Consider the following 71034-nt stretch of genomic DNA (forward strand, 5'->3'; position numbering starts at 1 on the left):
TCAACAGCCTGGAACACAGCATCTTTCCCATCCTCTGCAAATGGGTCTCATGGAGAAACAGGTAAGTTACGAAGCCCTTCCTTCGGCTTCTGCCTTAACATGCCAAAAGAAGCTGAATGGTCCACCAGTTCAAAAACAAAAGCTCAGAGATTCTGTGAGGGGACACAATTCTCCTCTCAGTGGCCAGCTGGATCTAGGCCACAAAGGGATACTGCTTGATGCTCATGAGATCACTGCCTGAGATATATGGAATGAGGATCAAAGTTGCATCCACTGGGCAAAATGTGCCCAAGAACAGAAACCATTCTCCATTTGTTCTTTGAGGCACTAAGAATAAATAAATCTCAAACAATATTACGGTAAACTTAACCGAAGAAACTCGAGAGAACGAGAGCCCCAAGCGCTCCATCAGGTTTCTGTGACTACACACACCTCACCCAGTTCTTTGAGAATTTTACAAAGTTACAAAGAGAACAGTTCAACTTGAGACACATTCAAAAGTACCATCATTTACCCCATCCTTAAGATCACCTCAGATTTCAGGAAGGGGCTTCAGTCAGACTCTAAGGCTACCTGGAAGGCTAAGGCCACGCCGAGTTCTGTAGAGCCCTGCTACCTATGCCTGGAGTCCCCAGTGAGGGCCTAAACAAGAGTCCACTTCATTAGTACAATAACTTTTTTTATTCAACATCCACAAGATTTTGATATCCTGTAGCTTTTAACCAGATTTATACAATCTCAATTTTTCAATAGTGCAACCTGTGCAAGCAAAAAAAAGGGTAGAAAAAATGGGGAGAGGGGAAGCTGGGAGGAAAAACAAAGACCAATTGTCCCCTCACTGGTTTTTTATAAACATCTATTATAGGCGAAACAAAACTTACCCATGTTATAGATAAGTGTCTATTCACATTTGTACATTACCATTTTTAACAGCTGGAGATAATCTCTACAATGTCTTACAGCACATTAAACAATATTCAAGTTACTGGGTAACAACAACAACATACAGCAGAAGCCAAGTGTTTGCTCACTGTCTAGTTTACAACTCAAGTACGGTTTCCGGTTTGAATGACCAAGCAGATTTAGATAATGAAGTAAAAAAGATTGTGTGCAAGATGGAAGCCAATCATACTTCTTCCTAAAACTATGTTTAAGTTAAGGAAAACGTAACTTATGAAAAGGCTTATAGCCATTTTTGCAGCACAAATTAGGAATACTATTAACACATAAAAATAAACTTTTAAAGAGTTTTATCACAGAAAAAGGTATGTACTTACTACTTTGACAAGAAACCTGGGACAGGGAGGAGCGGGCAGGGCTGAGGGTTAGAAGCAACACCCAGGTATCAACACTAGAAATGCAATATCCAATGCTGTACATCTCCAATGCTGCTCTCCAAACGTGACTTCTGTGGTAATCTTGATTACACATGCTTTCAAAGACATGCACTGTCAACAAAAGCTACAAAAGAACCTGAATGCATGGCACGCAACCCTTCACTTCATGCTGTAGGAAACATTGTTTAAGTTGGAAAAGAAACAAATCCTTATATTCTGTTTTGAGAGACTTGGAACACATGCATCCGGGGAACCCCCACAGCAATGACAAGGATGAACTGTATTAACCCTGAGCACTGTAGAAAGGAAAAGTAAAGCCAGTTTGGGAAGGTCCAAGCATTTTCAACCAACTGGGGTCTTGTAGCGTTGTACAAACTCACAGACAGACACATCCGCTCGCGCACACACATCCGCTCTGCTCACCCGAAGTAAAAGCACACAGGCAGCCCCAAGGAAGCCAGAGGAAAGACACGCGACCCTCCCGCTGCTTGCTGTCAGCGTTGCTGCCTATTCCAGGTTTGTCCGTAACCCCCCAAATTCACTAGAGAGCACAACTGAAAAAAAAAATAGAATTCTTTGGAAACTGTCCCTGATTTTTATGCAAGTGGTATGCTCTCACAGCATTCAACGCCGTGTGGAAGCCGCTGCTCTTTACGAGTTGCTCACGTTGGTGATGCTCTGCGGGTGATGCTGCTGCCACAGCTGTTTCTGTTGGACTGCGAGCTGCTGAGACTGGTCTGAAGTTGACAGGAGATTTACAAGAGGAGACACGCAATTTGCCGGAATGATCAAACCTGTAATTAGCAACGAGAGTCTATGAGGTAGAGTCCAGCAGGAAGTGCTGCACAGTGCACGTGCACAGAGGACTGCAACCAGCCTGCCCAGAAACCAGACGGGGGCCAGCACTGGACTCAACTGTTCCCAGGAGGCTCCTAGATGTGTGTGCAAATGTGCACAATCATGTACCCAGTGTAACACCATCTCCTGATGCAGAAACTGAAGTGTACAGGACAGCACTTCCCATCTAACACTGCATAGCCTCATAAACCTTGCAGACACCATGCCTTCTACCACTCAAGAAGGCACAAAACGGCTCTAAGACAGAGGGTGGAAATGCTCATCTTAGTCATCAGGAAAGACAGAGATGGACACAGAAGAGTACAAGGGCAAGTGGAGGCACAGAGCCTAGGCTAAGGGAATTCCAGTTCTACCCTATGGGGAATCTGAACTCAATGTAGTAGCTAAGTGTGCTTTTTCTTTAAAACAAACAAACAAAAAACCAACAGCTAGAAACTCATTTATATGCTATTTTTACAACTGAAACTACCTGAGCAGAAGTTTACTGACTGGCAAGCAGTCTTCCCACTGGACAGAGAGGTTGTCAGAAAGGAACAGTGTAGCACCTAGCCCACTTGTAGGACATCTATAGCTGACCACAGGGCTCAGACCTAGCCTGCTGTCCTAGCCTCTGCAGAACTCAAAGCTCTCCCCAGTGCCATGGCCTGAAGCTGCACAGCCTCGGCCTGGCTGAATGTAGCCCCTTGGAGAGGAAAGCAGAGAGCAATAGAGGGTAACGGGAGAGAGAAAGGGAGAGCAGTGCCAGAGACAACTCCTGCCAGATCACAATGTCCACTACAAGGCAGGTACAACCAGCTATGGTGGTGGCTGTGACCCCAGCACTTGCGGGAGCAGCAGCAGGTAATTCAATACATGAGTCTGAAGCCGAAAACCACATCATCATCATCATCTTCTTCTTCTTCTTCTTCTTCTTCTTCTTCTTCTTCTTCTTCTTCTTCTTCTTCTTTTTTTTTTTTTTTTTGTTTTGTTTTTTTGAGACAGGGTTTTTCTGTGTAGTTTTGGTGCCTGTCCTGGATCTCGCTTTGTAGACCAGGCTGGCCTTGAACTCACAGAGATCCTCCTGGCTCTGCCTCCCGAGTGCTGAAATTAAAGGCATGCGCCACCACCGCCTGGCCAAAAACCAGGTTTAACTGCTCTCAAATCATAGAATGGACAGCATGTTCTGATATTCTTTGCATACTACTAGAACTGATAAATTTGTGATAAACTGATATTTGTGATAAATCTGCAGCAAATCTAAGATGTTCGATGTGAATAATAATAATAATAATAATAATAATAATAATAATAATACAATAAAAGGGTAGGGTTTGATTTTTCTCCCCACAACCAAAGCAAAAAAGCAGCTCACCTACAATCCGTTGTCCGTCTTCTGTTCTTAGCCGCACTATCTGCATTTTCACATTCGTGCCACTGACGGAGGCCAGAACACCCTCCACTTTTGTCCAGACGCTCAGAACTGAGCCACATAATACATAGTATGTGCGGCAGCGGAGACCTATCTCACATACCAATCCTAAACTTGCTTTTTTGCAGTTGCCACGCCTAGGAAACATGAAGGAGAAACGGGTATAGAAAACGTGCGCGCGCGCACACACACACACAGACACACACACACACACACACACACACACACACACACACACACACGAGCAATCTGCAAAGCCTAGTCATATTTGAAGTAGAAATTATGACTTTCTCCTAGGACACTCCTTGGGCTTACTAGGTCATCCTTGGCAAACCTAAGGTGTTACAATTACTTGTGAAAGTTCAGCCTTCCTGCACACTTGGTTACTACCTATGGACACACTTCTCACACTGCCACACCCCGTGTCACCGGGGCAGTGACTGCTGACAGTAAAGCCTTAGTGCCCCTTCACGTGTGACTAGTGGGAAAGGCCCAACAACTGGGGCACAGCACCAGATAGACCTGAGGACTGAGAAAATGAGGGCACAGCACAGTCAAACGTTCCCAGTTCACTGACAGGTCTATCTCAACTACCAAAGTGAAGTAACTTCAGAACAAGGAAATACAATGGGTGAGGAAAGCGGCTCCCCCAAAACAGGCACTGATAGCCGGACTCTCAATGAAGACGGACAGAGAGCCTACTCAACAGCGCTGTCCTCTGACCGCCGTGTGTGCCGCACACCAGTCATACAAGTATGTGCACACATCATTATGGACTTCATGTTTTGAGAGTTGATTTTCACTTTTATGCGTACTGGTGTTTGTCTGAGGAGGTCAGAGGGCAGCACGTGATCCATTACAGCTAGTCTAAGTTATAGGCAGTTGATCCCTTGATATTGGTGCTAGGAACTCAACTTGGGTTTCCTACAAGAGCAGAAGGCACTCTTAAGCCACTGAACCATCTCTCCAGCCCCCACCTCCAGTTTGTTTGTTTGAGACAGGATTTCTCTGTGTGGCCCTAGCTGTCTTGGCACTCCCGCTGTAGCCCAGGCTGGACTACACATCTACTATCACAGAGATCTGCCTGCCTCTGCTCCCCAGTGCTGGAATTAAAGGCATTTGCCACCATGCCCAGCTCTCCAGTCCCCGTTTTGATTTGTTTGTTTTGTTTTGAAGCAGGGCCTTGCACGGTCTGGCCTCAAGTCTGAATTCTCCTGAGAGATGGGGTTGTAGACATGAACAACCAGGCCTATGCAGTGAGGTTTTAAAGCCAGAAGGAAAGCAGCAGGGCCACAGTAGCAAGCACCTACAATCCCAAGACTCGGGAGACTAAGGAAGCAGTATGTGAAAGTTGAGGCCTGAGAGTAAGTTTTCAGGTCAACCTGGACTAGGGTAGAGACCCTGCCTCAAAAAAATTATAAAGCAAGACCAATAGTGGTGGCATATGCCCAAAATCCCAGCATTGGGGAGGCAGATCTCTGTAAGTTCAGGACCAGTCTAGTCTACAGAGTGAGTTCCAAGGAAGCCAGGACTACATAAAGAAACCCTGTCTCAAAAAACCCATAAATAAATAAAATATTAGAGGGAATGAGGGGAGAAAAAGATTGAGAAACAATTTCTACCAGAGGGGTGGTAATTAAGGCTATACTGCTGGACACTAGCTCCGTGGTAATATCAAAGCCTGAAGGACATGCAGAGATGTCACCAAAACAGCACCTGGTTCACAAATGCTAAGTACACATTATCTGTTGTTATTAAGTCAGGGTCTCAATGTAGCCCAGAGGCTGGTCTCAACTCCCCATGTAAATGAGGATTTCAAACTGCCCAAATGTGGGATTACAGGCGTTGAATGCCATGCCAAGTCTCTAAATATAATTCTGATGAGGTGAACTGTGCCTATCAATAGGCAACTTGTTTCTTTGCTCACAATCACATACTCATAAAAAATAAAAATGAGGCATTGCAGCTCATGTCTACAGTTCCTAAACTTGGGAGGCCGGGTAAGAGAATCAATCACAAGTGAGACTCAGCACTGCTCCACACAAAAAAATAGGAAAAAGCTGTCTTTAGAGCTTGACTGCACTTAGAAAATTAAGTGAAGGAACAAGGAAGCACTCACCAATATGCATGAGTGCAGGTGTCTGCAGAGGAATTGTACTGATCCAGCCAGTGTACCAGGGCGTCGTCAGAGACTACCTGCAAAGACACAGCAAACCCCATCACAACAACTCAACCCCGGACCTGGTCACGAACTCCAGAGGCAGTCAAAAACAACAAAACCGTCTTCATCAGAAACCCTAGCTCCCTCTAGCAGCAGATGTAAATAAATACCACTGATAAATGAGGCCCTCCTGGGATGAGCTTTGCAGAGAACTAGTTGAACATAGAGTTACTTTCAGAAAGTTATGGCAATACCTATAGAAAGTAAATAAGTAATGTTGGAAAAAACAGATATTGACTATTTTCTGGAAATCAAAAGATGGAATGAAGAACCTCGACGTACTAAACCACTGCACTGTGCCTTGTGCACGGAGAGTCACATGCTCATCTTGTCTCAATGGGCAGTAACATCAAAACTGCAACAGCCGTGCATAAGAAACTTGCTACTTTGGTAAAATCACCATCCTTGAACCCAGGAATTATAGCCGACACAGTTCCCAATCATGAACCAAGGAGTCACACAGTACCATGTGTTAAGTGAGAAAGTACCTTCTTATATTTCTTTTTCAGATCAGCATATATTTCTAATTTGAGCTGTTTCCCAGTGTTTGGTCGGTAAATTAAAAACAGTTTCTTCTTAGGGTTTACTTCTTTAACTAATATTGCAGTTTTTTTGTTGTTTCTTATCTATTAAAAGAAGAATTAAAAAATACATAAGAATTTGATCCTACACAATTAAAAATATTTTACCTTAACATCACGGCAACAAATTTAGTAATTCAAAAGACAATACCATTAAGGGCGATCAGGGCTTAAGCCTTTAATCCTAGCACTTGGGAGGCAGAGGAAGGGGGATCTCCGTGAGTTTGAGGCCAGCCTGGGCTACAGAGTGAGCTCCAGGGCAGCCAGGACTGTTAAACACGGAAACCCTGTCTAAACAAAACAAAACATACAAACAAAAGACAACACCAGCTAAATGTGTAAGTATGTAACCACAAGCCCACATTTGAGGTTTAACATGGGAGGAGCCTACTTATCTAACTCTGGCTAAAGACTTATAAATTGAGGGCCATAACAAGTCTTCATGTTTTTAAAAACATTGTGTGTGTGTGTATATGTGTGTATATATACATATATATACACACATATACACACACATTTAATGATTTATTTAACCTTATTTTATGTGCCTTCGTGTGAAGGTATCAGATTCCCTGGAACTGGAGTTAGAGAGAGTCGTAAGCTGCCATATAGATGCTGGGAATTGAACCCAGGTCTACTGGAAGAACAGCCAGCGCTCTTAACCACTGAGCCATCTCTCTAGTCTGTCCCCCAACCCCCAAGATGAATTTCTAGTTTCTAGTTTTCTAAAAGATTTGTTCATTTATTTATTGCACAGTGTTCTGCCTGCAGGCCAAAAGAAGGCACCAGATCTCATTACAGATGGTTGTGAGTCACCATGTGGTTGCTGGAAATTGAACTTGGGACCTTTAGAAGAGCAGCCAGTGCTCTTAACCTCTGAGTCAGCTCCTTTTTTTTTTTGGAGCACAGACTCAAATGCAGCCGAGCTCCCAGAGGCCTTTCTACAATGAGCACCAGGTAGACCAAGCAAATATGAGGCAGGCAGCAAGCCCCACTGGTGCGTGATCAGAAGCGACCCCAGGGTAAGACGAGAGGCTCCAAGAGTAGACTCTGGAACCGCCCACTGCTCCCACAATCCAGAAACACCACTGCTTAAAATTAGGATGTGCGGGGCTGCAAAGATGGCTCACTGGTGAAGAGCCCTGGAGAGGACCCGGGTTTGGTTCCCAGCACCAAATGGTGGCTCTCAACTGTCTGTAACTCCAGTTCCAGGGAGGTCTGATGCCCTTCCTGGCCTCTGTGGGCACCAGACACAAACTCCATCCACAGATGCTCACGTAAGCAAAATATTCTATACATATAAAATAAAATTAAGGCTGACATGGCATCCGCATCCATACACAATATTAAATAAATAAATAAAAAGGTTAATGGCTAAGGTGAGCCAGGCATGATTGTGTACTCCAGAGGCAGACACAAGGTGATCTCTGAATTCAAGGCTACTCTAACTGACAAGAGTTTTCTAGAACAAGCCAGGTCAACACAGTGAGATCTGTCTCAAAAAGAAAAGTAAAACTGAAGCCACAAAAATAAGTAAGAAACCCAGAAGAAGCATGATACTTCCTGGTAAGACTTTGAAGAAAATTCAATTCTTACTTGCAATGATAAGTAAAAGCCATCATCTGGTCCTGTCAGCTCTGCCCAAATCTTGGTTGCTTCTTCCCAGGACATTCCCCTCTCCACGCTAATCTGAGGAAGATACATAGAGATTTAAAAACAGCTCATGTATGGACACCAGTGAGCAACATGCACTTTCTAGACTTACTGTGTATAGCTCTACATGGCCAGAGGTTGAGTAGCCTGGAGTCAGAAACTTCTTCACATCACTCTTCCTCACCTTCTCATCTCCAGAACCCAGATCTTCAGAAAGAAATAGGACATATAAATGGGGAGATACTCTGGACCAGGAGCACAGAGAGGACAGAAGTGTCCCCACTCACCTAGGATTCCCATGTCATATCTTCCATTCTTCTTGGCATTTTGAACAACTGCAGTAAGTGTGTCTGCGAAATACTGAAACAACGCATTCTGCTGATGCACCTCCATGCCCAGAATTCTGTTTAGGAATTTTCCTATATTGTTATAGTCTACAATGACAAGATTATATGAAAGATTCCATGAATCCCCATGATAAATTAAAAACGTATCCTTTAGCTAGGCAAAGTCAAAGTCTCACTTCCCGGTCTAGCCTTCCCACCAGCTTTTGAAGTGCACTTGCACGTTTCCACCTTTGGCCACCAGCAATTGCAACACAAGCTGACACGACAGTCAAACTAACTTTTTGTACCTTCTACTGTTCCATGAATATACTTTAGCATGTAAGGATATTGGTTCACCAACATCAAATCTTTTTTTTTTGTTTGTTTGTTTTTTTGAGACAGGGTTTCTCTGTGTAGCTTTGCGCCTTTCCTGGAACTCACTTGGTAGTCCAGGCTGGCCTCGAACTCACAGAGATCGGCCTGGCTATGCCTCCCGAGTGCTGGGATTAAAGGCGTGTGCCACCACCGCCTGGCCTTTTTTTTTTTTTTTTTTTTTTAAGATTTATTTATTTATTATGTATACGGAAGGGGGTGCCAGATCTCATTATAGATGGTTGTGAGCCACCATGTGGTTGCTGGGAATTGAACTCAGGACCTCTGGAAGAGCAGTCAGTGCTCTTAACCTCTGAGGCATCTCTCCAGCCCCCAAATCTTTTACTAGATTTAGTTATTTACTTTTTTTTCTTCCCCAAGAAAGGGTTTCTCTGAATAACAGTTCTGGAACTCACTCTGTAGACAAGGTAGGCTTTGAACTCACTGAGATCCACCTGCCTCTGCCTCTCCAATCCTGGAATTAAAGGCGTGCGCCGCCGCTGCCACCACCACCCAGCTTAGATTTATTTTAATGTATATTTATTTTCCAAGTAGGGGTGTGTTTTGACTGCTTGGCGTCTGTACACCACTTGCCTGCGCCTGTAGCCTGAGAAAGCCAGGAGAGGGCATAGGACCCCCTGGACTAGAGCTGTGAGTTTCCCTGTGGATGCTGGAAACAAACCTGGAAGTGCCCGTACACACTAAGCCATCACTCTAGCCCCAATTTGTTTGTTTGCTTGCTTATTTATTTATGTGGTAATATATTGTATATCAAATAAAGCTTGCCTGAGGATCAGAGGACAGAGCCTGCCACTAGATTAAACCTAGAAGCCAGGCAGTGATGGCACACACCTTTAATCCTAGCACCCATCTGGATCTCTGTGAGTTCAAAGCCACCCTGGAATACACGAGATTAATTCAGTCTAGGAAAGAAACAGAGCCAGGCAGTGGTGGCACACACCTTTAATCCCAGCACTTGAGATCTCATGCCTTTGCTATCAGTATTTGGGAAGCACACATGCCCTTAATCCCAACACTAGGAAGGAAGTGAAATGGCTGGGTGGAAAAAGGTATATAAGGCGTGAGGAGACAGGAACTAGAGCCTTTCGGCTAAGGACTCAGAAGCATTCAATCAGAGTCGGCGAGGTGAGAAGTGGCTATGGTTCATTTCTTTGTCTCTCTGATCATTCAGCATTTACCTCAATATCTGGCTCCAGGTTTTTACTAAGACCATATAGATTTCGAGCAACATATTTATTTAGGTTTTTCAGGAAAGGGTTTCTCTGTGTTGCTTTGGCTGTCCTGGAATTAGCTCTGTAGATCAGGCTGGCCTCCTGCCTCTGCCTCCAGAGTGCTGGGGTTAAAGGTGTGCGCCACCATCACCTCCATCTTTGTTTTTAATTATATGGAATGTGTGAGGGTATATGTACATGAGTGCAGGAAACTGACCTCAGATATTCTGCAAGCTCTTAACTGCTGAGTATCTCTGGTTCCAAATCTTTTTTGAGACGCAGTCTCCAACTTGTTTCAACTTCCCCAATGCTGGGTTTGACTACAGGCTTACACCACAAAACTCAGCTTCACAACATTAGATTTTAACTCAAGTTTAACTGCTAAATTGTGACTCTCAACCCTGGCTACACAACTGGAATGCCCCAGAGTTTTGGAAAACTACTCATGTCTGAACTCTGCTCCTGGATTCAGTTACTTTTTAAAAAATTTACTTTATTTTTATTTATGTGTATTTGTCTGTGTTGGGATATGTGTGTCAAAGCCCAGGTATCCTCAAAGGCCAAAATATATATATAAATATATATAATATATAAATAAATATATATATATATATATATATAAATATAGTAGATCTCTTGAAGATGGGGTTACAGGTGACTGTGAGCTAACCAATTTAAGTAATAGTTCTGGGAACCCAACTCCGGTCCTTTGCCTGAACAACAAGTTCCCTTAACTGCTGTGCAATCTGTCTAGCCCATGGATCAGTATTTCTTTAAATCTTTTTTTTTTTTTTTTTGGGGGGGGGGGGGGGGGTTTTCAAGACAGAGTTTTTCTGTGTAGCTTTGTGCCTTTCTTGGAACTATGTAGACCAGGCTGGCCTTGAACTCACAAAGATCCACGTGCCTCTGCCTCCTGAGTGCTGGGATTAAAGGCGTGCGCCACCATCACCCATTATTTCTTTAAATCTTAGCCAGACAGGGTAACTTAAATTACATCTGAGCATTTGGAAGGCTAAGGCCGGAGGACTGATGCAAGTTCAAGGCCAACTTTGGTTACATGGTGAGTTCTAGCTTAGGCTATAGAGTGACACCCTGTCATAAAAAAACAAAACAAAACCTGAAAAGACAAGAAACTCCTGACCAAGTTGATTATATCTGTAGCCAGCGCTAGTTATAATATGGGTTAAGAGGATCTATTAAAGGCCTGGCCCAAGGGCACACTGCTTATCCCAGTTACTCAGGAGGCTAAGGTAAGAAGTTCGAAGCCTAGATTCCGTACAGAGTAAGTTAAAGGTGAACCTGGCCCATGCAGTGACACTACCTCAAAAAATAAAGAGGAACACTCAAGGGCAGAGGCAGGTAACCTCTGAGTTCTAAGACCAACCAACCTGGTCTACATAGCAAGTTCTAGAACAGCCAGGGAGACATAGAAAGACCCCCACCTCACCAAATAAAGAAAGAGAAACACCCCCACCTCAATAAACAAACAAACAAACAAGCCAACCAAAGATAAGTAAGCAACTAAATAAATAAAATGAATGAGATTTAAAAAAAGAGAGAGAGGTGGTTTCGGCATCAGTAGGTTTAGGGCAATTCAAGCTGTGGCCAGAATAACTTAGTTCACTGCCAATAACCACCTGGGGAACAAAGTCCATGTGAACAAGTGCAAAACCAACGACACCATTAGGGACCCAAGGAAACTGTTTACAGCCCAAACAGTATCCTGCTGGAATAGTATTTTTTTTTTTTTAAAGAAGTGGCATATAAATTCTGAGCACATGTCTCTGGGAGATCATGAAATCCAGGACAGGATGAACCTGGAGTTTTTTTCTTTCCTCTGGGCCCTGCCATCCTGTCCTACCTTTACCTGTCCCATTCATATGGATGCTTACTTTTAGTAATGTAAATCCCTATGAACAGAAACAGAAACAGTACAAAGAGAGCTTCAGGTAACTAACTCGGTGGACTAATTAGTACAGGCTCTGGGTTCCAGTCTAGAACCAGTTGTAACCCCAGCACTAGGGTGGCTAAGACAAAGCACTGCCATGAGTCCAGGCTGGAGTGGGACACAGAAATACAAAGTGACAGGGCTGGTCCTAGTGCTTGCCATCCAAGACTGGTCAGCTGGATCACCAGAACTAACAAGTAAAAACTGCCCGATGCAGTGCCTATCCGCAATGCAAGTAACTTTACAGTGGGAGTAAGGCAGACACAGAAGAAAGACATACCCAGAAACTTATGGGCCAGCTGGCACAGAGTAGTCAGGACAAAAGCGGAAACAGACTGCCCAAAGTCATCCTCTGGCTTTCACAAGCATGAACACACACGCACTTGAGTTGAGGATTCTTTGACAAGTAAGCCGTGGAACTCAAACTTTCACAAGCATGCTCCTACCCACAGCGTTGAACTGAGGCTTCTGTAGAAGGCTCCATCAATAAACACACGTTCCATACACAAAGTGACATTACCTTTATCCAGAGTAAGAATTCCTGACCGATCCTCCACATTAATCAGGCCCACTCCTATCAATCCTTGCCGAACATCTGTAAGAAAAAAAAATATCAACGTTCTTCACAATCCAAATGATTCAGTGAACTGTTAACCAAACAGATTAGGTTCTAGGATTAAGATTTAACCTACGTCAATTGAACTGCTAATCACCCTGAATCACCGAATCTCACATTGTGTCTAGTTTGTTTGGTTCTAGTGTTTTTGGTAGTGCTGGAGATTGAACCCTAGGCTCAAAAGTTTCCCTAGCCCTTCATTAAAACACCGTTACCACCAGATAGGCATGCTGGTGCACACCTTTAATCCCAGCACTGGGAGGCAGAGGTAGGCCTATCTCTTCTGAGTGCCAGGCCAGCCTGGTCTACAGAGCTAGTTCCAGAACATCCAGGGCTAATCAAATAAATAAATGAATGAACAAACACATAATAAACAAAAATTTAGCCAGGTGGTGGTGCACGGCTAAAATCCCTAGTACTAGCAAGGCAGAGGCAAGAGGAGGATCTCTGTGAGTTCCAGGGTATCCTGGTCTATAGAGTGAGTTCCAGGAATGCCAGGGTTACACAGAAATACCCTGTCTTGAAAAAAAAAAAAAAAAAAAAAAAATCAACCAAACCAAAATACACCTTTATCTTTGGTGACTTCACACAGGACTCAAGAGGTTGAGGCAGGAGAACAGCTTCAAGTTAAACTCCAGCATGAGTGAATTCCAGGCCAACTTGGGTTACAGTGTATCTCAAAAAACCAAACCAGAGCTATAGAGATGGCTTAGGAGGTAAGGATGCTTGCTGCTGCTATGCCTGATGACCAATTCCTGGGACCCACAATGGTAACGGAGAATGAACTCCCACAAGTTGTCCTTTGATCTGCACACATGCGGAACATTCACTACACCACTCCCTCAAAGTAACTAAAACACACACATATACACGACAAATTTTATCTTTTCACAAGAGCATCCTGTATATTATAGAGATCCTTTATCTAGGTACCCACAAAAATCACAACAACTTTGTACAAGTAGGATACCAGCTGATTAACGATTACATAAGGACATCCTAAGTCACCTTTAAAGAATTCTCCAGGGTAGTCTGGAGGTGGTGAGACCATAGGAGAATCCAAATTTACAATGGATTTCATAACAATTTCCAAAGCATTTCTTCCATACTGTAATAAAGAAAAAAAATGTGTTAGTCAGCTTTAACATTTGGGTATTTTTTTTACCCACTTAAATGCCATGAAAACTCTAATTGTAACAAAAATTCAGAACACATACTTTTTGATTGCCTATTCTGTGCCCTTACAGATAGCAGATAGTCAATACATTAATGACTTCTTTTATTTCTAATAACTCATTCTTGATGCCTTCACAAATACTCTAGTAGTGTTTTCCAACAGGAATAAAGGTATGTACAGATTAAATGATGTGTGAACTCTCATCTCACATGAAGGTATACAAGGCAAAGCTAACAACCAGCAGAGCATTTATTTCTTCTTCAACAGCAATCAAGTTCCCTTTCTGACACCGCACAAACGGCAAACATCTGCAGCGTTAGATGGAGGAACGTACCTTGTTGTCAAAGTTGAACCTGCTCAGATCTCTAGACTCTGTTGCTCTTCTGTCACCATGTGTAAGTGCTCCCTGGAAAACACACAACTCCTGGTCAAGTCACCATCAACCCCTCCCAGAAGTCAGCTAACACAAACCACCTGTCACAGACATCCAACGCAACTCAAAAACTTACCAAACTCTCAAGTCTCTTAGCAACAATAGATGCAAATCTCTGCTCTCCAGCCAGTTCCGAAATCAAAAAGACATACTCTGGAGCAGTCACTTGGTTTGACCTATGTGTTCTTCCTGTAACAACAATGTATACAGTTCAATGATTATGTTCATTAGGTAGAGCAGGCTATTCTGAGATCTAATTCCTAGCATTTAACACTGAACAGGTATAGAGACAAGGTCTCACATAGTCCAGAATGACCTCAAACTCACTATGTAGCTAGTCAGGCCTTAAACACCTAGTACTTCTGCCTCTACTAATCAAGTGCTGGGATTACAAGCCTATACATCAAGCCTGGCTAAGTTGGCACTCATCTAACTAAAATACCCTTGAAAACAAAAATTAAAGATAATATAACAACCCTTCTCAATGCTCCCTGAACAGCAACTTAATTTTAGCATCAATGTCATCACTACTCAAGGTTTAGACTCTATTGTAAACGGCAAAGCGCTGCCACCATTTGGTTAACCAGTGTTACTACATAGCTGTTCTGGATGTTATGTGTGGTGTGGATCACCAGGCCACAGGAAAACGCACAGGGATGCACCTTACATGCAGCTGCTAAGGGTAGAAATGAACATGGAAATAGTTGACTACTCTGACAGACCCACAAACTGTGCAAATCTACAATGAAGATACTTTCAAGGAACCCTGTTCTTGGAGGCCAGGGCCCCTGTGCAATCCTACCACTGATCTCAATACTGTCCAAAATCAGTCAAAAAGGAATCCCTAATCCACTACACATCATAGTATATAGAGAACACATTTCCCATGTGGAATCTGAGCGTTCCAAGGCTTATGGCGTGTCGTACAGACATGCATTCATGTCTCCAGAAACACCTTTCCTCCCAGAGGGATCCAGTGGAGACACTTACCAAATTGCTGAATCGCCCTATCAGCACTCCAGGGCAACTCCAAAGTCATGTGAACGCGTCGCCTTTGATTTACAGCTCTCCGATCTGCTTGTAATGAAATACCTGAGCTGGCAGCTTCTGAGATAATAGCAATATTCTATATCAAATTGAAAAAGTAAACAAAAATCACCTCTGAGCAAAGACAGGGACGATTAGTGCCTAGAGAACTTCCTTTGGTGGACAGTGATGGACACCAGTACGTATTCTACTCCCTTTTCAAAGCAGTCAGATGCCCTGCTGTCAGTCAGCGTGGCATGTGGTTGCCCAGAGTCGAGATTAGCTCTCCTAGTCTCCCTCAATACTAAGTAACACAGGCAAGCTGCAGCCAGGAAGACACAGGTGGCAGATACAATGTCCAAGAAACGTTATTTGGAGTAGAAGACAGGGCAGAGTGTCCTGAGTTTTCATGTGCCTGATGCACACAGGAAGGCCTACTGTCACCACCTATTGTAACGTAAGGGGGAAAAATGCTAATGATGGAGCTCACAGGTGGAGAACACACCCAACAAGCACGAGACCCTCAGTTTAAGTCCCAGAACAGGGAGGGTGTAGGCATGATGATGTACACCTGTAATCCTAGTACGGAGGAGGCTGAGTGAGGCAGGAGGGAAAAATGAATCCAAAGCCATCCTGGGCTGCATAGCAAAGCCACACTCAAAAAAAATAAGGATAGTAGTGGTCTCGTCTCCTCCAGAGGCTGAAGCAGAGGACCACTTGAAACTATAAACTGGAGAAAATGGAGAGCAGTCTAGGTAGAACAGCAAAGTCCTGTCTCAGGGGAGGGAGTAGAGGGAGAGGGAGGAAAGAGAGGAGTGGTAGAGAAAGTCAGAGCAATGTATTCATTTCTTCTCCTTTAAAAACTGCTTTTGAGACCAAGTTTCCTATGTAGGCAAAGCTAGCCTAAGACCCAGGATCCACCTGCCTCAGCCTCAAAAGTTCTAAAATTACAAGCATATTCTACCACACTCTTAGTCAACACACAAACATGTGTACATTGTCATAGGGTTTCTGTTGCTGTGAAGAGACACCATGACCACGGCAACTCTTAAAAGGAAAACATTTAATTGGGGTGGCTCACTTACCGTTTCAGAGGTTCAATCCATTATCATCATGGTGGGAAGCATGGCGGTGTGAAGGCAGACATGGTGCTGGAGAAGTAGTTGAGAGCCCTACATCTTACAGGCAACAGGAAGTCAACAGAGACATTGGACAGTTCCTGAGCATAGGAAACCTCAAAGCCTGCCCCCACAGTGACACACTTCCTCTAACACGGCCATATCCACTCCAACAAAGCCACACCTCCTAATAGTGCCATTCTCTACAAGCTTATGGGGATCAATTACACTCAAACTACCACATTCCACTCCCTGGCCTCCATAAACTTTTAACAATATCATAACACAAAATGCCTTTAGTCCAACTTCAAAAGTCCCCATAGTCTATCACAGTCTCAACAATGTCTAAAAGTCAAAAGTTCAAAGACTCTTCTGAGATTCACACAATCTCTTATAAAATCAAAATCAAAAACAGATTACATACTTCCAATATATGGCACAGGGTTAACGTTCCAAAATGTAGAAGGGAGCATACTGGACTATTATGATATTGTTACAAGCTTATGTGAGCCAGGGAGTGGAACGTGGTAGTTTGAATGTAATTGGCCCCTATAAGCTCATAGGGAGTGGCACTATTGGGGGGTCTGTTGGAAGAAGTGTCTTGCTGTGGGATGGTCTTTGTGTATGCTGTGAATATGTGTTGCTACTACTGGTTAATAAAGAAGCTGTTTTGGCCCATGGCAAAGGAGATATAGAGAAGAAGCTGCGAGCTGCCAGGGTAGCAAGATGTAATACAACACAGGTAAAGCCACTAGACAAGTAGTGATATGTAAATTAATAAAAACGGGTTAATTTAAGTAAGATGTAATAGCTAGCTACTAGCAATAAGCCTGGGCCATAGAACAAACAGCTTATAATTAATATTAAGCCTCAGTGATAATTTTATAAAAACGGCTGCTGTCCAGGTGGGACCTGGTGTGTCACTGTGGGGGCAGGCTTTGAAGTCTCTTTTGTTTAAGCTTCACTCAGCATCATAGCCACTTCCTGCTGCCTACAAGATGTAGGAATCTCAGCTACCTTGCTGTGGAATAATCCCTTTATCCACTGTGAAGATTGGTCACTGTGACTGGTTTAATAAACAAGCTGACTGGCCAATAGCTGAACAGAGTCATGTTAGACAGGAGTGCTAAACTAAGAATGCCAGGAAGGAGAGGGGCAGAGTCAGGAGTCCCTAGCAGATGCACGGAGAAGCAAGATGGGCATGCCATAATGGGAAAAGGTACCAAGCCACGTGGCAAAGCATAGATAAGAAATGAGTTAATTCAAACAGAATTTATCATTAATACAAGGCTCAGTGTGTTTGTGTGGGAGCTGCTGGCAGGACAGAAACTTCTGCCAACACTCCCTCTCCAGCATCTTGTCTGCTGTGCTCCCCCCATGATAACAGACGAAACCTCTCAACTGTAAGCTACCACCTCAATTAAATGTTTCCGTTATAAGAGTTGCTATGGGGCTGGAGAGATGGCTCAGAGGTTAAGAGCACTCACTGCTCTTCCAGAGGTCCTGAGTTCAATTCCCAGCAACCACATGGTGGCTCACAACCATCTACAATGAGATCTGGTGCCCTCTTCTGGCCTGCAGCCATATATGCAGGCAGAACATTGTATACATAATAAATAAATAAATCTTTAAAAAAAAAAAAAAAAAAAAAAAAAAAAAAAAAAAAAAAGAGTTGCTGTGGTCATGGTTTCCCTGTGAAGAAACCCTACCAAGACATACATGAAAGAAATAATATCGGCTAGAATGATGGCTCAGAGGTTAAGAGCACTGGCTCTTCTTCCAGAGGTCCTGAGTTCAATTCCCAGCAACCACATGGTGGCTCACAACCATCTAGAATGAGATCTAGTGCCCTCTTCAGGTATGCAGGCATACACGCACTTATATGTAATAAACCTTAAAAAAAAAAAAAGAAAAGAAAAGAAAAGAAAAAGAAATAATATCTTGGTTAAGCTGTAAGTATGTAAGAGCAACTTGTTCAGAGTCTTATAACCTGAATTCAATCCCCAGGGCTCAAATGATTCCCCTCAGTTATCCTCTGACTTCCATACCAATGACATAGCATGCCTGCCCACAAACATACATCCACACAATAATAAATGTAATAACTTTTTACAAATATGATTTAACAACTGAGATTTGAATAGGAATGGCCCCCATAAACTGCTATGTTTCAGTGTCTGGTCACAGGGAGTGGTACTATTAGGAATTGTGGTCTTGTTGGAATAGGTGTGGCCTTGTTGGAATAAGCCATGCATTGGACACAGGCTTTGAAGCATCAGAAGCTCAAGCCAGGCCTAGTGGTCATCTCTTCCTGCTGCTTGCTGATCTGGATGTACAACTCTCAGCTCCTCCGGCACCATGTCTGCCTGCACACTGCCATGCTTCTTACTATGATGATAATGGGCAAAACCTCTGAAACTGTAAGCTAGGTCCAACGAAACGTTTTCCTTTATAAGAGTTGTCATGGTCATGGTGTCTCTTCACAGCAACAGAAACCCTAACAAAGACAACTGGTTGATTTTGACAAATTCCTTCCATACATGGGCCTATATTCAAGAGATAAATCATGTAAACTCTCACTCCAATCCCAGGGAACCTGACATCGTCTTATGGCCTCCACACGTACCCAGAACACGCTTTGGTGCCTGTATACACACACAGGCGAAACACTCACGGGTGTGGTGGCATAAATGTTTAGTCCTAGTACAAAAGAGGAAGGGGGGGGGACATACAGACAGAGAGAAAGAAAGAGAGAGCAAGCAAGCCGAGATTTGTGGCATAAGCCTTTAATTCCAGCAGAGGCAGGGGAACCTTGGATTTCTAGGCTAGCCTGGTTTACAGAGCTGAGTTCCAGGACAGCCTGGAAAAGAAACACAGATAAAAGAAAAAGAAAAACGAAAAAAGAAAACTAAAAACAACTCATACACAAAAAATAAAACTAAAAACAACAAAACTTTTCAAAAGCCACTTCTTTCCTGGGGCTGGAGAGATGACTTAGTGGTTAGAGCCCTTATTCTTGCAGGGGACTCAAGCTCAATTCCTAATACCCACTCAATGGCTCACACAATCTATAACTTCAGCTCCAGGGGATCCAATGCCCTCTTCTGGCCTCTGTGGGCACATGCAGACACACACAGAGTTAAACATTAAATAAGTAAATCTTTTGTTTGTTTTTAATTATTGTTTCGTTTTTTAGTTTTGTTTTTTTGGGGGGGCTGGGGGTCTTGGAACAGGGTTTCTCTTCTCTGTGTAGCCTTGGCTATCCTGGAACTCACTCTGTAGCCCAGGCTGGCCTCAGACTCACAGAGATCCCCCCACCTCTGCCATCTGAGTGCTGGGATTAAAGGCGTGTGGTGCTGCAGCTGCTGCCGCCACCCCACCCCCACCTCCCCCAACCCCCGCCAGCAGCATTTGTAAATACTGCTTTAGACTCAAGATTAAATGCCACTCTATGTCCTAACATTAACAGCTAACTGTCATCCTTGTGTTCTCTTTTGTTTCCTTCACTGTCGTCACATGAACAGAGTTGTTCCTTGTGTCCTTCCTTCACAACAGGCTACAAGTATGAAATCATAAGCCCAGATGAACTTTCAGTCCTAAGCTACTGTTGGGTATCTAACGGCAGCTATGCAAAAGTAACTACTACAAGAAGGAAGAAAAGAAAGAAGGGAGGGGAAGGAGAGCAAAGAAATCACTACAATGACTCGCTACTTTTATATTCAGATTAAGTTACCCCTGTATCTCTCTAATTTTTCAGACAAGGCTTCATGTAGGCCAGGCTAGTTTAAAACCCCTGCTCTACTGTAGCCACCAAGACAGAGCTCCCAATCCTCCTGCCTCGACTTCCAAGGTGCATCATCTCACCTGGCTTGTATGTCCAAGAGTTCAAAAGTTCTCCTAAATACCGAGAACAATGCTCTTTTGCTCCATACAGAATCTACACTATATTTCTCTTATAACCACTACAGCATGTAAAATAGTAAGTACAGCTGTGCGGTGGTGGCATACACCTTTAATCCCAGCACTCAGGAAGCAGAGGCAGGCGGATCTCTCTGAGTTCAAGGCCAGCCTGGTACACAGAGGAGTTCCAGGATAGGCTCCAAAGCTACACAGAGAAACCCTGTGTTGAAAAACCAAACAAACAAGAATATCAGTACAATTACTAATAAAAATAGACTACTCAACAAGCATATAAGAGAATCTGTGGGTATGGAGGGAGGGAGGGAGGGAGGGCAAACCCTTCTAAAGCCTTCTGTTGAAAAGCACCCCAGGAAAACAGACCTTCTCTCCATCCATAAACCTTTGCTTCTCCGTGAGGTTTAGAATTTCCACAGGAACATCAACTTCCGACCTTGACTCGTAAGATATGCGTCCATCATCATTGCTCACCACCCGGCCCTTGCGGCCAGTCATCTGAGGAGTAAACGTCAACACAGAGCTTTAAGGAAATTGGCTGGGAGCATGAAACATGGATGATACAAGCTTCACTGGGATAAAAGAACATCGCAACATGAAAAACTGGTCCATGGCGACCATCACAAAAGCTTCCCAACAGTCCAGGAACCAGGCTCAGGCAAACCTCAGCCTTCTGTAGTCATATGCTGAGAACTAAAGCAGAACAAGGTTCTAAGCTGTGTCCAGAGAACAGGACACTCATGTCACAGGACTTAAAGCGAGAAGAAAATTGTAACAGGAAAGAGCCCAGCACTAACCACATCCATTTACCTCAGCCACATTTTCAGGACCACCAAGTGCATCAATAAGTTCATCCAGGGTGTTAGGAGGGAGGTCTTCAGCTAATTTTTCTAGTTTATCAAGCAGGTCTTTCTTCATCTGCTGTGCCCTTTCTACAGCATCCTGACTCGTTATAAGGCTACTGTTACTGTTGGTGTTACTGTTAGCTGATAAAGAACATTTGTTAATCAGTCAACCGTCAATACCCGGTTCGATAACAGCACATTTCCAAAGTAGGACTTTCTGCACAGTACCTGGTGCACTGTTGGGAGCAGGTGAGATGACCGGCGTCGAGGAGAAACTAGGCCGCTTTGAACCAAGACCTGATGCTAACAAGGCACTTTGAATGGAATCTGGATCTATACTTTTCTTCTTTTTTTTATCTTTGCTTTTCTTGTGGTCTTTCCTAATTAACCAAGGATCTAAAACAAAGGCAAATATGTATCAAATAATTGGTTAGACCAATATAGACTTTTTTTTGAGACAGGGTTCTAGTTGTCCCGGAACTCGCTCTGTAGACCAGGCTGGCCTCAAACTTAGAGAGATCCACCTGCCTTTCCTTCCTGAGTGCTGGGATTAAAGGTGTGTGCCACCACAGCCCGGCTGATTTGTTTTATTTTTAACTATGTGTATGTGTGTGGATCTGTATGAGGGTTTATGTACACAGTCCAGGCAGGTGTCTGTGGAAGTCAAATGTTCGTGGAGCTGGAGTTTGGGAAGTTATGAGCTCACCAAACTCAGGTGCTCTTAACCACAGAGCCATCTCTCCAGCACCTCTATTTTTTGTCTGTTTTTCAGACAGGGTCTCACTACGTAACTCTGGCTGGCCTGAAAACAAGAGATCGATCCTCCTGCCTCTGCATCCCTAACGCTGCGATTAAAGGTGTACACACACCCCTTCTGCTCTCACGCAACAGTTCAGTGAACTCACCATCCTCGTTGTCTTCACTGGACTCATCTCTGAAGGGATTGAAATCGTCATCATCTCCAGAGCTCATGTTTTTAGAGCTCTCACAGTCGCTCTCTTCACTGTCAGAGACACCAGACTCACTTCCGCTGTCATCAGAACTGCTACCAGCAAGGCCACCAACTTTTCGTGCTTTTTTGGCTTCTCGGGTTATTTCTTCACCTACCCTCAAGCCCCAAACAAGAGTCAGCTGGAAATTCAATGTTTCTAAAGACCCATGGTGTCAGATTTTAGATTATTAGTTGAGTCTAGTGAGAACCACAGGCACCAAGAGTGTACATGTGAACAACAAAGCAAGCTTACAAGAACCAAGAGCCCTGGTCATGGTCAGCTACGCAACAAGAAACTAGATACATAAATACAAACTCAAAACTGATGGAAAGAAAATGAGGGGCTGGATCAAACCACATTACATGCATGCATGATTGAAATCCTCAAACCACACAAAATAAATACAAACTCAAGACTGAGTGCAAACAGGCATGAAATAACTAGAAAAATTAATCTATAAGCCAGTATGGTAGTCTCTAATCCCAGCACTTGGGACGTAGACAGACAGGTCTCTGGTGAGTCCAAAGCCTGCCTAGTCTACAGAGTGAGTTCTAGGTGCATTAGGACTACATAATGAGACCCTGTCTTGAAACAAATGAAGGAGGAGAAGGACAGATAGACATATTGATTTATAAAAATCTTATTTTTAAAGGTAAATAAGTGGTTGGTTTGAGTTACCTAATATTTAGAAAACAGACTGTGAATGTTATAAAACTAAAACCAAACACTCAGAGGTTCTCTTATTAATGGACCAGAGAAAACCTAATTTTGAGACACAGGGAGAAGTCAGCTACTCTACCCCACTACTCAATCAAAAAGCACAGGGTGTGTTAAGGAGTAGCAGTCCACTCACTTCAAGTGCATTACAAATGTGAGGACCACTGAAATGGTTCAGTAGATAGAGTGCTTGTCACAAACCCTGAGGACCTGAGTTGGACCCCAAAACCTACATGGTAAAAAGTGATCAACCCCTGCAAATTGTCCTCACATTCACAATGGCCCATGTACATCCAGACACTAATGTTATAAAAAACATTTTACTATGAAGAGTATGTATTCTGTCCTATCTACATTGATTACAGTGTCAGTCACTACTGAGAGCACACAGCACTGCAGGTATTTCTGTCTGAGCATGCTCAGGCAGGAGCCCAGGGCCCAGAAAGCATCCTGGCTTTTATATCAGAATCTTCCCCTCACTTCTAAAAGTCAAACAGCACAGACAGCACCCAAACACAGATTCTAGTTTTCACCATCACAAGCTAGTTATCATACAGGGGTGAATGCACTCCTAAAGATTAATAGCTGCACTAATCGTTAGCCTCAGCCAGCAAGGCCAACTTAATGCCTGCAACCCAGCTGCTCCAGAAACTGAAGCAGGAGGAAGACAAGCACCACCCAATACTTCCAGAAGAGGGGGTGACCAGCCAGTTCCACATTTATTAACCAGCAGCACTGACAACACAGAGACGAAGTGACCCTACCAAAGCCTAACCTTCCCACAGAGCTGAAAAGGTTCTCATTTCTAAGTGCTGGACAGAGTATCCAGCTAATCCAAGGAAGTGGGAGCACTTGTGTATTCACTGAGGACTCAGCAAAGGGAAAGCAGCAGTCCCTTCCCACTCACGGAAGGCAGGAGCTCAGTCACAAACAGCTACTCCAAACTCACCATCAGCACTGCTAGCATCAACTACTTAAAAAAGCACTCACCTTTCCGCTTCTTCATCTTGTTTTCTTTACAGGGACTATCTCTCGGTGAACTGTTGTTACTTGGAGCTGTCAAATCGATTCCTAGCAAACTATAAAGTTTCTTCCTGTCTGGAGCAGGGAAGTGTTTTTCAATGAGTGACTGCAATACCCCTCTGTAGGAAAAAAGCAGTGAACCTTACTACTTTATGTGACACTTGAAAAAAAAATTTTTTTCAATCTTAAGAAATACTTCTAGCTGGGCAGTGGTGCCACACACCTTTAATCCCAGTACTCAGAAGGCAGAGGCAGGAGGATCTCTATGAATTTGAGGCCAGCCTGGTCTACTACCAAGTGGTTCAAGGACAGCCAGGGCTACACAGAGAAATCCTGTTTCAACCCCCTGCCCCCCAAAATTAACACAGGTTAAGCAGATTTTAAGAGAAGCCTGTCCAGCAGCAGTAAGCAAGACAAGACACCCATCTGTTATACTTTCTAGCGCTTACCTTAAAGAACAGGACAGGCTCACTGGGTAAGGGCTTGCTCTGGAATGAGCATGAAAACCTGAGTTCAAATCCCCAGCAAACACAATTAAAAGCTTAGCAAGGCTATATAGGCCTGTTACCCAAGCATTGGAGGGAGGAGACAAGCAGCCAGAGAGCTCACTAGCCAGTCAGTCTAGCTGAAGTGGTAGGACTTCAGTTCAGAGATTCTCTCTCTCTCTCTGAGAGAGACAAAGCAATAGAAGACACAACCCTCTGCTGCCTACAAGTCTGTACACAGGAGCATGCACTCCACACTTATTTGTATGCACCACACCCAAGTGCACACACATACACATATCACCCAAATACAAAACACTATTAAAACTAAAGGGTTTAAAAAGGAGGGCATAAGTGGGGGTGGTTGCACACGCCTTTAACCCCAGCACATGGGAGGCAAATGAAGGTGAATCTCTAGGAGTTTGAGGCCTGCCTTGTCTACAAAGCAAGTTCCAAGACAGCCAGAGCTGTTACACAGAGAAACCCTGTCTCTAGGGGAAATAAATAGTGGGGGGGGGGGGCGGGGGGGGGCGGGGGAGAATAACAGTACTTGATTATAATCACAACTGCTGAGGGAGGTTTAGGCAGGAGATGGCTTAAGTTCACAAGTTCAAGATTGGCCTGGGAAATACAACAAACTGAACAAAGAGGCTACTGAGACTAATTACAGTAATACACTCAGTTACCTCAACATGATGCTTCAACGTATAATCAGTAAGATTTCTTATATTTTTATAAAGTGTCTTTGAAACTTGGTGTGTTTTACATTAACAACATAAATGTACCTATACAGACACTTCAATTGCTCAGTAGAGTCACATGTGACAAGTGGCACTTTCTTAATGATTCAAACCAAAAAAGTAATTCAAATTTTGCTCTCATAAGCAGTTTTCAGTAACAGGAGTCTTTCAAAGCACTGGACTGTGTGCCTGCAACACACACAAGCACAGAAGCACAGTCTCAAAGCTGTTGTGTGGATTTATTATCAGTTAGTATTTTCCAAGATTTAAAGAAAAAAATTCTTTTAATTTATTTTATGTGTATGGTTGTTTGCCTCTATGTATGTCTATGAACCATATGTGTGCCCAGTGCCTTCAGAGGGCAGAAGAGGGCCTCAGACCCCCTGGACTGGAACTACAGGTGGTTGTGAGCAGCCATGTGGGTGGTAGGTCCACTGCAAGAGCAGCCAGTCTCGCCAGCCTCCTCAATAACTTTGAACATCTTTCAAACTTTCTGAAATTCCAATTCCAATTTCCACTTTTTGTTTTTATAAAGTTGATTTTAAAATTATGTGTGTATGTGTCCATACATGGATATGATGTACACGTAGTGCAGGTGCCCTCAGAGCTGTGAGCATGAGATCCCTTGGAGCGGAAGGTAAACAGGTTTGGAAACACAGGTCCTCTAAGAGAGCAATATGGGTTAAGCACTGAGCCATCTTCCCAGTTCCCAGTGTGAAATGTTTAGAGCAGATTCTAGTCTACGGCGGCAAACTAAGTGCCACTCACAAAAGCAATGGTCAGTCACGTTAAACGCAGAACATGGAATCTGAAATTAAGCCAACTTAAAGATGTAAAGAACAAAATCCAGATGTGTTAGTCCACATACTCTAAAGTTGCCAAATGCTCAGCATTTCAGGATTATGAGCTATCTACCTTCTATTTTTCATAAGATTTACTATAAAGAAAGAAAGCACAAAACTCTAAAAACTCAGATAAGGACAACTTTTAAAGATGATACAGGTTAAAAAAAAAAGGAAATGCTAATGTTTCAACTAATTTTATATTCAAGAAAAAAAAAAATTACTTGGCTGTTGAAACAAAATCATTTAGTTCTCCTCCACCCTCTTCCAAGGCCTCCAAAGTTCTAGCTTCTCCTGTAGACTGCAGACCAATTACCACACACTGGAAAACACAAAATATACAATTATAAATAACTTAAGGCATATGCCAAATATCTAGTAACAATTCTTAAAAGATTTCAAAAAATAACCACTATATTAAAGCAATTTGGGCTTCATTTTCTCTATATGAGGTATGCTATGTTAAAAAGTGAGAGAAAGTCAGGTATGGTGCTGCTTGCCTTTAATCCGGGCACTCATAAGGCAGAGGCAGGCAAATCTCTGTACATGTGAGGTCAGACTGTTCTAGAGAGTTCCAGGGTTGTGCAGAGACCCCGTCTCCCTCCCAGATCCAGAAAAAAAGTGAGAGGAAATAAATTATATAGAACACTACAAATGTCCCTGACCTGAAGAAATTTATAACCCTTATGTTTTTTGCTCTCTTTCTCTCGTTCTGCAGCACTGGCTGTCATTGAACTCACAGAGACTCCCTCTGCCTCCCAAATGCTGGGATTAAAGGCATGATCTACCATCCCTGCAACTCTTTGTTTAAAGCAGATACATAATTAACCAAAGCAAGCAAGCTTAGGCCAATACTTAGTTATTAACGGAAAGAGCACAGCTGAACAAATTACACAGCACATACTCTGCTGAAATTTCTCAGCAGGCATTATTGTGTATTTATATATACAAAGATATACAAATACTCATTGTTTGGATGTGCAGAGGTAGTCTGTCTTGATACAAAGTCTCAAGTAGATAAATTCAAACTATGATCTAGCCACAGCTGGCTTTGAGCTTCAGATCCTCTAGTTTCTATCTCTCATGTGGTGCGATGACACATACACACTACCTGGCATTTTTAGAACTTTTCTTTTCTTTTTGTTGATTTTTTTTTTTTTGGAGGCAGGGTTTCTCTGTGTAGCCCTGGCAGTCCTGGCACTCGCTCTGTAGATCAGGCTGGCCTCAGGCTCAAAGAGATCCACCTGCCTCTGCCTCCTGAATGCTGGGATTAAAGCCGTGCACCATCACCGCCTGGCTTACAATTTATTTTGAAGGATCTGTTTATAGTGGCACATACCTGCAATCTCAGAACTTGGGATGCTGAGACAGGAAGATTAGATGACCTATCAAATATCAAACTTCTCTAGGCTACAGAATAAACACACTGTCTCAAATGAAACAAACAATAAAATAAATTATGAAAATAAAATCTTACTGCCATAGTATTTTTAGCAATATCCATTTAAAAGACTACTCCACTGTGAGCATAGTGATGAGGTGGAGGCAGAAAGATCTCTGTGAGTTCGAAGCCAGCCTGGTTTACAGAGGGAGTTCTAGGACAGGCAGAAGCTACAAAAGCTACTGTGTGGAAACAGACAGACAGAGAGACAGACAGACTACTCCGAGTAGAAGACCTCATTAGAGGAAGACTAGCTGGCCGAGCAGACTGAACTAGACCTTCTCCCACGTACCTTCCCATTCTTGATCTCCTCCCGGGCCAGCTGCACCACCCTTTTCACTTTGGATGCTATGCACAGGTACTTAAAAAACCTCTGGTGAGCAGACCAGAATTGACCCCACATAGATTTCTTCATCCTCTGCTCAGCATCAATCAAATCTGCAGCTTGCTGAAATCTCTCTCTAGCGATGACCCACTGGAAATACACAGACAACATGTTACATATACATTGGAATACCATTACTTCAATGTAACCCCTTTAGCCAGGCATGCCTTTCATTCTAGCACCCAGTAAGCTGAAGGATCTCTGTGAGTTCAAGAATAGCCTAGTCTAGACATAGCATAGGGAGTTCCAAGCCAGCTACAATGACACAGTGAGACCTTGTCACCACAAAAATGATGACTCCTTCAATCAAAATAATCTGCAGTCGCTTGGGAATCTCCCGATAATTTTTAGGATGCTCATACAAAAATGTCTCAAAATGTATTCTAAGGCCGTCATTTTAGGACATGGTTTACATTGCAGTTGTGAACTTGATTTAACTGAAAAAAATGGCTGTCTTTTATGAATTACCATAAAAAAAAATAAAAATATGGAAAATAAGGATATTGGTCAATTAAGCAACTGTGATCATTATCTGCTGTTTTACAGCCCAATCACATTCCTCTAGGTTGAAAATGTTTCAACCGATAAACCTCATTAAAAAAATTATCAGGCACATTAAAAACATTAACAAAACATTTCTCACCAGCTTGACTGCTTTGTTATACATTTTAACATAGCTCTGAGAAAGAAGAACTTCCTCAATTTTGAAGGTCACTCCAGTAAAGCTCAGCTGTCGTGCAATGTACATTCCTCTAAGCTTCATATCCATAGCAACTATTTCCATGGCACCAACACCTCTGAACAAAATTAAAACACACAGTAACTATCAATAAACAAAACAGCACTTTCCACACAGCAATGTTCTGGCAGAACAGTGCCACAAGCCTTATTACCTGCGTTCCACTGCTTGGATGAAATCACTGAATTCTCTGAATGGAGTTCCCTCACCCCATATTCCAAGACGGTTCATATAGGCCATGTTACGTGGTTCAGAAGCACCTGGAAAAGCCCAAAATATACTATAGCCGCAAAAGTCAATGTGTGCAGATGGTTCTGATCAAGTGTATACTCACCAGTGGCACTGGCATAAACTACTCTGGCTTTTGGCAATTTGTTCTGAAGCTCTAAAACGGCCAAGCCTGTCTTGGTTGGCTTTGAAGAACCAACAGGACACAGGTTTTTTGCTTTGTGACATTCATCAAACACTATCTGTAAGGAGGAGCTAAGGAACATATCAAAAGCAGGAACTGTCTATCAAGAATGTGGTCTACAACCCTGGAGCCTACAGGTATTTTCTGTAAGATTCCACACATAACCCAAGAACCCTCTGCCCCTCATCTCTACTCCTTTACCTTGTCCTGCAAGCTTCTGAGCTATCTGCTCAATGTGGTATTTACTTCAGCTGGGAACTTCTTTCTTCTAAGAATGCAGGAAAGGATTCACTGAGGCAACAACTATCCACTACAGTTAGAATTTCAGTAAACTGTAGAACAAATGGCAACTAACTTAAAATAGTATTTCAGAACATGCGGTTCTCCTCATCAGGACAGCAGAAGCTATGTGTGAGCATGTAAGTGAGCACTGCTTCCTCCATCTCTCAAGCACTGCATGGGAACAGGCATGGAGAACAGGATACAGCACTCTCCACATACAAAAGAACTGACGTTCCAGGCTCTGGCGACTCTAATCATTACAGTGAACACTCCAAAATATTCACTTAGTCAAATTTTTTTCCAAAAGTCTATCTCCAGATAATTTTTTTTTTAAATTTTATTTTATGTGCATTGGTGTTTTGCCATGGGTGCCAGGTCCCATGTTGTGAGCTGCCATGTGGGTGCTGGGAACTGAACCTGGGTCCTTTGGAAGAGCAGTCAGTGTTCTTAAGCACCGAACCATCTCTCCAGCCCTAAACATAATTTTATTTATTTTTTTATTTTCTTGTTTTTTTGAGACAGGGTTTCTCTGTGTGCTTTCGGTGCCTGTTCTGGAACTCACTCTGTAGTCCAGGCTGGCCTAGAACTCAGAGATCCGCCTGCCTCTGCCTCCTGAGTGCTGGGATTAAAGGTGTGCGCCACCACTGCCGGGCATAGCAGGGGTTTTTTTTGTGTGTGTTTGTTTGTTTGGTTTGGTTTGGTTTTCGAGACAGGAATTCTTTGTGTAACACTGGCTGTCCTGGATCTCACTCTGTAGACCAGGCTGGTCTCCAACTCACAGATCTGCCTGCCTTTGCCTCCCGAGTGCTGGGATTAAAGGCGCGCACTACCGGCCGGCTGTTTTTCGTTTCTTTAAATTTTTCAAGACAGGGTTTCTTTGTGTAGCTCTGGCTGTCCTTGAACTCAGAGATCTGCCTGTCTCAGGTGTGGGCTATCACTGCCCAGCCTGCATATATTTTTTATGGCATTAAAAATCAACACAATCGCCGGGCGGTGGTGGCGCACGCCTTTAATCCCAGCACTCGGGAGGCAGAGCCAGGCGGATCTCTGTGAGTTCGAGGCCAGCCTGGGCTACCAAGTGAGTTCCAGGAAAAGGCGCAAAGCTACACAGAGAAACCCTGTCTCGAAAAACCAAAAAAAAAAAAAAAATCAACACAGTCTCTAGTAAAGGATACCACTCCGTCGAAGTCGTCACCGCACCAATGCAGAAGCTGCTTTAACCTGGTCTTGTATTTACCACCAGACTGGCTTTCACCAATAAGAGAAGAATAGGTAGCAAAAATAATACCCTTTTTCACACTCCCATTGTGTTTGGAAGAAATTTTTCCGTATTTAAACTAAAAAAAAAAAAAGAGAGAGAGAGAATTAGTACATCTTCCTCTCAGAAGTACCCACCACAAACTATGAGAGTCAACTTAGTAGATTTATGACAGACTCCAAACAATCTAGACGCAGAAAACTTACAAAACATAAATGTGAACATGTCCAATCAGCTTCCCTACAGAAATGACAAAGGCTCCACACATACCTGCTGTGCACTCATATATTACTCATAAAGCACTAGGACTGAGTCAGGAAATAGAGGACCATCAGTCCAAGGGTTAGCAAGTAAGCTGGGGTGTGATTCAGTGGTAGAGCACTTGGTCAAGCATGCCTAACACTGGGGCTCTATCCTCAGCACCCCCAAACACAGAATTCTGAGTAATGTGCTCCCCCCCCCAGGTACACTGCTTAGAAATAAACCTTATCTAGGTATCAGTTTCATGTTTTAGTTTTACACTGCAATCATTCAAAACTTACCACACTGACACATTAACTACTTGACTAAATAAAACCTAACCAGAAAAGCCACTGACCTACCAAAGGAAAGCCAGTGAGGACCAGGGTCCTAACAATGGGACAGATAAAAAAACACGAAAATCAGGGTTACAGTCACTGATTTTCAAGACCAGCAGGGAGCTCCTTCTAGGATTCTTCAAAACCAACAAAAGGCACACAGTACATTTTAAGATTTGCGTCAGGAGGTCAGACTTGGTGGCACCCACCTTTAAACCAAGCACTCAGGTTTGAGGTTAGCCTGGTCTACATAGCAAGTTCGAGGACAGCCAAGGCTACACAGTGAGACCCTGTCTCAAAAAACAAAAATAAGATTTGTGCCAGGTACTTTACATGCACATGCTTAATCTCAGCACTAGGAAGTCACTGAGACAGAAGGACTGCTGTGAGTTAGAGACTGGCATGAGCTATGGTAAGACCTCATCTTAAATATTATGTAACCATTAAAATTCTAATCATGTAAAACTGTGTTTTAGATGTAGATATCCACTTTCTTGTTTCCATACCGACACAACTCTCTTAGTTAAACAAATACCAACAGTTTGCAAACCAAACGATTCTCTCTAGGCTGCACAAATGTGATGGGGTCACTACTTTTCCACACTGCACATGGACAGGCATACAAAGCACTCTAGAAACTAAGAGAAATAGAACACTGGAGACCAAGAAAACAAACTCCATTACACCAAGGACCATGCCCACTTTGTCTGCCGTTAGACACATCCACAGCCTAGCATGTATGTGTGTTGTGTGAAATAACTCGTTTAGTCCTTGTAACGAACCCACAAAAACAATTGTCCCATCCTCAAGATGAGTCAGTCAGTATGCACTGATAGCCCCATTGAACAAGGAGACTTCCATACCTTATTTAATGAATGGATCAAAATGTTTTTTGCTCCAATATCCTTTAAATCTCTTTCAGCGTCATATTTTAAATCATTTGATACACTAAACCTGTCAAAAAAGGTAAACCAAATTAAACTTGAATTGCATTTTTTCATAGAACTAAGGTCTTGATACTACAAAAAAAAAAATATATTCATTTAAATTCATCCTGTCATGCTAAACAAACTATTAAAAAACAAAACAACAAACTTCCTCAGTCAGCCAACCCTTAGGAACTTACCACAATGCTCTTTTTCTGCTCAACAAATAGTTTTCATATATGATCCCTGCTATCGTCCGGCCTTTGCCCACACCAGCACCATCACCTATTAAGAAGCCAGCACGATCTCCATTAGGGAGGAATGTTTCATGTTGCTAAAAAGGGAAAAGTTGGAAGAAAGGGTATCATTTTCTCATCAAGGTAATGAAGTTGCCCATGCTTCAGTAAATAAGCTCCTACTCAATTAAAACAATCACGGACATGTGTCATCATTACCCCTTCGTGCACCCTGACGTAAGGGTGCCCACCCCCTAGCGTGGACATTCTCTCTCTGTAAGTACTACACTTGCCTTCTACCCTCCATGCACTCGACAGCAAAGACAAGAAATTGGTGAGGTCGCTTCCCTCTTCCTCTGAACACCTGCCTGACAAAATGCCAACTTTCACAAGATACTTAACCACGGGGACAGTTGCCCATTCACACACAGCATTGCTTATCCTACAAAAATGGAGTTAAAACAATATTTCTTCAAGCATGACTGAAGTGAGTCCCACTCACATGGTGTATTACCAAGAGTACTTGCAGAGCGCAGGACTGCACTGCCAGTTCACTAACTACCTTTACAATATGGGCACTCAAAAGGGAAAAAACGGGGTAACAAACACTCTTACATATACCTCAGATTCCTATAGCAGTCTTCATATTAATAATATTCCCACATAAAATTCTAGGTCATGACTTGTCATTTCTACTAGAAGGCATTCTCAAGATCCCTGATACACCTTCCCTTTTCCTAACACATAACCTAATTTTTCCTTTTTTTTTGAGACAGGGTTTCTCTGTCTGTCCCTAGCTATCCTGGAACTCATTCTGTAGACCAGGCTGGCCTCAAAAGCAGAGATCCACCTGCCTCTGGCTCCCAAGTGCTGAGACTAAAGGTGTGTACCACCACCATTTGGACACTATATAAAACTTTGGGGGGAAAAAAAATCCAATTCCAAATTTTCTGGCAAGAAAAATTTACCTTTATTAAAACTGTATTACATGGGGCTTGGAAAGATGGCTCAGTGGTTAAGGGCACTTATTGTTCTCCCAGAGGACGCAAAATTTGATTCCCAGCACCCAGGTCAAGTGACTCCCAACTGCCTGTAACTCTAGCTTGAGGGTAGAAACACTCCAACTCCCGCTGCTGGCCTGTCATTATCTGACACATGTGGAATACACTCCTAAGACACACACATACGTCATATAGAAAATAATAATATGGGGGCTGGAGAGATGGCTCCGTGGTTAAGAGCAGGGATTGCTCTTCCAGAGGACCTGGGTTTAATTCCCAGCACCCATATGGCAGCCCACAACTGTCTGTAATTCTAGTTCCAAGGGACCCAACACCCATGGCAAAACTCCAATGCACATGAAAAATGAATGAATGAATGAATGAATGAATGAAGTATAAGCCAGGTATTTTGGTGCATGCCTTTAATCCTAACACTTGGGAGGCTGAAGCAGGTGGATCTCTGTGAGTTTGAGGCCAGCCTGGTCTACACAGAAAGCTCCAGAACAGCAAGAGATACATAGAGATTTTTGTCTCTGAATGAATGAATGAATAAATAAAATGAAAACTAAACAAACAAACAAACAAGCCCCCCAATCTTTATTTTATATATCAAGATAAAGCATCAAACTTAAGTAAGAATTACCTGGGCTGCGTAGGTAACTGCCTCGAGCTGCAGCGCTGAGAGCCAGCCATTATCAATGGTCTCTTCAGAGATGGAGGTTTTGTACCAAACATCAGGAGGAGTGACACTGGACAAAGAGCTGGTCTCCACTACTGCATCAGGGTGACGCAGGCCAAGCTTTACTAAACAAAAATGTTAGAATGTCAGGCCGGGCGGTGGTGGCGCACGCCTTTAATCCCAGCACTCGGGAGGCAGAGCCAGGTGGATCTCTGTGAGTTCAAGGCCAGCCTGGGCTACCAAGTGAGTTCCAGGAAAAGGCGCAAAGCTACACAGAGAAACCCTGTCTCGAAAAACAACAAAAAATAAATTAATTAATTAATAATAATAATATTAAAAAAAAAAAAAAAAGGCCAGGCAGTGGTGGCGCACGCCTTTAATCCCAGCACTGGGGAGGCAGAGCCAGGCGGATCTCTGTGAGTTCGAGGCCAGCCTGGGCTACCAAGTGAGTTCCAGGAAAAGGCGCAAAGCTACACAGAGAAACCCTGTCTCGAAAAACCAAAAAAAAAAAAAAAAAAAGTTAGAATGACTCATTTCAATCATTCTAGTAACATTTCCAATCTTATGACAGAGAAAATAGTAGCCACTCACTTTGAGCTTATAATATAGTTAGTAACTGAAATGTACTACTCACATTTGACCAAAATGACCTAAGCACAGTTTTCTGAGACTGATGATGAAATCATCTAGTTTATAGCAGACCTCATGCACAGAGCAGAGGTAGGCAGGTCTATGTTCCAGGACAACCCCTACACACCTCTCTAGTCTCATCTACCATGACTGATGAGGTGTACTAATATCTTAATTGTTTAAGAGACGATTAAGTTCTAGAGGTTTTGACAAAACCTAAAGACATACATTTTATTGGCATGTACTCTGCATAGGTCTCTGCATGACCCATTTCTTCCTCATCTTCTTCTTCCGGTTCATCTTCCTCTTTAACAACAGGAACCTTCTGTAACACAAAATACAACCAATCTTAAGTCTAGAGACAAAGGGCCAGAGCCTATGGGACCTTTTTCCAACCTGCCAATACAAGATACCAGCTGCACATTCTGTGAAATTTCAGTTCCTGCCTTCCTGTCCAAAGGGAGACAGCAACAAGGGCAACCAACACACCAAGGAGCCACCACAGGGTTCTACTCCCTCCAGCTACCATCTACAACTACTCTGTCCCTCAATTCTTATAATCTCTCTCCAATCTCAGCCCCTCTTCAATCCAGGACTTGAAAGAACAAGGAGTATGGGGACAAAAGGTGGGTCACCCCAATGCACAAGCTATCAAACCAAGATTTTATAGAATATACAAATGTTAACAAAAATTATGTTCTGGCAATTTTTCTTCCTCATTGTAAATATTCCTCAAATCATACTATCTGTCTGCCTTTCTTCCTCTAGCGTGTATTTATAACCTCGATCCCTCCACAGAACTCAATTGTCCATTGCCATGTCTTCTGTATGCCCTGAATGAATCACTGACCTGTAAGCAGAACCAGCAGCTCCTCGGTGCCTGTTAGCTTATGCTTCCTTATGAATCCCTGTCCGTCCATCACACACCCTTCCTCCATAAAGCCTACAGAGTCAGAGTCCGATAGTATCCCTTCCTCATAACTCAGCCTTTACTGTACCTTTTTTCCCTCAGTTTTAAAGGCATGTGCCACCACACTCTATCCACATTGTACCTTTCGATGTCCCTTATACAATTCCTTAAATCTAGATGGTACCAAATATTATGTCTGCTGAAAGAAAACTCATGAAGGAAAGTCCTTTCAGACACTCACTGCATACACACTGCCATCTAGAAACATTATCTGATGAACCTGACCTAAGGCACACAGCACTTCCACAATTAAGGAAAAAAATATTTGAACAACTCATCCAGATCACTGCATAGCTCCTAACTGGCCATTTATTTGGGTTCCACCAAGTTACCAAAGGTTTAAGGCTAATTCCATGCTGTCATTTTTCCTGACCAGGTAGATGAACAAAACAGGTCAGCCTGCAAGCAACACCACTGCCATGAAAGATACAGTTTTTGGAATTATTAGCCTACTTCCATTCAACAAGTTTTCTGAGGATTTTTCTAAGTAATTTTCAGTCCAGTAACTTCTATATTACATAGAAGTATCAATATACCATTGAAAACTCACCATGGTGGGGGAAAAACTCCTCATTTTCATGTCATTTATCCATATCCTTGCTACTTCTTTATTAGAAGATTCTTTTTTTACTGCACCGTTACTGACATCAGCTGCAGGAAGAGAAGTGGATTGAAATTTACAAGTCTCAATTTCTTTTCCTCTAGTTTAAAAATTCAGCAGTTTATTCACTTCAAAAACCAAACAGTATCTGCTGGGTAGTAGTGATGAACACCTTTGATCCCAGCAAGAGGATCTCTATGAGTTCAAGGCCAGCCTGATCGACCAGGCAAGTTCCAGGACAGCCAGGGCTACACAGAGAAACCTTGTCTCGAAAACAAACAAAAAACCCCAAAAAGCTGGTTATGGTGGTGACAGGAGGATCCCTGAGACTCACTGGCTAGCCAGACTAGCCTAGCCTGTCTGATGAGTTCCATAATAGGACAGTGGGAAACACCTACCTCCCTGGGGAGAGAGGGGCCTGGTAGACAGGGCACACATAGATAGGCACAGGCATAGTAAGATGCTTGGGCCTGTCCTACCGTGCACCTTTCACTTCTCTTCATAGCCCTAGCCCTTCTCAGAAATACAACAGGTTCACTTTCTTTCTTTAGTATAACATGAGCTCCTAGAGGGCAAGTTTTTCCCCCAGCAACACCTTAAAGTCCAGACAGGAGCTGGAACAATATACACATTAGGTATTTATTGTTTCAAAGACTGTAAAACCCACATTCTTAAACTGGATGGTGGTGGCAAGCACCTTTAATCCCAGCACTTGGGAGGCAATGGCAGTCTGATCTACAGAGTTCAAAGACAACCAAGGCTACACAAGAGAAACCATCTTGGGGGGAAAGAGGGGACAGGGGAACCAAAAACCAATCCCAACCAAAAGCAGAGTTGGAGAGAGGGCTCAGCCGTTAAGAGAGATTACTGCTCTTGCAAAGGACCAAGGTTCATTTCCTAGCACCTACAAGGCAGCTCACAAGAAGCCAACTCCAGTTCCAGTGAAATCTGATGCCCTCTTCTGGACTCCATGGGTACATATATATGTATGTATGTACTCAAGACACACACTCAGAAAAAAATAAATATTAAACAAAACATCCAAAACCACTTGTGAAACACACACATAGAACACAAAATAGTTTGTGAAAGACATAAAGTTCAAACAGCTGTACACAACTTACTAGCAGCAGTTGCAACTGGCTGAGCAATGTTGGCAGGTGGCTTCAGTTTCATGAGTTCATTTAGACTATTATTTTTCAGTAAATCCTTCAACTGAACCTGGTCTTTAGAAGGAGCAGGGGGCAGGGCATTTCGTACTGCTGGTGCTGAGACTGAAGGGCGTGTGTTTGCCGTGGTCTGGATAAACTTGGTTAAAGTGATGGTTTGCCTATTGGTTGTCGCAGGTGGAGTTTTAGTCATTACAATTGTAGAGCCCAGGGTTGGAAGTTGGTTGATTTGATTCAGCACAAAGGTTGTAGTGGATGGAGGCTGCTGCTAGAAAAGAAGAAACACTTCACACACTCAATCTAACTTTGACAGTCTGCATTGGAAACCTAGTAATCCACTTAGCAATCTAAAACAGATGCTGGATAGAGGACTCAAAAGGGAAAGCTGTAAGCACGAGAACCTTCCATCTCCAGAACACAGAACTCATGACCATCAGGCAGTCATGCACATCTGTAACCCCAGTGCTCTGACAGTGACATGGAAGGCAGAGAGAGACCCTGTCTCCAACATGGTGAGAAGTGACAACTGTCCTCTGACCACATGCCTGCTGCGTCATGTAAGAGCCCAGAGTCAACATCCACACAATCTAAACTTTATTCTATTCCTGCTTAACTATGGTACTTTAATTCTAATTTAATGATTAGCTATAAATTATCAGGTTAAAAACACAAAATATCAGGAAAGAGTGTAGTAGTAATTTGACACTTTAATACAGACATTAAAGGACATAATAAATTATAATAGAAAGCTATCCCAAGCTAGCTGTGACTTAGAGTAACTCTAATAGGCCTAGCAACAGAAAAAAAAAAAAATTCTAGCCAACACTGACAACCAGGCAGACAAGTCTAGGTAAATCATATAAACCACTCAAGACCTAGGTTTTCCTGAGTTCAATTTTTATTTTACTTTATTTTTCAAAGATTTCTATAGTCACCAGGCGTGGTGGCACACATCTTTAATCCTAGCACTTGGAAGGCAGAGGCAAGTGGATCTCCTGGTTTGAGACCAGCCTGGTCTACAGAGTGAGTTCCAGGACAGCCAGGGCTACCCAGAGAAGCCCATTCTTGAAAAAAAAAACAAAACAAAACAAAAGGATTTCTATTATCATCTTTCTTTTAATCTGTATGGATGGGGTATATGCAGGTACTTCCGGGGGCTAGCGGCACCAGACCCTCCCTGAGCTGGAGTCCCCATGTGGTAGCTCCAGTAAGAGTTAACTGCTGAGCCGCCACTCAAGCTCTTTGACGCCAACTGTCTGCTAACGTTGCCTTTCTTTTAACTAAAAACATAAACAAAAACCTTTCCATTTTCCACAAATTCATTTTACTGAGTGGCAAATGTGTGGGAGTAAAAGGACAAGTTGAGGGATCCCGGCTCCCTGGAATGCTTGGGTCTTGCGGCATGGCAACACATCTTTCCCACTGACCCATCTCAAAAGCCCAACACTGTCTTTCCTGTTCCAAGCTGTTTGTTATCATACAGGTTATGCTATATCTTAGAGTCTAAAAAGATAAACAGTCGTATGGGGATTTAGCTCAATGGTAGAGCGCTTGCCTAGCAAGAGCAAGGCCCTGGGTTCAGTCCTCAGCTCTGGAAAAAAGACAAAACAGTCAGGTGAACCTCAAACACTGGTAATAAGGTGGTTACTATCAACAGTCTAAGACAAAGCCACACGACTCTCCCTCCTTTGCCCTCCCTTATTTATTTATTTGTTTGTTTGTTTAATTTATTTATTTATTTGGTTTTTCAAGACAGAGTTTCTCCATGTAGCTCTGGCTGTCCCGGAACTTACAGAGATCCGCCTGCCTCTGCCTCCCGAGTGCTGGGATTAAAGGTGTGCGCCACCACTGCCCAGTGTCACACACCATTTGTGTTGTTAGGGAGGAGGTGGAGTGAGAAGAGAACAGGGAGGACAAAAGAAAAAGAAAAAGCTGAGTGTGTGGCTCAGGACTGTGAGAGCCACGCATAGCAAAGAGACACAGAATGTGCAGAATGGACTACATGAGACCCTATCTCAAAAAAATTAAAAAATGGAATAAAATAAAGCCAACTTGAAAATGCTACGTCTGTGGCTTTAAGGTTACTGAGTATTTCTGTATATCATTGGTGTGTGTTTGTCCTTGTGGTGCTGTGGGTCATCCCAGGGTCAGGCACCTACAAGGCAAGTCCTCTACCACTAAGCTACAACTCTAGCTCCTTTCTATAATTTTCAATAAAATCTTCTAGACTGCTATTTACCACTTTTAAACCAACAATACAAACTGATAAATTTTAACCAGTTCGACCATAATCTTTTGGATCATGTTGGTATTGGCTATATTTGAGGTAAGGTCCAAAGAACTCTATATGTAAAGCACAATTAATCACATCAAAGTTACTAGCAAAAGCCATGGTACCAAACACTGAAAATAGTGAGATAATACGTACATTCAATCTTCATTTCACCAATTTTGTTGCTGTTAGTGATTTACAATACACTAGTGTTCTCTGGTACATAGGGAAATCAAAGCTAGCCAGGGCTAAAGATCTTATTTCAAATAAATAGTTCTATTTTTGCTACCACCCTAAGCCATTTTAGAAGTAACACCAAATCTGAGTGGCTCTTACCCTCACATTTAATAGTGCAGCAGGAGTAGACACTGCCTCTGGTTCTTGTTTAACAGGAACTGCTGCTTCTGTCTCCAAACCTAGATCTAATGCACTAAGTGGCATTGACTAGAGAGAGAATAACAGAGAAAGGATGGACAGCAGTGAATTCTGTTTCAAGAACAAGAGTTGCATTTATTTTATTAAAAAACAACTTTAGAGCAGGATTCTACCTGAGGGGTAGAACACTTGACTAGCCTGCAGAGTCCTTGGCTCAGACCCCAGTACCATACACACGAAGTCAAGGTTTACAATCAAACAGTTTGTACAATCACTACATCAGTTATAACAAAATATTGGTCAGCATAAAATCTCCACAAAACTACACTAATATCAGAACTTTATTTTTGCAAATGTAAAGAGAGAAGTCATAAAAAAGGTCCCAATAAAGACCAAAAGCAACTATGAAGAAAATTAATACTCTTCCTATATGAATGCTAAGCAATAGGAAAAACAATGTCTTGGTTTTGATGCAAATAGTATCTACTTCATTAATAAAAACAGTGTAAAAACAACATTCACATGTTATCTTTAAAATTAAGGTTTATTGGGCTGGAGAGGTGGCTCAGAGGTTAAGAGCACTGGCTGCTCTTCCAGAGGTCCTGAGCTCAATTCCCAGCAACCACATGGTGGCTCACAACCATCTGTAATGAGATCTGGTGCCCTCTTCTGGCCTGCAGAGATATGTGCAGACAGAACACTATACATAATAAATAAATAAATTTAAAAAAAAAAAATTAAGGTTTATTGCTGGGCGGTGGTGGTGCACATCTTTAGTCTCAGCACTCGAGAAGGGAGAGGCAGGTGGAGCCTGGTCTATAAAGCAGGTCTATAAAGCAGGTTTTAGGACAGCCAGGGCTACATAGAGAAACCCTGTTAAGAACTACCCCTCAAAAAAAAAAAAAAATTAACGTTTAATATCTTTTTCTAAAATGTCAATTAAACAGCTGAGGCTGTACATCAGCAGAAAAGTGCTTGCCTAGCAGCACAAGTCCCAGGGTTCAATCCTCAACACCACCAATAGGGGGAAAAAAAAACAAAAAACAAAAAACAAAAAAACACTGCTAATAATAAATGACAATGGAAATTGCAAATTCAGAGGGAATTCTGGAGGATCTGGAGAACTGTTACCTGTTGAACTGAAGGGGGAGTAGGAGTTGCAAGTCCGGCATCTCCACCATCAACATCAAAGAGGTCATTCGGACTAATCCCACTCTCGCTCAAGGCAGCAAGTAGTAAATCTTGCCCCGGTTCCACCATCTTTAGAACAAAGTGAAAAATATTAACTCTCTTCTAGACACAAGCAAGTCAACATTTTCTATCAGAGCTGGTCATTAAGTACTTATGAAGAACCTGCTACATGTTGGAAAAAGATGAAAGTCCCTGATCCCAGAAACTTCACACTAAAATTAAAGGACACAGAAGCACAGCATTCAGAGCAAGAGTCTCTTTCACTCCTTCTGACTAAGATCAAGTTAAGAGTGTATGCCTAAAACACTATGAAGCTAGGCATAGTAGTACACACCTTTAATCCCAGTACTCAGGAGCAGCAGAGGCAGGCTGCTCTCTGTGAGTCTGAGGCCAGCCTGGTCTACACAGCGAGTTCCAAAACATCTAGGACTACAAATAAAATAAAAACACACTATGAGGTCAAAGGAGGCAAAAGTGAACTGTGCAGCAGTTCCGAGGTAGATAACAATACTGAGTACAGGGGAAGAAATAATCAGGAAGACAAGTATCTTCTAAACACTGCATTCTAACGAACTGCAAGTTCACACACCAGGGGCCTGCACGTGAGGAGGTTATGATCCGTGGCCTCACTCCTCCTTCTCCAGTGATGATACAGGCCACTACAGGGTTTTCAGATGTAGGACAGCCCGGAACAATAGTTTCCTATGTAGAAAGATTACTGACGGCAGTGTGAAAGCAAACTGGGGGGAACTGGAGCAGAGCAGACTCAGGAAGACATCCACTTAACAGGCACTGGGACTGCAGTGGCTGGGAGAAGGAAGACAACTGTGTCCCAAGATATTCAGCAGAGACTCTCTGTAGGTTTCAAACTAAAACCCGGGGGCTGGAAAAATGGCTCAAGGGTTAAGAGCACTTGCCACTCTTCCAAAGGACCTGGATTCAATTACTAACACCCACATTACTGCTCACAACTGTATCTCCAGTTAAAGGGGATCCAACAGCCGGGCGGTGGTGGCGCACACCTTTAATCCCAGCACTCGGGAGGCAGAGCCAGATGGATCTCTGTGAGTTCCAGGCCAGCCTGGGCTACCAAGTGAGTTCCAGGAAAGGCGCAAAGCTACACAGAGAAACCCTGTCTCGAAAAACCAAAAAAAAAAAAAAAAAAAAAGGGGGGATCCAACACCCTCTTCTGGCTTCCCAGAGCAATGCACATGGTGCACCCACATACACACAGGCAAAACACCCATACACATAAATTAAAAAATTTTAAACACCTCCAATTTAAATTTTTCTAAATTACACATACATTCTTGTGAGAAGTTTTTCCCAGGAAACAAAACTGTATCATATAAGCAATATACCTCAACTGTGTGATGCAATGATGAATTGGTGACATCCCATGAGAAGAGGGTTAGCCAAGCACCAAAGCTGCAACCTAATATACAGCAACTTTTCAAGAAACTTAAGTAAGCAGGGGGCTAGAGAGATGGCTCAGAGGTTAAGAGCACTTGCTGCTTTGGCAGAGGACCAGGGTCTGGTTCTCAGCACCCTAGCATGGTGGTGCTAGGATTAAAGGAGTGCACCACCGTGCCTGGCCTCACTTGAGCTTTTTAACTGGTTTCTTAACAACAAATACTGAAAGTACAAAAATGTGGAAGGAAAGAACTGTTTGATATTCATACAAGAAAAGATGCCCAGAGCTACATAGCACATGATCAGAGCTCACCTTAACCTACACTTTAGAGATCACAGTACAGTGTTTTAGCCATTCCAAAGGAGAATATGCAACTTTTACCTGTCAACTACAATTAAGTGGACTTGAGAGTAAAGTTCAGAGATCATATCTAGCACACATAAATAAGGCCTGGAACTCCACTCAGGAGGCAGAGACAGGTGGACCTCTGAGTTTGAGGCCAGCCTGGTCTACAGAGTTCCAGGATAGTCTGGGCTGCAAAGAGAAACTCTGCCTCAAATAAATAAATAAATAAATCTAAAAAGTCCTGGCCCAGCATTAAAAAAAAAGGAAGGAACATAGTGTGAGACCCTTTGACCTCACTAGGAACTTTTTCATGAGGTCTCTCTATGGAGCTTTCCAGGCAGTTAGGCAAACATTTTCTAGTCGTTCTGTTCTGCAGGAAGCAAGAGAACAAGACGGAGCACTTACCCATTCTCTAACTGCATTAAGCAGCTTTTAGTATTTAATCATATCCCATAGGTAACAGACTCACACAACTTCAGTGCTAAATGGAGAAAGCCCTTAAAAGTTACACTGGCCAATCTTTTATAAAAGCAGCTTCATCCTAAAGTCGGGGGAGACATTTTCACAATACAAATCCAAAACACTGCTGCATGTAGGAACTGTCACTGTGTCTACCAAGGAGTTCACACTTCAGGTGACATCTGCCGTGCAGCAATCTAACAAGCCCAACAATTACCAAAGAATCATCAACTGCAAATGGACAACCAAAAAGTTTCACTTTTGCCAAAAGCACATCTGAAAGCATTCATGGAGAGGCAGGTGTAGGGAGCATGTGTAGAAACTGTACTACTTTGGCAGGGAACCCTGAGAAGCAATGTCACCCAAAAGAGCAGAAAGTATGGCACCCACTAACACCAACCCTTATCAGCAGGGATGAGACAGAGACCTAGAGCTAGCTCTTCATGGGTCTGAGCAGACGCAAGGGACATCATCTGCAAAGCAAGAGATCAGAAAGAACAGACGTTCAAATGCACTAGTGCTCTAATATAGTCAAGTTAAAAAGCAAAACAAACAAAACCCTCAACTCAACTCAGTTTCTTCATCTTCAGACAGGACTAAGAAAAACTAATTTCTGGAGGTATCTGCTGAATATGTGAGTGATTGAATATGGGGGAGGGGGAGGACACGACCTGGAGTGAATGTTTGCAGCTGGCTTTTACCTGTTATGTTCTTTTCTTTTGACAGAGTTTCACTATATGTAGCCTAGGCTGGCCTTGAAGTCAAAATCCTCCTGCATACTGTGATTACAGTTGTGTGCTAGGTCTTAATTTTTTTTTTATTAATGAGTAGTGTATAGTGGCACATGCCTTTAACCCCAGCACCTTTGAGGCAGAGACAGGCAGACCTCTGAGTTTAAAGCCAGTCTAGTCTACAAAATTAGTTCCAGACCAGCCAGGGCTGTTACACAGAAAAACCCTGTCCCAAAAATACAAAACAAGACAGAATTTTTATTAATGGTCAGGCACAGTGGTGAATGCCTTTAATTCTAGTACTTGGCAGGCAGAGGCAGGCCAATACGCATGCACGCACATGGGGGGCAGGACACATGTGGACGTAAATGAAAACAGTCAGCTCTGTTACCTTTACAGTGGGATCCATTTCAGGTTGTGAAGCTTTTGCAGGAAGCACCTTTACTAAGCCGTCTCCCTGGCCCTTAACTATTATTTTGATAAACCTGAGTATATGAAAAGATCTGTCTTCTTTCATATAACTGCTACACCACTGTACTTCCCAGACTACAAACTTAGGGTTTCTATGCTGTGAAGAGACATCAAGACCAGGGCAACTCTTATTAAGGAAAACATTTAATTGGAGTGGCTTACAGTTTTAGAGGTTCAGTCTATTACCATCATGGTGGGGAGCATGGCCGCATGCGGGAGACATGGTGCTGGAGAAGTAGCTGAGATCCTACATATTGCAGGCATCAAAGTCAACTGAGACACTGGGCAGTATCCTGAGCATAGGAAACCTCAAAGCCCACCCCCCCACAGTGGCACACTTCCTCTAATAAGGCCACATACTCACTCTAACAAAGCCACACCTCCTAATAGTACCACTCCCTATGAGATTATGGGGGCCAATTACATTCAAACTACCACACCACCCAATAATTCATTTCTAAAATAGTTATATAAAGGGCTGAGAGATTGCTGAGTGGTTATGATCACTAACTGCTCTTGCAGAGGACCTGGGGTTTGATTCGCAGCACCCACACAGTGGCTCACAGCCATCTGTAACTCCAGTTGCAGGGGAATCCAACACCTTCTTCTGGTCTTCTAGGGTACCAGGCACACATGTGTTATACATACATATATGCAGACAAACATCCATACATATAAAATAATTAAAATTTCTAAATCTTTTTAGCCAGGTGCATTTAGGCCCAGCATCTGGAAGGCAGAGGCAGACAGATCTATGTGAGTTCAAGTCCAGCCTGGTTTTCAAAGTGAGTTCCCAAACAGCCAGGACTACAAAGAGAAACCCTATCTTGAAAAACCAAAACCAAAACCAAAACCAACAAAAACTTAAAAAAAAAATTAGTTCTACAAAATACTATTTAAGTGTCTCACATCTAGTTTGTACAGATAATTAGCTCCAAAGGGAATAGACAGTTATTTCCAACTGTACATAGATAGTATCATTCAGCAAGTATGGGCATGGTGGGGAAGGTCTTTAGACCAGCACTCAGGAGGCAGAGGCGGGGGTGGGGGGTGGGGGGGAGCGTGGGGGGGGGGGGGTGTCCTATGAATTCGAGGCCAGCCAGGCCTACAGAGTTCCAGGACAGCTGGGGCTACCCAGACACCCTGTCTCAAAAACACAACCAGTTTTTTTGAAACTCTTATTCTTAAATAGCATAGGGGCCCAGGGCGGTGGTGGCGCACGCCTTTAATCCCAGCACTCGGGAGGCAGAGGCAGGCGGATCTCTGTAAGTTCAGGGCAGCCTGGTCTACAGAGCAAGATCCAGGACAGGCACCAAAAGCACACAGAGAAACCATGTCTGGAAAAACCAAAAACAAAACAAAACAAAACAAACAAAAAGCATAGGGGCACCTGGTAGCACAGGCCTAGAACCCTAGCTACACAAGAGGCTGAGACAAGACAGATCCCCTACTCAAACCAGGCTGAGTTCAGGCCAGCCTGCAGGTTTTAGTAAAAGCCTCTTTCAAAATAAACATCTCTTTCAAAATAAACATCTCTGCCAGGCGGTGGTGGCGCACACCTTTAATCCCAGCACTAGGGAGGCAAAGCCAGGTGAATCTTTGTGAGTTCGAGTCCAGCCTGGTCTACAAAGTGAGATCCAGGACAGGCTCCAAAGCTATACAGAGAAACCTTGTCTCGAAAAAACAAAAAACAAAACAAACAAACAAAATAAACATCTCAAAAAGGTCTGTGGGCATTACTCAGTGCTAAAGAAGCTGGCTAGCATGACCAAGTTCCTAAATTCAAATCACAGAAAGACTGGCAGACAGACAGACAGACACAGAAACACACACAGCCCACTTCCAAAGCATGCCTGATTCAAGACTCAGCTTCAGTTCTACATCAGACTAGACTGAAGACTGACTAAATTTGAAGAAGCCTTCAATCCCAGCACCTGCAAAGTGGTGGTAGAAGGATAAGACATCCAAGTTAATGTTCAACTATATAAGGAGTTCATGGCTAACCCAAGGCACAGATAACCCTGAAAAACATAAACAGAGCCAAGTGTGATGGTGCATGCCTTTAATCTCAGCACTTGGGAGGCAGAGGCAGGTGGATCTCTTAAGTTCGAGGCCAGCCTGGTCAACAAAGTGAGTTCTAAGACAGCCAGGGTATTTTCACCTCAGCACTCAGGAGGCAGAGGTAGGCAGATCTCTTTGAGCTTAAGGCCAGCCTGGTCTACAGCATGAGTTCCAGGACAGTCAGGGCTATGTAGAGAACTTCTCCCCCCTCCCCAAAAAAAAAATTCTGGAGAAGAGAAAGTAAAATTCTTTATCACCAATACTTCAAATTCAACTGACTGATACTTCTTTTTTGGTTTTTTGAGTCAGAGTGTCATGTGGCTCAGGGTGACCTTGAATTCCTAATCCTGAATATAGCCCCCCAGTGCTAGGATTACAGTCACACACTCTGATACCTTTAATATTTTTTATGAATAGGTTTTTCTTTTCATCCTCAGCATAACCCTAGAGTATCCTCCTGTAGGAGTTAAAGCCTAGAGAGAGGAAGACTGCACCAAAGTAACAAGAACACAAGCTGAGTCCAATTCTAAACCCAGGAGACCACAATCCTGCCTTCCCACCCCACTATGTGGTGTCCATATATCAACAGGCTCCACATTCCTGAAGTTCAATGTGGAAGGTAGCATGTGAATCCCACACATGTAAACCCAGCACTGAGCCAGTTGGTCTACGCAGGAACTTCCAAGCCAGCCAGGGCCATATAGTGAGACCTTGTCTCAAAAAAGGCTTCAACAGAAAAATACTGCATGAACATGTAAGACTGTTTACTGGGTAATTATTATCTCCTCATATATCACATACACCTATTAGGCATTAAAAACAATCTGGAGAGCCGGGCAGTGGTGGCGCATGCCTTTAATCCCAGCACTCGGGAGGCAGAGCCAGGTGGATCTCTGTGAGTTCGAGGCCAGCCTGGTCTACAGAGTGAGATCCAGGACGGGCACCAAAACAACACAGAGAAGCCCTGTCTTGAAAAACAAAAACAAAAAACAAACAATAATCTGGAGATGAATAAGGGCCTGCCTACCTTACATGCAAATGTGACACTACTACAAATGGGACTTAAGTGCCTATAGACTTTTGCTGTTTTCCTGGGTCTTGAACTGATCCCCTATCTGTGGTTGACAATAGGGGGCTAACTGTCAAAGTAGCTTACAGTATTATAGTCAACATAATCAAGTATTTCAGTATAGAGAACCATTCCAAAACACACAGGTATTTCAAAAGCAAGCATTTTATGAGATTTTGTGTTTTATGCACTAGCATTATTAGGTCACAAACATTTCTTACTGTAGGATATAAGAAAACCTCCTGAAAATAGTTTTCTGCTTTGTTATACCCCCAACAAATAAGTTTATCTGATATGTTCTGAGCCACCTTTCACTCTGACTTCCTGCTCTTCAAGAACCCTTCCATTAGCTGGGCAGTGGTGGCACATGCCTTTAATCCCAGCACTCGGGAGGCAGAGGCAGCAGCTCTCTTTGAGTTCAAGGCCAGCCTGGTCTGCAGAGTGAGTCCCAGGACAAGCAGAGCAATGTTCTGTGGTATCTCAACCACTGTCCTAAAGTTGGACAAATTCAAAACTTATCATAGTGGATCTGTCAATAGCATATAAAAACCAGTCATTTTAGTTAGTAGTTTTCTACTTAAAAGCAAAAACTCTCAGAAACTGTCTGTACATGAACTTTTAAAGGATTATATAGCCAGGCATAGTGGTGCACACCTTTAAACTCAGCACTCAGGAGGCAGGGCAGGAAGATCTCTGTAAGCCAATCTGATCTACATAGTGAGTTCCAGGACAGCTAGAGCTGTGTAGCGAGAGACCCTGTCTTGGAAAAACAAAATAATAATAATAATAATAATAATAATAATAATAATAATAATTACATTCATTGGAGAGGAGGAGATGGGTGCACAGTGCTCCCATGGCCCCCCATGTGTGGAGGTCAGAAGGCAGCTTGTTCTCTCCTTCCCCATGTAAATCTCCCAGGAATCAAACCCATGTAGTCAGACTTAGTAGCAAGTGTTTTAACTCACTGGCATCTTTAAATGAACTTTAAATGTAAGCAAGCAAAGCTTGGGGGTTTACTGTACCTCGTGAGAGACTACTTGGTAGGACCAGACCAGTGTATTCTTGCCCTTGGCAGGGGGCAAGACTCAACTCAAAGTTCAACTTAAACACAGAAAAGCACCAAAAACACATCTACACACAGAAGAGGTCTTTGAAGCACAACTTTTCTAAAGTACATAAAAGACTGGACATGATAACAGTGCAAGCCTGCAATCCCATCATCGGGGAGGTTGTGACAAGAGAAGATCTTGAGTTGGAGGCTAACCTGGCTACATAGTGAAATTATAAGGAGTCAGTCTCAAAAAACAAAACCCTAAAAAAATAAAAGCTCAGAATCACCATTCTCAGCTGGACGGTGGTGCACTGGACTATAATACCAGCACTCAAAAGACCGAGGCAGGTGATCTCTGTGAGTTCACAGCCAATCTGGTCTACAGGGTGAGTTCTAGGACAAGCCGGGTATACACAGAGAAACCCTGTCTCAAAAAGCCAAAATGACCCACACCATATCAGCCACTTTTAAGTAGTACTTCAAAGAATTTAAGACATATAAGAGTGCTTAACACATAACATTCATTATTCAATAAACCAATAAACATAGGCTCTCTTTTTCAACATTTATACAGCAACTAAATTGAAGCTGGATTTAAAATTCTGAAGGGAGTTGCATGGAATGAAGTTAAACTGCAAGTCGAAGCCAGAAGAAAGAAGTCTTCTCCCATCATCTGGAAAAACTATAAAGATGGAAATTAACGTTCCTGCTCTATCAATATTAATGTCCCACTGAAGTCACCAGAGGCAAATGCCGTCTCATCCTAGAAATTCTGTGTAAATACATCGTTTGCACAAAGATTCTTTCCCCAATGCTTATGAAAATCAACCCTGACTTTTTGGGGCATTAAGACTGTTAACCGGTAGAACTCTATGCAAATGTAAATAAGTTGACCAGCTCTAGGACACTTTGACAGTTCGCTGGCACCTCCCGATGATTCTTTAGAAGCCTTCTTCCACCTTTAATTCTCAAAGTCTAGAGAATATGAACATTTTACTCAACATACATGGCAAACAATCGACGTTTAAAGGTCAAAGGGGACCCGTTTTTAGCCTTCCCTCAACACGTGTTCAGCACAAACTTCCGGGTGCGGTTACAATTGGCTGCGCAATTCAATGGATTAAAACGATGCTTTCTTGGGTTCTCATTTTATCTCCAACCTTCCCCCCTCGCGCACGCTTCTCAACCAGCGACTCCCCCGAACAAAAGCATCCCACAGTAAACGGAGCAATCACATAAAAAGCGCTTACTAAATGAGAGCATCAAGTTAGTGGCCCGCAAACATTAACCAAACTGAAGCACAAAGCCGGGATAGAAAGGGGAGGAGCTGGATGCCGGGGTCAGGAAAGCAACAATCACACGGGTTCGGACAAATCCAAGGCTTCGGGAGCGGCGGAGTTCACCCCACGCCACTCCCGGGAAAACACCAGCAGACACTGCTTTGAGGAACTTGGGTGCTCACTACACCCAACACTGCTAAGGTGAGCAGATGCCCAACCGCCATCGCTCACCTCATGGACTCTATTCCGAGTCTGAAGCCGAACTCACTTCAGGGGAAGGCAAACCCACCGCGGCGAGACGTGAAGGTGTCCCCCCACGTGTCCCACACACCCCACCCGCCAGGGATCGAGGTCCAGGAAGGGCGTCCCGGTGCCTCCCTCGCGCTGCCGAAATCGGGAGCAATGGGCCGGAGAGACTCGGGCAGGGTCTCCGCCTCCCTTTCGCCCCCCGTCTCGGGTCTGTGCGAGGGGAGAAGGCGAAGGAGGCGATCCCCGGTGGAGTCAGCGTGCGCAGGGCCGGGCTGCCCCGGCCTCGGAGCTGCTCTCCGGCACGGGACAGCGGGACTCCCACAGAGCCGGCGCTTGCCTGGCAGAGGACGCCGGAACCAACGGGGCGGCCGGCGGGATGAGAACGAGCAGCGGGCGAGAGACGCCCGGACAGACAGCCGTGAAGTGGCCGCCTTTTCCCCCCACCCACCCCACCCCACCCCCGCCACAACCCGCCCCACACGGACCCCGAGGAGCGCTGGTGGGAGTGGGAGGCTGTCCGGACGGACGAGCGTGGAAGGAGAAAAGGGCCGAGGGAAGGACTTACTTTCCCCGCCGGAGCCGACGCCAGGATAGCTTCTCCCGGTCCGTGAGCGCGTGAGGAGCCGGAGGCAACAGGAGCGGAGGCGGAGGCGGCGGAGGCGGCGGCGGCGGCGGCGGCAGAAGCAGCGTCCGGCTCTGCCTACCTCCCCGCCGCCATCTTGACGCCCCTCCTCCCAACCCCCCCCCCGCCCCGCAGGAAGAGGGGGCGGGGCGACGGATCAGGTGCCGCGCGCACGCAGCGCGCGCCACGCCCCACGTGACTCCCCCCCCCCCGCCCCGTTCCCATCCCTTCTCCGCCCCGCCTCCTTCCTAGGTGAAGGAAGCTGACTTCCCCCCCCACCTCCCCCCCCCCCCATCTTGACCACCCCCTCTGCCTTCGCCACCAAAACCGGATTCCGCCAGGTCCCGCTCCCCTGGTACCAGTGATGGGATCCAAGAGAATTCCGGAACCCAAACGGTCCATTACCGCGGCTCCGGGGTGGGCGAAGGGTGAGGGGGCCGGGTTTCCGAGAAGGGGGAGGGGGCAAGGCGAAGGCGGCCTAAGACAGTCACGTGCCCGCTGCTTCCGCCGCCGCCGAGCGAGACCTCGCGAGAATACCGTTTTCCCCACCCGTTCTGTTCCGCGGGCTGTCGGGAAGAAGGTCGCCTTCTCCTGGGTGCCACCAGGAGGTCAGCCTGTGCGTCTGCGCGCATGCGCCCCACACCTGCCGTCGTAGTCGGCCGTAGAGCCCCGGGGCTATTTTCAGAATCTTGGCAGTGGGTAGCTACGGTCCGTCGAGCCCTTGTGGAGTTTCTGTCACTTGACGAGCTCCTCGTAGAGCATGCGAGCATGCTAGAAACAAGAACTAGTAACGTAGTCTTTGCTTTGGAGCTCGCTTGAGCTTCATTGAACTTCATTGACTCGGAAACCGCAGTGAGTCCCTGGGCTCGTCCACGGTCATTATCTCATGTAGAACGGTGCCGGACGGTCCTGATTCTAGACTCTTCACACATGCCCTGGCACCTGCATCCACCATTGCTCTCCATTAACGATTGCTGCATACCAGATTGTGGCCCTTCCCTTGTTCATTTTCACGTTTTCATTATTCTTAAGTGGCCTAACAGACTTACTCATTAACTTCTCGGTCACCCTTTTGCAAAGTCTTTCTGAGAAAGCGGCTTGACTCCGTTACTTGGGTGATAGGCACGCCTGGACAATTATTACCCCCTTACGGCGGAGCAACTTTTTCGCCCTGTGCTGAAAACAAACTGTGCACTCATGTTTTGACAGTTGAGGTTAAAGTGTGGGAACTCAGCCAGACAGTGGTGATGCTTTAATGCCAGCACTTGGGAAACAGAGGTAGGCTGATCCCTGAGTTCGAGGCCAGCCTAGTCTACAAAGAACTTCCAGGACAAGCTACAAAGAGAAAAATGTGTGAGCTCTTCCAGACAATTATGGGCATGTGTTCTAATTTGGTTTTCTATTGCTATGATAAAACAATCACCAAAACCGACTAGGGGAAGAAAGGTTTATTTCATCTTAACATTTTACAGTCCATCATCCAGGCCGGCCAAGGCAGTTTCTGTTGTTTGTCGCTCTGTAGCCCAGGCTGGCCTTGAACTCACAGAGATCCGCCTGGCTCTGCCTCCGAGTGCTGGGATTAAAGGCATGGGCCACCACCACCGCAGGGCTGGGAGTTTCTTGAAGTAGAAACTGAAGCATAGATTATACAGGAGTTCAGCTGCTTACTGACTTGCTTTCTTATACAGCCCAGAGCCACAGTGGGCTGGGCTCTCATACACCAATTAAGAAAATGCCCCGGGAGTTGGGGATTTAGCTCAGTGGTAGAGTGCTTGCCTAGCAAGTGCAAGGCCCTGGGTTCGATCCTCAGCTCCGAATTAAAAAAAAAAGAAAAAGAAAAGAAAATGCCCCTCGGAGTTCCTTATAGACACTCTGTTGGAGGCAATTCCTGAATTGAGATGGTCCTTTCGACAAGTATGTCTAAGCTTAGGTCAAGTTAACAAAAACTATGACAGTGGGAAAGCATATATAGCATTAATAATTATTTTGACTTTGTATCCATACATTTGTATTATATCTATGTGTTTTGTTTTGTTTGGTTGGTTTGTTTTTTTGAGACAGGGTTTCACAGTATAGCCCTGGCTGTTCTGGAACTCCCTCTGTAGACCAGGCTGGCCTTGAACTCATGGAGATCTGCCTGCCTCTGCCTCCCATGTGCTGGGATTAAAGGTGTGTGACACCTGGGAGAAATGGCTCAGAGGTTAAGAGCACTGACTGCTCTTCCAGATGTTCAATTCCCAGCAACCACATGGTGGCTCACAACCATCTATAGTGGGATCTGGTGCCTCTTCTGGCCTGCAGGCATACATACAGGCAGAACACTGTATACATAATGAATAAATCTTTAAAAAAAAATTTTTTTTTAAAGTGTGTGACACCACTGCCTGGCCTCTATATTTGTGTTCTTATATATAGGAACCGAAGGATTCGGGCTGGAGAGATGGCTCAGAGGTTAAGAACATTGACTGCTCTTCCAGAGGTCCTGAGTTCTATCGTGGACAACCACATGGTGGCTCACAACCATTTGTAATGAGATCTGGCTCCCTCTTCTGGAACACAGGCATACATGAAAACAGAACACTGTATACATAATAATAAATAAACAAATCTTAAAAAAAAAAAAAAAAAAGATAGTAAGAAAACAAGTGAAAAATTGTAAGACCAGGTATGGTAGCAAAAGCCAGCACTCAGGAAACTGAACTCAGGTCCTCTAAAAGTATCGAGTGCTCTTAACCACTACAATTCTCCAGCCCCCTCAATGTTTTCTCAATATAAATCCTTTTGTAGCCAGGTAGTGGCGAAATGCCTGTGTGTGTCCATTTGTAATTGACCTAGAAACTGTACATATTACAAAGTACCTTGTGATAGTTCAGCACATGTATACACTGTACACCCATCAGCCCAGGGTATGTGGCCAGAGTGTAGCTTAAGGCATTTGTTTTCCTCAGGGACATTTGCCATTGTCTTCCTAACTATCTCAGAATGTTTGATCATCTGTCAGCCATAGTTAACCTACTATTTCCAGCTTTGAACCTGTCTAACTAAACACAGTCCTGATACTGTCCCTTCCCCAGCGCCTCTCCTACCGGTACTGTTTCCAGGCTCTGCTAACACATTTTTTTTTTTTGTTGTTTTGTTTTTGTTTTTCCAGACAGGGTTTCTCTGTGTAGTTTTGGTGCCTGTCCTGGAACTCACTCTGTAGACCAGCCTGGCCTCAAACTCACAGAGATCGTCTGCCTCTGCCTCCCGAGTGCTAGGATTAAAGGCGTGTGCTGCCCGCCCCCCCCCCACTGCCGCCGCCGCCGCCGCCGCCGCCGCCGCCGCCGCCGCCGCCGCCCAGCTGCTAACCCATATTCTTGACTGGGTCTGAATATGTAGTGCTGGGACTGACCCGAGTGGGCCCTTACACACTCAAGCGAAGCACGCTACCTCTGAGCTGCACCTCCAGCCCTCTTTTTACTTTATTGTTGTTGTTTGTTTTGTTTTTGTGGGTTTTTTGTTTTGTTTGTGGGGTTTGGTTTTTTTGTTATTTGTTTTGGGGTTTTTTGGGGTTTTTTTGTTGTTTTTTGGGGGGAGTTGTTTGCTTGTTTGTTTTGAGACAAGGTTTCTCTGTGTAGCCCTGGCTGTCCTGGAACTCGCTATGTAGGCCCACTTGTCTCTGCTTCCTAAGTGCTGAGATTAAAGGCGTGCACCACCATGCTGGAGCTGGACTCCGGAGCTGGAGTCGCAGGTAGTTGGGAGATGCCTGACATGGGTATGAGTAATTGAACTCAAGTCCTCTGGGAAAGCAGTGTATGTCTAACCACTGAGCAGTATCTCCAGTCCACCTTTTTTTACCTTTGAGACAAGTTCTGACTAAGATTGACAGGTTAACTTGGAAGTCACTCTGTATCCTGGCCTTAAACTTAGGCTGGCCTTAAACTTGGAACCATCCTGCCCCAGCCTGCCAAGTCACTCTCCTTTTTTTTTTTTTTTTGAAGACAAAGTTTCGGTAACTTTCCTGTGCTGGCATTGAACTCTTTACTTGGAATCCTCTTCCCCCATCGACCTAAGTAGCTGTAATGACAGGCTTACGCCAACCAAACCTGGCTCTGGACAGGGTTTCTAGTCCTGGCTGTCCTGGAATTCACAACCATCCCGAATGCTGGGATTAAAAGCGGCATACGCCGGGCGGTGGTGGCACACGCCTTTAATCCCAGCACTCGGGAGGCAGAGCCAGGCGGATCTCTGTGAGTTCGAGGCCAGCCTGGGCTACCAAGTGAGTTCCAGGAAAGGCGCAAAGCTACACAGAGAAACCCTGTCTCGAAACCCCCCCCCCCAAAAAAAAAAAGCAGCATGCATCACCTTGCCCAGCATGGCTCTGTATTTCTCAGGTCCGCTTTTTAGCTTATGTATAAATGAGAGCACATGGTATGAATGGTTGTGTGCCTGATTTGTTTTCACATCTGGGACTGCATTCCAGTGTGTCTCAAACGACACAGGTGCGATCCTCATGGCTGAACAGTATTCCTTTTGTTGTTTAGATAGTGCCTCATGTACCCTAGGCGGGACTCAAACTCCTTGTAGCCGTGGGTGGCCTTGAACTCTTCATCTCCTGCCTCCACCTCCCAAGTGGCTGAGATAGCAGGTATGTACCCCTTCGCTTGTCCACACCATGTCTTCATTGTCCAGTCACCCACTGATGAACCCCGAGCTTAATTCCACATCTTGGCTTCAATGAACCGTACCACAATCATGCTAGTGCAGATATCTCTTCAACAGATGGCAATTCCTTTGTCTAGATCTCTGGTCATGGGATTGTACTGTTCCTACTTTTTTTTTTTTTTTGGTTTTTCGAGACAGGGTTTCTCTGTGTAGCTTTGCGCCTTTCCTGGAACTCGCTTTGGATACCAGGCTGGCCTTGAACTCACAGAGATCCATCCACCTGCCTCTGCCTCCCGAGTGCTGGGATTAAAGGCGTGCGCCACGACCGCCCGGCCTACTTTTTTTTGAGGTACCTCCATACTTATGTAGACTCATAGAAGGTCTATATCAATTTATATTCTGATCAACAATATATGAAAGATGTAGACTAGATTAACTGTGGTGGAAAACCTGAATTAGATATGGACTTCACCATTCCATTGACTGAGGTCCTGGATTACCTCAGCGAGAAAAAGCTACTATGCACAAGCACTCAACACTCTCTGCTACCTGACTGGGCGTGCACTGCGACCAGCCAATGCTCCCGCTGCCCTGCCTTCCCCACCCTGATGAACTAACTACATCTCTTCCAACTGGGAGCCACAGGCAACCCTTTCTCCCAAAACTTGCTTCTTGGGTATGTTGTCACAGCAATGAGAAAAGTGACCAAAACGAGTTCCTTTCCCTGTACCCTTACCAGCGTTGTTTTTTTTTTTTTTAAGATTTGTTTTATTTAATTATCATGTATACAGTGTTTTTTCTTAATTATTATTATGTATACAGTATTCTGCCCAAATGTATCCCTGCAGGCCAGAAGAGGGCATCAGATCTCATTACGGATGATTATGAGAAACCATGTGGGTGCTGGGAATGGAACTCAGGACCTCTGGAAGAACAGCCAGTGCTCTTAACCTCTGAGCCATCTCTCCAGCCTCCCTTACCAGCATTTGTAATTGAGTTTTTTTGTTTTGTTTTGCTTTGACACAGGGTTTCTGTATAGCCCTGGCTGTCCTGGAACTCACTCTCTAGACCAGGCTGACCTCGAACTCAGAGATCTACCTGCCTCTGTGCCTCCCAAGTGCTGGGATTAAAGGGATCCGCCACCATGCCTGGCTGCAATGCTTTTGTTTTCGTTTTTTCTATAATAGCCTTTCAAACTGGGGTGAGATGACATTACCTTGTACTTTGAATTTGCATTTCACTTGCAATGTGATTGAGCATTTTGCTTTTCACATATCTGTTGGCCATGAGCTTGAAGAAATCTGCCTGCCTTTACCTCCTGAGTGGTGGGATTAAAAGCCTGGCCACCACACAGATCATTTTTTTTTTTTTTTTTTTTTGTTTTTGTTTTTCGAGACAGGGTTTCTCTGTGTAGCTTTGTGCCTTTCCTGGAACTCGCTTGGTAGCCCAGGCTGGCCTCGAACTCACAGAGATCCACCTGCCTCTGCCTCCCGAGTGCTGGGATTAAAGGCGTGCGCCACCACCGCCCGGCCCATTTTTTTTTTTTAAAGGAGTATCTATTCAGAGCAAGAGCAGTGGCACGTGCCTTTAACCTCAGCACTTGGGAGGTAGAGGCAGGCATATCTTTGAGAGTTTGAGGCCAGCCTGGTTTACATATGGGGTTTCCAGTGATACCCTGCTTAAAACAAACAACCGCACACAAAAACAAACAAACAAAGCCTATTAAGGCTACCTGCACAATTTAAATCTGATTCTTTTATATAACTTTGCTACTATAGTTTGAGCATATTCTGTATTGGATCAATACTTTGTATAGATATTCTCCCCTTGGTAGACATCTTTTCATTCTGTTAATTGTTTCCTTCGCTACAGGATGCTTTCTAATTAAACATAATCCCACTTGCCCCATTCCTTTTTTGACCCAAGTTTTGAACTCATATCCAAAAAACAGTTGTCTAAATGAATGTCTTGAATATTACATTTTCTTCTAACAGTTTCATAGTTTGTGGTCTTACATTACATTTAAGTCTTTGATCCATTATGGCAATTTTTACTATAGTAAGAGATAGAGGGTTCCTCTGACATATTTAGGGGAAAAAAAAAACTCCATGAGCAAAAGACAAGGCGAATGAGATGGTTCAAGCTGGTAAAGGCACTTGCCACCGAGCCTGACAGACCTGAGTTTGATCCTCAGAACCTACACAGAAAGAGAAGCAACTCCTGCAGGCTGCCTCTGACCACCACATATGTGTCAGGGCACACATGCATCTACATACATACACACACACCAGTAAAAAAATTAGTAAGTGTAAAAAAGACAGGGATGGAAAGCTGGCCAGTAGGGAGAATGCCTTTAATCCCAACACTGGGAGACAGAGGCAGCCAGATCTCTGACTTCGAGCAAGCCTGGTCTACAGAGTGAGTTCCAGGACACATAGAGAAAACCTGTCTCCAAAAACAAAAACAAACAAGAAAAAAAAAAAAGACAGGTGGGTGATGGAACTCATTTTTTAGAGTGCTTATCTAGTATGTGAAAAGCCCTGGGTTCAATCCATAATACCATATAAAACTGGGCACAGATATGCACCTGTAATCCAGGCTCTGGGAAGGTAGAGGCAATAGATCAACAGATCAACTTCATCAGCTATTCCATAGTGAGTTCAAGACCAACCTCGGCAAGCCACGTGAGGTCATGTCTCAAAGCTCTTTTGTAATTTTTTTGTCTGTCTGTCTTAATAAGACAGAGGCCAGTGACGTAACCAACCTGATGACCTCAGTTCCATCCCCAGAACCCACGTGGGGAAAGGAGAGCTCCAACCCCCACAAGGTGTCCTCTGACCTCCGCACAGACACATGCCACGGCAGACAGAGGCTTACACTAACACACAAAATAAATGTCTAAGAAAAGCAAGATTGCCGGGCGGCGGTGACGCACGCCTTTCATCCCGGCTCTCGGGAGGCAGAGCCAGGCGGATCCCTGTGAGTTCGAGGCCAGACTGGTCTACAGAGTGAGATCCAGGAAAGGAGCAAACAGGGTTTTGAGACAGAGAAACCCTGTCTCAAAAATCCAAAAAGAAAAAAAAAAGAAAAAGAAGAAAAGTAAGTTGTTGTTGTTGTTTTTTGGTGTTTTTGTTTTGTTTTGGTTTTTGGTTTTTGGTTTTTTTTTTTTGTTTTTTTTTTTTGGAGATAGGGTTTCTCTATTACAGCCTATGGCCCCCAAATCTTGTTGCACTCTGGGACCAGTTGAGTACTAGTTTTGACATCGAGACCTGACCTGGGTGCTGACCAGGGTTTCTATCCCAGAACTCTCTATGTAGATCAGGCTGTCCTGGAAATTATAGACATCCCTCTACCTCTGCCTCTCTAAGTACTGGGATTAAAGGCATGTACTACCAAACCCAAGCCTTAAGATTTATTTTTATTTTATGTGTATTAGTGTTCCAGTGTCCTTGGAGGTCAAAACAGGGTGTGGGGCACCTTAGAACTGGAGTTAGTTGGTTGTGAGCTGCCATATGGGACCTGGTCTGAGCCATCTCCCCAGACCCTTTTTTTGTTTTGTTTTATTTGTTTTTTGAGACTGGGTTTGTGTGCCCTTGGCTGTCCTGGAATTCAATCTGTAGTCCAGGATGGTCTTGAACCCATGGAGATCTACCTACCACTGCCTCCCGAGTGATGGGATTAAAGGCATGTGCTACCACTCCCCGGAAATTTTTTTTTCTCTTAATAAAAATAAAAATTTGTAAAGGACCAAAATAATACAAAATGTTTTCCCATTGATATTCACTAGGTAGCTTGAGCTGTAGTGCACAACACAGGAAGCCGGCAGATAGAAGTGTGCCATGCCTTACAAGCAGAACGCAGTAGTGCATGCCTGTCCCCCCAGCACTAAGGATACAGAGTTTAACGTCAGCCTGCATTACATGGTGGGATCCTGTGTAAAAAAAAAAAAGGGGGGGTGGGGAAGGAAGAAAGATGGAGTCAGACCTGCAGGAAAGACATCTAAGGGACTTCGGTTAATCCGTTGGTGCTGCTGGAACGCTATCCTCCACGGATAACCGCCATCACTGTCATCAGAGCAGCTATGACTACTCAGAACACACACGATCAAGCCTCTTGGTTCCTGACATTCTCTCAAGAAGGAGGGTGTAGGGAGGGTCACCGGACCCTGACCTGAAATTCCACCCTTCCCTCCTGCACCTCCCAGCCAGCTGTGTGCAGTGCTGCCCTAACTGTATGTGGCTGGCAGAATGCAGAGAAGACAGGAGGTTGACTGGAGGGGAATTCTGCAGCTATGGGGACGTTCGTGATAGCGAGAGATTTTTCAGGTGGGACAGGTGATTTTCAGTCACCTGTGCTTGTAAGTAAGCCCAACGAACTCATTGGCTCCCGAAGGTGGACTTGGCTGGCACCGTACTTTGGTCTGTTATTGGTGCACTCTGAGGAGGGAGACATTTGTCCAAATCTGTCTAAAATAAAGTTCACACAAGCGTCTTCATAACTAGGGAGCATTCACTTTCCAAGTGGCCCCCCTAATCTTGTTGCACTCGGGGACCAGATGAGTATTAGTTTTGACAGCGAGGCCTGACCTGGGTGCTCTCACTCTTTGCCATACTTTCTAAGCATCCACCTCCCAGGTACCTGCTACTTTCTCTCATAATCTCTTTACCTTGAAGCCATCTGAAAGACGACATCCCAGGAGCTGCTTATAACTGTGCTTGCGCACACAAGCTTTAAAGACAGGGTTACCGACTGCAGCAAGATTGGTAGAAGGAAAAGATTGGAGGCCGAAAGGCCATTGGAAAATGACCATTTTTCTCAACTGTGGTAGCAATTATCCAAAGAAAGATGCCTCTGCATTTGTGTTCATGCATATATGTGGATATGTTTCTGAGTGTGTGATTTCTTTGCATGTACAGGGAAAGACAATGTGATAAACAGTTGTTATTAGGGTATAACAACTGATACATCGGGAGATTCTTTTGTGGGGGGGGGGGGATGCTTACTTAGGGCACACCCAGCACAGAGATGCCACTGAAAGCAGATGATTGGGAATCCTATTTGGGCATAGTGTTGACCATTTACCAAGCTCTTCTCACATCATTCTATGTCTGCAAGCAAGCTTACATGTTAGTAGGGAGGGACCCAAGGGCTAAAAACCAAGGGGCTCCTCTGTTCTGGAAATCAACGCCTATATAGTCTAATGAGCATTCATCCAGGAAAAAGTAAAAGCATAATGACAATAGGACCGCAAACAGCTGACACAGCGGTTTGTGGACTCTGTGTGTATGTGTTTTCCTCGATACAGTGTTTCACTGTGTAGCTCAACATAGCCTTGACTTTCCACACCTTCCTGACTTAGCCTCTCAGCCCTGAGATTAGAGATATCTGTGTGCCACCATGCCTAGCAACAGAGCTTTCCTCCTCCTCCTTCTCCTCCTCCTCCTCCTTCTTCTCCTCTTCTTCCTCCTCCTCCTCTTTTTATTATTTATTATTTATTTATTTTCAAAACAGGGTTTCTCTGTGTAACAGCTTGGAACTCACTTTGTAGACCAGGCTGGCCTCGAACTCACAGAGATCCGCCTGCCTCTGCCTCCCGAGTGCTGGGATTAAAGGCGTGCGCCACCACCGCCCAGCTCTTTTTAAGATTTATTTATGGTTGTTTTATGTGTGTGTTTTGCCTGCATCTATGGATGTATACCATTTGTATGCCTGGTGCCCACGGAGGACAGAAGATGGTATCAAATCCTCTGGAGGTGGATTAACAGGCAGTTAGTTGTAAGCTGTCCACTGTCGGCGCTGGGAAACAAACCCTGGTCGTCTGCAAGAACAGCAAGCACTCTTAACCACCAAGCCGTCTATCCATCCACTAAGTCCGGTTCCTTAGTTTTGGGGAATATTATTTTAAAGTGTGTTACTTTTGTTTATGTTGCATTTGTTTAACTCTGTGAAGCTGTGTTACTGTGCCTGTCTAAAATACCTGATGGACTAATAAAGAACTGGCCAAGCCGGGCGGTGGTGGCGCATGCCTTTAATCCCAGCACTTGGGAGGCAGAGCCAGGCGGATCTCTGTGAGTTCGAGGCCAGCCTGGGCTACCAAGTGAGTTCCAGGACAGGCGCAAAGCTACACAGAGAAACCCTGTCTCGAAAAACCAAAAAAAAAAAAAAAAAAAAGAACTGGCCAATAACAGGGCAGGAGAAAGGACAGGCGGGTCTGGAGGTAGAGAGGATATATAGAGAGGGAGATCTAGCAACCAGACAAGGAGGACTCCAGGGGCCAGCCACCCAGCTACAGCTCCAGCAAGCCACAGAGTAAGAGTAAGATTTACAGAAGTAAGAGAACAGGCAAAGCCCAGAGGCTAAAGATAGTTAGGGTAAGTTAAGGAAATCTGGCTGAAAACTAAGCCAAGCTAAGGCCAGGCATTCATAATTAAGAATAAGCCTCCCGCCAGGCGGTGGTGGCGCACACCTTTAATCCCAGCACTCGGGAGGCAGAGGCAGGTGGATCTCTGTGAGTTCGAGGACAGCCTGGGCTACAGAGCAAGTTCCAGGACAGGCTCCAAAGCTACACAGAGAAACCGTGTCTCGGGAAAAAAAAAAAAAAAAAAAAAAAAGAATAAGCCTCCCTGTGTAATTTATTTGGGAGCTGGGTGGCAGGACCCCCCAAAAAGAGAAGAAACAACTAACACCTTAGGATGGCTGCACAGTGGTGGTGACTTTCCTTACCTTCAGTTAACCCTTGTGTTCATATTCACTCTAGACATTTGCTATGGCAAATTTCATGTTAGCATCAGTTTTTAAAAATGTTTGTTTATTAATTGTGTATGTGTTTGTATGCGTGTATGCCGCATGTGTGTGGGTACACCCAGAGGCCATAGGCATCAGATGCCCTAGAGGTTAAGTACAGGCAGTTGTGAGGCATCTGACATGGAAGAGTCTCCTCTGGAAGAGTCATACAGAATCTTAACCACTGAGCCATTCCTGCAGCCTTGCTATAGGTTCTTTATAAGGCTTTGACAAATGAGACCTATGTAAGGTGATCCCTCTATATCCACAGGGGCTGGCTCCAGGTTATCAACATTTGAGGATATTAAACTCCCCTGTTTATTTTGAAGTGATAGCAACTTTTTTTGTTTTGTTTTGTTTTGGTTTTTTTCGAGACAGGGTTTCTCTGTGTAGCTTTGCGCCCTTTCCTGGAACTAACTTGGTAGCCCAGGCTGGCCTCAAACTCACAGAGATCCGCCTGCCTCTGCCTCCCGAGTGCTGGGATTAAAGGCGTGGGCCACCACCGCCCGGCAATAGCAACTTTTTTTTAAAAAAGATTTATTTATTTATTATCTACACACAGTGTTCTGCTTGCTTGCATGTACCTGAATACCAGAAGAGGGCACCAGATCTCATTACAGATGGCTGTGAGCCACCATGTGGTTGCTGGGAATTGAACTCAGGACCTCTGGTAGAGCAGCCAGTGCTTTTAACCTCTGAGCCATCTCTCCAGCCCCAGATAGCAACTTCACATGATCAAAAAAGTAAGAACAGAATAATAGGACAAGAGATACCTGTGTGTGGCAGCCCACACCAGCAATCCCGGGACTGGGGGCCGGGGGCAGAGGGATCCCTGTGAATTCAAGACCAGCCTGGTCTACATAGTGAGGTGCAAGCCATCCAGGACTACAGACTGACAGACAACCTGTCTCAAAAAGGAAAGAGGTGGGCTGGGAAGAGATGTTCAGGTGGAAAAGTCCTTGCAAATGAGGACCTGCATTTCATCTCTAGGCCACCCCTGCTCTTTGGAGCTGGGCATTATGGTCCATGTTTGTAATCCCCAAACTGAGGAGACGGAAACAGGCGGGTCCCTAAGGCTCACTAGTGAGCCTAGCATATTTGATCAGCCCCATGCCAGTGAGAGACCCTGTCGATGGTACCTGAGGAATAACATCTAAGGGGTTCCTCTGTCTTTTACCTGCACCTGCACACACATGTGCACCTGTGCACACACGGGAAGTCTCTAGATACATTTAATTCTCATATTTAAATTTTTAATGTCCCATTTTACATCTTTCTATGTAATTTAACCTACCTACATAGGTTTTTTTTTTTTTTTTTTTGTTAGTTTGAGGACAGGTCCAAGTCCATGTATGCCAGGCTGACACTGAAATCTCAGTTCTCCTGCCTCAGTTTCCCATTTATCAAAATTATAGAAATATGGGCTGGAGAGATGGCTCAGCGATTAAGGGCACTGACTGCTCTTCCAGAGGTCCTGAGTTCAATTCCCAGCAACCACATGGTGGCTCACAACCGTCTGTAATGGGATCTGGTGCCCTCTTCTGACCTGCAGAGACACATGCAGGCAGAACACTGTTACATAATAAATAAATAAATCTTAAAAAAAAAAAATTATAGAGGGGCTGGAGAGATGGCTCAGTGGTTAAGAGCACCGGCTGCTCCTCCAGAGGACCTGGGTTTAATTCCCAGCACCCACATGGCGGCTCACAGCTGTCTGTAATCCACTTGCAGGGGATCTGACACCCTCACACAGACAAATGTACACACAAGTAAATAAATAAAATATTAACAAAAAAAATTATAGAAATTTGCCACCATGTCCACATTATTTTTTTAATTTTCAATATTATTTTAGGGTTTTTATGTGTGTAGGTGTTCTGCCTGCATATGTCTGTGTACCACATACATGAAGTGCCCACAGAAGCCCAAAAAGGGTATTGGATGCCCTGGAACTAGAGTTACAGACCATTGTGAGCTATCATGTGGGTACTAGCAATTTAACCCTAGTCCTCTGGAAGAACAAGTGCTCACAGCTGCTGGCTGAACCATCTCTCCAGCCCTCTAAAACTATTTTTAAATTAAATATTAAATTTTAATTAAATTAAAACTTGTATGATGTACAAGTCTTTAACCCCAGTACTTGAGAAGCAGAAGCAGGCAGATTTCTGTGAATTCAAGGCCAGTCTGGTCTACAAACCAAGTGCCAGGCCAGGCAAACAGGACTATACTGTGAGACCTTGTCCCAAAAAAACAGAGTGTGGTGGCACATGCCTTTAGTCCTAGTACTTGGGAGGCAGAGACAAGCAGATCTCTGAGTTCCAGGCTATCCTGGTCTACAGATCTAATTCCAGGACAGTCAGGGCTACACAGAGAAACTCTTGAAAAGTAATTTTCAAGTCTTGAAAAGTAATTTTAACTATTATCCTGTACATATGTATGTAAAATGGCCTCAAATTCTCTTATTTGTTTGTTTGGTTTTTCCAGACAAGGTTTCTTTGTGTAGCCTTGGCTGTCCTAGAACTTGCTCTGTAGACAAGGCTGGCCTGGAACTCATGGAGAGCCAGCTGCCTCTGCCTCCTGAGTGCTGGGATTAAAGGTGTGCACTACCACACATTGCAATTCTCTCATCTCTTTATCTAAAATTTATTTTATGTGTATGGGTGTTCTGCCTGCATGTCTGTGAACCACTTGTACGCCAGATGCCTTCGGCGGCCAGAAGAGGGCGTGAGATCTCCTTGAACTGGTGACTGTGAGCTGCCATGTGGGTCTCAAACTCTGGACAGCCCTGCTTGAGTCTCAGGAGTGCTGGATTTACAGGTGTGAGCCTCTACACCCAGCTCAGAGGGGTGAAAATGGGAAACTGTTTAGGCAGAGGGTGCAGGACTCGGAAAGCAAACAGGGAGGGTGAAGGACGCTGAAGGGACACACACTGGAAGCAGGTTCCACCTAGCAGGCTGGAGGGGAGCATTCCGGTGGCGTGAACAGAGCTGCAGCTCTGGAGGGGCCTCAGGAGTGGCTGCCTTCCGACCACGTTCGAGACCCCATGATATCACATGTCAGATATCCTGCAAATCAGAGATCTACATCACGATTCCTTACAGTAGCAAAATTAAGGTTATGAAGTAGCAACGGAAATAATTTTATGGTTGGGGGTCACCACAACAGGAGGAACTGTATCAAAGGGTCGCAGCATCAGGAAGGTTGAGAACCACTGACCTAAGGGAAGGGTACAGCCAGGTTGTTGGAGGCCCTTCTGTCCAGAGCAATGGGACTTGGGGACTGAGTCTGTGCCACCACTGTGCAATTCTTTTCAGAGACTTCCTTAGCTTGGAAACTTTTTTTTATTTTATTACTTTTAAAATTCTTATTTTGCATCTGTGTGTATCTGCATATGTGTGGAGGTCAGAGGACTACCTGCAGGAATCAGGTCTCCCCTTCCACCATCTGGATCCCAGGGATCGAACTTGGGCCATCGGGCTTGGTGGCTGGTGCCTGTACCCACTAAGCCCGTCCACCACCCCTAAGCTGAGGTTTTACTTGGTTGCAGAAGAAAATTCCAGGATGATCCAGCATGGGTATAACTCTGGCTGGCCTGGGACTCACTATATAGAGCAGGCTGGCCTGGAACTCAGAGAGATCTGCCTTCCTCTGCGGCACCAAGTACTGGGATCAAAGGCGTGCACCACTGTGCCCAGCCAGCTAAAGAGTCAATGTTTAACGAGGAAGAAAGTTTAAGTATGGGGGTGAACAGGAAGCAAGGCCTTCAAACAAAGACCTGTACATATCTGAGTGTGTTTTCAGCATCTAATGACAGAGTCATGCTTATATCTCTTGAGCAGTAGTTGCATATGGGATTTTGGAGGCCTTTGGAATTTCATTGCTCAAAGGATCGCTAGGACCCCCACCCCACCCCAGACAAGGTCTCACTTTGAAGTCAAATGGTTTCTTTTTTTTTTTTTTTTTTTTAAAGATTTATTTATTTATTACATATACAGTGTTCTGTCTGCACGAATCCCTGCAGGCCAGAAGAGGGCGTCAGATCTCATTACAGATGGTTGTGAGCCACCATGTGGTTGCTGGGAATTGAACTCAGGACCTTTGGAAGAACAAGCAGTGTTCTTAACCTTTGAGCCATCTCTCCAGCCCCCGTCAAATGGTTTCTAAGTGTCATCTCTCTCCCTCTCTCTCATTCTCCATCTTGCTTTCTCTGCAACAGGTTCTCACTATGAAGTCCTAGCTGGCTTGGAACTAGATAAGTAGATCAGAATCCCTGAACTCCCAGAGATCCGCCGGTCTCTGTCTGAAGTCCCGGGGTTAAAGATGTGTGCCACCACATGCAGCAACCCCTCCCAGTCTCATTTCCTTACTTTGAAAAGTGAGGGTACATGTGCCTTTGAGGGCTCCTTGCATAGAATTGCGATCTGACAGGGTAAAAGGAGCAATCATACAGCTGATACACCAGCAGAGGTTCCTGTGAGATTCCCAGAAGATTACAGAAAGGGAGAAAGGCTGTGCCTTGCAAGCCTGGCGACCGGAGTTCACTCTGAGGAGCTCACACAGTGAGAGCAGAGCACGGACTTCTGGAGACTGTCATCTGCCTCCATATGTGTGCTTTCACACACACACACACACACACACACACACACACACACACACACAGAATAATGGCTCCACCTTCGTAGAAATTTTGTTAGTTGTACTGGGATTAAAGGCGTGTGCCACCACTGCCCAGCCTTGTGCTGGAATTTTTGATTCTCAACTTGCAAGAGGCTTCAGCCAACTCTAGGGTGAGGACCTCCTCTCCTTCCCAGGTCGCCCTAATTGGTCCGGTCTATCCTGCCTCGCTCCAGCACTCCTGGAGCTCTGGCTGCTGGCCCAGAAGCTCTCTCTGGGAGTGTAGCAAGAACCCGAGGACAGTGACTGCCACTGACAGAGTAGAATCACCACTGGGGGCAGCCAGTCCAGGAAGGAGAAAACAGTTTCCAAGGAGGTCCTCCAGCTGGGGACCAGCTTGCCCATGTTCCCCCTAATGACAGGACACAGCGCACGGGAACAAGGAGTCATGACATGACCCATCCGGTGCTGACAGAGCTGAAATATGAACTTGAGGGATTTGCAAGATGATGCAGAGGGTCGAGGTGTTCGCTGAAAACCTAGGACCAGAGTTCGATCCTTGGAACCCACAGGATGGAAGACGAGAACACACGGCTGTAAGGTGACCTCTGACCTGTGACGTCCATACAGTCTCTGTGGCATTGGCACACACAGAGAGAAAAAAGAAAAGTGAATCTGAGCTGAAAATCCAGCACTGTTCTTTAAGGACCTAGATGGTCAACCCAGCCCCACCCCCCTTCTCTGGCCTCATCTCAATCCCCTCCATCATCCAATCCCAGTTACATAGCTTGTTGGTTTTTTTTGTTGTTGTTGTTTTGTTTTGTTTTGTTTTGTTTTGTTTTGTTTTTTTAAATTTCCTTAAAACCTCTTAGTGTTTGTATTTACCTTTCCCTGTCCCAAGACCTGATGGGTGGAGGGTGGGCACTGACTGAGGGCTTTGTTCATGTCAGGCAGGGGTGCCACCACTGACCTGTGTCCTGAGCTGCCTTGTTTATAATGCACATTAAATTTCCACGTTTTCTTTGGGTGAGGGGTGATTAGGGATGGTCTCACAGAGCCCAGACTATGTATGAAGCTGTTTGAACTCCTGAGCGGCCTCCTGCCTCTACCCATCGCGTCCTGGGAATACAGCTTATGCCATCAGGCTTCACCAAAGCTGCTGGACTCAAAGGCAGTTTCTCTGACTTTATCAATGTAAAGAAGCAAGCTCAGGCCCCCGAGTGGTGGCACACGCCTTTAATCCCAGCACTCAGGAGGCAGAGCCAGGCAGATCTCTGTGAGTTCGAGGCCAGCCTGGTCTACAAAGCGAGTTCCAGGAAAGGCACAAAGCTACACAGAGAAACCCTGTCTGGGAAAAAAAAAAAAAAGAAAGAAAGAAAGAAAGAAAGAAAGAAAGAAAGGAAGGAAGAAAAAAAGAAAGAAAGAAAGAGAAACCCTGTCTCAAAAAGCAAAAGCAAACAAACAACAACAAAGAATCAACTTCCGTTGGACCTGCAGGATCTCGAACTTATGATCCTCCTGCCTCCACCTCAGATGCCGGGATTGCAAGCATATACCACTCCACTCAGTTTATGCTGAGCTTAGGATCAAATCCAAGGCTTTATTTATATAACACCAGACACATGCACTCTAACTGAGCTACATCCCCAATCCTATTAAGTTTGGGTTTTTGTTTCTGCTTGTACATCTGTGCACCACTTATATGCTTAGTATTCAGAGTCCAGAAGAGTGTTGGATTCTCCTGGAAATGGAATTACAGACAGTTGTGAGCTTCCATGTGGGTGATAGGAACTGGACCTGGGTCCTCTGGAAGAGCAGCCAGTTCCTTCTCTCCACCTTCCTTTAAAAAAAAAAAAAAGAAGATTTGTTTTATTATGTATATAGTGTTCTGCCTGCATGTGTCCCTGCAGGCCAGAAGAGGGCATCAGATCTCATTACAGATGGTTGTGAGCCACCATGTGGTTGCTGGGAATTGAACTCAGGACCTCTGGAAGAACAATCAGTGTTCTTAACTATTGAGCCATCTCTCCAGCCCTCCACCTTCCTTTTTATTTTAATTTTTTAATAGTTTATTTTTATTTTATGTGCGTTGGTGTCTTGCCTTTATGTATGTCTGTGTGAGGGCGTCAGATCTTAGAGTTACAGACAGTTGTTAGCTGCCATGTGGGTGCTGGGGATTGAACCAGGGTCCTCTGGAAAAGCAGTCAGTGCTCTTAACCACTGAGCCATCTATCCATCTTTCCTGGCCAGTTTTATTTATTTATTTATTTATTTGTTTGTTTGTTTGTTTGTTTGTTTGAGACAAGGTTTCTCCATGTAGTTTTGGTGCCTGTCCTGGATCTCGCTCTGTAGACCAGGCTGTCCTGGAACTCACAGAGATCCACCTGGCTCTGCCTCCTGAGTGCTGGGATTAAAGGCGTGTGCCACCACTGCCCGGCTCTGGCTAGTTTTATATCAACTTCACACAAGTTGGAGTTACCTGAGAGAAGGGAGCCTCAATTGAAAAATGCATCCATAAGATCAGGCTCCAGAAAAGCCTATAGAACATTTTCTTTCTTCTTCTTCTTCTTCTTCTTTTTTTTTTTTTTAAACTTATTTTATGTACATTGGTGTTTTTCCTGCGTGTATGTCTGTGTGAGGGTGTCAGGTGCCCTGGAACTGGAGTAACAGACAGGTGTGAACTGCCTTGTGGGTGCTGGAATTGAACCCGGGTCCTGTGGAAGAGCAGTCAATGCTCTTAATCGCTGAGCCATTTCTCCAGCCCCTAGAGCATTTTCCTAATTAGTGACTGATGTGGTGCTGTATCTGTGCTGGTGGTCCTAGGTGCTGTAAGAAAGCAGGCTGAGCAAGCCATGGGGAGCAGGTCAGTAAGCAGCACCGCTCTACGGTCTCTACATCAGCTCCTGCCTCCAGGTTCCTGCCTTGTTTGAGCTCCTGTTCTGACTTCCATCAGTGATAAACAGTGATATGCAAGCAAGGGTAAGCCAGATAAACCCTTTCTTCTCCGACTTGCTTGGGTCATGTTTTTTAATCACAGCAATAGTAATCCTAAAACACCATCTCTCCACCCCCTGCTAATTTTTCTGTTTTGTTTTGAGACAGGGTCTCACTATTACCAGGTTGGACTCTAACTCACAGAGATCCACTTGCCTTGGTCTCTCTAGGGCTGGGATCAAAGACATGGGCCACCACAACCAGCACTGTGTTTCTGTTGTTTCTTCTTTTAATTTTATTTTTCTTTGAAACAGGGTTTCTCTGTAGCCCTAGCTATCCTGGAACTCACTATAAAGACCAGACTGGCTACAAACTCAGAAGATCTGCCTGCCTCTGCCTCCCAAGTGCTGGGATTAAAGAAATTTACCACAACTGCCTGGCTTTTGGTTTTCTCTTAAGATATATATGTTTTTCATTATGTATATGCATTGTGCACATGAGTGGAAGTGTCTTTAGAATACAGAAGAAGTCCCCTTAGGGCTGAAGAGATGACTCAGAGGTTAAGAGCACTGGCTACTCTTCCAAAGGTCCTGAGTTCAATTCCCAGCAACCACATGGTGGCTCACAACCACCTGTGATAAGATCTGGTACCCTCTTCTGGCCTGCAGGGACACATGCAGGCAGAACACTGTATACATAAACAAATAAATCTTTAAAGAAAGAAAGAAAGAAAGAAAGAAAGAAAGAAAGAAAGAAAGAAAGAAAGAAAGAAAGTGCTCTTAACCCTAAGCCATTACTTTTAGGCCCCCTGGAATTTTTTCTTTCTTTTTTTAAAGGCAGGGTCTAGCCGGGTGGTAGTGGCACACGCCTTTAATCCCAGCACTCGAGAGGCAGAGACAGGCAGATCTCTGTGAGTTCGAGGCCAACCTGGTCTACAAAGTGAGTTCCAGGACAGGCTCCAAAGCTACAGAGAAACCCTATCTCGAAAAACCAAAAAAAAAAAAAAAAAAAAAAAAAAAAAAAAAAACCAAAAAAAAAAAAAAAAAAAAAGGCAGGATCTGACACTATAGCCCAGGCTGACCTTAAACTCCCAGAAATTCTTTTTTTTTTTTTTCTTTTGAGACAGGGTTTCTTTCTCTGTGTACCTTTGGAGCCTGGAACTCGCTCTGTAGACCAGGCTGGCCTCGAACTCACAGAGATCTGCCTGCCTCTGTCTCCCGGGTGCTGGGATTAAAGGTGTATGCCACCCCAGCCCCCGCTAACTCCCAGCAATTGTGTTTCAGCCACCCAAATT

General features: G+C 44.3%; 1 protein-coding gene across 1 annotated transcript; it reads right to left on the reverse strand.

Annotated features, from left to right (window-relative positions):
• Positions 1–662: 662 nt before the first annotated feature.
• Positions 663–50839, reverse strand: Sbno1 (strawberry notch homolog 1). Its single transcript, XM_059249506.1, has 32 exons — positions 50709–50839; positions 40951–41079; positions 39781–39888; positions 37128–37440; positions 35953–36053; positions 34661–34757; positions 33767–33927; positions 32087–32220; positions 31824–31914; positions 30300–30461; positions 28765–28900; positions 28585–28690; positions 28335–28488; positions 27599–27781; positions 26090–26187; positions 23766–23917; positions 21972–22169; positions 21295–21462; positions 21032–21207; positions 20588–20719; positions 15153–15288; positions 14239–14351; positions 14064–14135; positions 13561–13660; positions 12457–12531; positions 8346–8492; positions 8171–8265; positions 8002–8094; positions 6313–6450; positions 5723–5799; positions 3547–3740; positions 663–2131 (listed from the first exon to the last, which is right to left on the reverse strand). The coding sequence occupies exons 2-32, from the start codon at positions 41077–41079 to the stop codon at positions 1989–1991; spliced, it is 4182 nt and encodes a 1393-aa protein (XP_059105489.1). The 5' UTR covers positions 50709–50839; the 3' UTR covers positions 663–1988.
• Positions 50840–71034: the final 20195 nt, after the last annotated feature.

This window comes from Peromyscus eremicus, chromosome 23 (assembly GCF_949786415.1).
Source record: "Peromyscus eremicus chromosome 23, PerEre_H2_v1, whole genome shotgun sequence".
Classification (NCBI taxonomy): domain Eukaryota; kingdom Metazoa; phylum Chordata; class Mammalia; order Rodentia; family Cricetidae; genus Peromyscus; species Peromyscus eremicus.

Bases quoted from the DNA above. Each gene is read 5' to 3' on its own strand.
- Sbno1 (XM_059249506.1), bottom strand. From the start codon at position 41,079: ATGGTGGAACCGGGGCAAGATTTACTACTTGCTGCCTTGAGCGAGAGT. The intron at 31,915-32,086 runs GTAAGTTCCTAA...CTTTTTTGACAG, and splicing joins AGCAGAAAAAGAGCATTGTG to GTTTAGTGTATCAAATGATT. The intron at 28,901-30,299 runs GTATCCTTTACT...TCCTCCTTACAG, and splicing joins GTGACGACTTCGACGGAGTG to ATAGTGTTTGATGAATGTCA.